This window comes from Vigna unguiculata, chromosome 7, assembly GCF_037176805.1.
Source record: "Vigna unguiculata cultivar grain cowpea cultivar isolate G323 ecotype 2 chromosome 7, ASM3717680v1, whole genome shotgun sequence".
NCBI lineage: Eukaryota > Viridiplantae > Streptophyta > Magnoliopsida > Fabales > Fabaceae > Vigna > Vigna unguiculata.
The window spans coordinates 3,322,995-3,395,083 of NC_140798.1; the positions used below are offsets into that span (position 1 = coordinate 3,322,995).

A 72,089-nucleotide genomic window follows, 5' to 3' on the forward strand; every position below is an offset into this window, starting at 1 on the left:
AACCCGTTTCTCCTCTTGGAAAAGGTAACCTGTCTGCTGTTCAAATTCTCAATTTTCTTAATCTCAATCTTCCCCCTCCCCATGTCTTTTCCTCTTCCCTCTCTCACAAAGCTTCCACCTTTATTATCCTTCCTCACCAAACACTGAACCCACCAGCATTGAGAATAAGAGGGGAAAGATGGGCATGAAAAGAAGGACCCCAAAAGAGGTTCTTTATTTATATACAAGAAGACACACAGCACACACAAAATAAAAAAGCACAACTATTTTGTTGTTGGAGGGGATTGGGATTCTGCAGAGACCACCAAAGATGGAAAGAGTGACCAAAATTAGAGTCTTGAGAGAAAAGTGACAGATGGATTACTATGTGTGGCAATGATCCTAATACGGGATACTATTTGCTTGGGGAGTAGGTAATCGCCACTTCTAGGACGTTTTTTCTCATACAATCTTACTTTTTCTTTGGATGGTACTAGGAATTCCATCATGTTTCTCTTCATCTAAATAGATCATCTTTTTTGTTTTATCAGTAATATTTTTTTTTTCTGAAAAATAGGGGTTTGGTAAAATCTATTCTGAGATGGGGATCCAAAGATTTGATCTTTGAATGTTGTTTTGATTTAAATTTCTAATTTTGATGAACTCATGGTGAGAGAATATGACAGTATTTAGTATTTTTTTTAAGAGATTTTAAAAAAAAGGTGATTTAATTGAGTGAATTATTATTTTTTTTTAAAAAAGTATTGCTCATTTTCAAGTATTGAAACAAAATTAGAAAGGAGTGTTGGAAATGTTTAGAATAGTAGTGATTAAAACAAACTTTCCTTTATTTATTGTTAAGGTATTTATGGTTTCATCTTGAGTTATAGATTTTGTTCAACTATTAAAATATATCTAATTGCCATATTTAAATTTACTTATATTGGTAATTCAAGCAATTATGATTTCTTTTTTAAAGTTAAAAGTAGTGTAACAGATAGAAAACATGATCATATTTGACAATGACAGTGCTTTTATTGTTCTATTAGTGGTAATAAGACATCACAACTTTATTTTTTTGTCGTTGTTAATTAAGGAAATTTTCTGTTTGAAGAGTGTTTTTTCCTGGAAGAAGGATATGTGTGGTTCGTAAACATATTCTTTTAGATTTTAAAATTGATTATTAAAAACAGTATATTTCCAATACTCAGCATCTTCTTATTTAGATTATTATTTAGTATTAGTTCAATAAGTTTTTAAGGTGTTAAAGGTGAATTGAATTTTTATGGCAATTCATATATTTTTGGATATTTTGTATTTTAGATAGTATTTGTAATAATTATATCAACAAAAGGGAAGGGTTACCTACATTTTAGTTTTATAAACCCAACAAATTTTAAGTTTTACAATTAATTTATTTTTAAAAATTATGAAATTATTCTTTATCTTATTTTTATGATTACACCTAATTAATTTTTCTTGTATAGAACCTAGCTAATTACTTGTTTTTAACAGAAAAAAAAAGTGATAATCTTAGTTCAATTAGTTTAATTTCCTGTTATGATATTTTTAAGAATAATATATATATATATATATATATATATATATATATATATATAAACCATAATAAAATATCACAAAATTAAACAAAATGTAGAATTGTACATATTTATATAATGCTAATGTGTCATCCTTTTAAATCAAATTATTTATGTAGTCAATAGAGGTCATTGAGTTATAATTGATTAATATTTGATAGTTAAAATTGAGTTGACAATATTGGGATTATACCACTGTTGTATGCTAAACAATGTCTTAGGATGGATTTTTTGTTACTTATTTACATAACTTTACTGAAAAAAAATCATAATAAATAAAATATAATTTCTTACCTACATTAAGTCAAGTTTTAAAACAATAATTTTGTAAAAAGTATTGTGTTTTAAATTTTGATTTTTTTTTAAGTTGTAGAAGTTATAGTTTTTAATTCATAAATAATATATATTTTTAAACAAGATGAGTTATTTATTCATAAAATTACTTTATATATATACACTCATTTATAAAAAATTAATTTTTTTATAACTTTTAGATGCACAATTTACTTTTAAGTTAGGTTAATTATCTTTCAAAAAAATTGTGCTAAATATGTAATTTTTTGAAATAATAACTCTGTTAATAAATCTTTCAATTGCATAGTAAGTTATTATTTTATTTTAATTTATAATTTTTATAAGTAACATAAGAAAAAAGATTAGAAAACAATATATTCATAGCGAATGTAAAATTTTAGAAAATGATAAACGAGGAAACGAGAAATGGAGTCGTTCATAGTTTTCATTTGGAGTTGGGTTTTGATTCTTACTTGTTTGTACTTAACTTTGTTTTCTAAACTCATTTTCTAATAATTTACATGCATTTGAAAAACATGTTTGAAATATCATGTTTAAATATATTCTTTTTCAGCAAATATATCTGTATGTTTTTTATTTATTGAGAAATATTTGTTAAATTTACATTTTTTTATATTTTTAACGATGTTTTAGTTGTTATATTTAATCATAATTAGTTTGTTACTGAAAATAAAATATTAATTAATACGATTAAAATAAATTAAAATTAAAATAGTTATATGTTTAAGGACCTAACCAATTTAAATAATATGTTTTTCTTTAATATAAATGAAATAATTATTTATTAATTTTATTTTTCAATCAATAATTTACTTGAAACATTGTATTTATGTTAAAAAGTTATTATTGTTTACTTAAATTATAAATTATTTTCTATATATTGATTTTGATATTATAATTTTAATATATTATAAATAGGTATTTTATTTCTAAAGATAAAAGCAATATATTTCCATATTTTTTAAAACTTATAGTTATAATATATTCAAATTATATTTAACATTAAAAATATATTATTAATTTTTTTGTTTACGCAATTTAAAACTAATATAAAAAAATGTTCATAACAAAATTATAACCTTAAAAATCTTAGTTGTTTTAATTAATACTTCTTGTTTTCTTAATTAATTATAGTTAATAATAGGAATTAAAAAATGTCACAAATTTAGTAACAAAACCTTGACGGAAACAAATTTAGTAACAAAACCAGGTCTTAAAGCACGTTCAAAGCTAATTATTTTATATTAGTTTTAAAGTTTGATTATGCTACAAATCTTTCTAATATATCAATTTTATTATTTTTCTTTTTAGATTTTTTTAATCATTTTTATTTTTTAAATTTTAATTTTTAACTAATGAAACTAAAATAATAAAGTTTAAAATTTGAAGAATTAAAATAACAAAAATCAAAATGATGGTCCAAAAAGATAGTAATTATTTTCATTAAATAACCCAAACACTGGATAAGACACCTATATTGATCTCAGAAATTGAAATTTGATTAGTAAGTGTACATATTTTGTATTCTTACCTCATTTTTTATTCATATGGAGAAAAAGTTTAATAAATTTATTCTCATTTTACCTTTGTCAATCAAGAACATTTTAAACGTTTTTTCTAGAGCTTTCATTTCCTTCACTTTAGTCAGCCTTCTCCATTTTCAGTGAACAAATAATACATTTTTGCATTTACCTTTACATATCCACAGTCTAATCATTCTTTTATTTTTAAAGATACGTGTGGTGTCTTTACTCTTGCTTGCACAGTGTTTGCATATTTTGTATTTTGAAGAGGCAATAACTTCATCTTGGTTCGAAGACATGATGATGCAAGAAAAAACATATAAAAATATGAATTATAGTATTTAGAATTAAATATAGTTTGGTTCATCATCATATGACACTTTTACACCAATGTCCAGTTCCTGATAAGGACTAGTATGGTTTGGTTCATCGTAGAAACTCAACTTCAAAAGTGAGCTGTGAATCAATAATAGAATTTTTCACTTGCAAGACAGAACCGCTCAGATTATTGGAACTTCAGATTGAATAAAAGAACAAAACAATATAAAAAAAAGAAGTAAAAGCTCGATCGAATGCTAAATGTTCGGAACAATAATTTGGTTTCCTAAGTTCAAATGTATGATTGCATATATAACAAGGGTCATCATCAGAACAATCCCCTGTTATCAAATAACTTCAGAAACCTGTTAAGTGTTGAAGCTAATAGAGAACTACCACATATGACATATGTTTATTTGATAACAAAATTAAAAGATAAACAACTCTTACCCCAGATTTTGAAATCGGAGTAGTTCGGAAATGGAGGCCTGCACAGTTAGGGAAGACAGACAGCAATGGATGAACGATCTGCATCTGCAAAATGCATATAGAGCTCAGAGTTTCTTCAGCTTCTTCCAGACTTTGACTTTCATGCATCTAGAATTCAGATTTTAGATATGCATAATTGCAGATTATTACAAAACTCATTCAATTTCTTTTCTTTTTCTTGCTTTTCTCTGTGTTTAAAAATAAATTCGCCAGATCATTCCCCAAATCCCTTTTATCATTTTTATCTTCTTTTTCCCTTTCCAACTGTAGCATATGAACAGAAAACTTGCCCAGTCACCATTTTATTTTCAAAATCCAGCCAAAACACACCAAATGGAACTGGTTCTTGTTCTTCAACAATCTACCATGCCTACTCTACTCAAACCAGTTACTTGACCAGTTCAACATCTAAATTAGCTAGCCTCTGGTCGCAGTTTTATAACAATGCACATGTGTATATTCTAGCAAATGAATGAGTTGCTCCAATTTCAACAGCGAACAACTCATATCATATACATAAAGGTCGGTAACTTGTAATTTCATAAATTAAAATTGTTCATCGACCAATCTAAGCAAGACTATAGAAAGGACAAGAACAACTAGAAACTCATCAGACAATCTAAAAGACTAAAACCTAAATTAATTTCTGCATCGACTATAGAGATAGATTGAGCAAGATTCAAGTACATTAAACAGATTAGAAAACTGAAAGTACCACTCATTCCTTGGTTGCCGAGAACAAACCTTCACCAAATCCTTTGAGACACAGTTGATCAATACTAAAATGATGTCCCGAAGAAGACAAAATCTGACCTTATGCAGATCCCAGACCTCATTGTCACTGATAAAATAATCAAAGGAGAGATTAACATAATCTTTTACCAAAAGATTGGATCATATAACTGATATTCCCAACAAGAGCCTCCAAAATAGCATTTTTAGCTGTCGACATGATCAATAAAATTAAAACTTCCATTAGCAATATAATTATTATAACAAAAAGCTTATGTGCAAGTGCTAGCATCTCTTTCACTATTGAACTCAAAAAGAGCACAATAACAACACCGCATAAAAACCCTAACACTAGTCCTAATCGCACAACACAATAAAGCAGTTGAAATCAATAAAGGCTCAATCGAGGTCCTTGACAATCTTAATTCCCATGCTGTTCGCGGTTCCGATGATGGACTTGGAAATGGATTCCAGCGGCATGTTCTGGAGGTACGGGTCTGATTGCTTCGCCTTCGCGATCTCGTACACGTGCCGAATCGACAGCGTGGACGCGGTCACGTGACCGGGGCGGCCGCTGCCGGATTCCACCCCGGCGGCCTTCTTCAGATACCATGACACCGACGGCGACTTCACGGTGAACTCGAACGTGTTGTCCTTATACGCCGTTATCGTCACCGCCATGGGAGTTTCAGGCTTATACTTCTGTGTGCGCGCGTTGAAGTCCTTGCAGAACGCCATCAGGTTCAGCCGGTACTGACCCAGCGCCGGCCCCACCGGAGGCGCCGGCCGAGCCCCGCCGGCTGGGACTCTGAGCCGGATCGTCGCCGCTACTACCTTCGCAGCGCTCATCGTGGTCTGTGGTGGTGGTCGGGATTTTTGGGGAAACGTGGGGGGCAGCGGCTGAAGTGAGGGTTTAAACTTTGTCATGTGGGCCGGGCCCAACTTCTATACATGGGCACGGTCCAGAAAGAAAATGTCCTAATATTTGTTGGATATTTCTTTCTAACACCTCCATACATTCTTCTTGTTTTCATGCTGTCAGAAAAAATCTAAATTATCCATGGATGTGGAAAGATTTTGAATTGTATAATCTAATAATCTATTACGAAATACATAATATTATGAATTTTATAATCATAAATATATAAATGTATTTTTAAATGTAAGAATGTATTATGAGTTAAAGAATGTAGAACATATTATGTTTTTATTTTTGTTTATTTTATATTTTATTGTTATTTTAATTTTGAATTTTTTGATATTTCAGGTTCTATTTAATAAAAAGTAAAAAAGATAAATATTTGGTTTATAATTTACAAATAAGTGAAAATCTCATAGATTTGGGAAGATTACCAACAAAATCATTGAAATACTAAATATTTAAAAATTATAGACAACACCAGTTATCCACAAAGTTGGTTATTCCAATTACAAAATATGAGATTTGAAGAATATATCAAAGATATGGAATCTTCAAAGATTAAAAAATATATATTAATGATTATTTATTACAATTTAATCAAGTACAAAATCAAGTCCAAATTTTAGGTCTAGTCCAATTATGAAAGTCTATAGATTGAGAGTTTGACAAAGGTCAAAAGGACACACTTCTTGGAGAGAAAGAAACTCGATATTTATACACTTTAAGGTAGAAGGGCATTCTCGATCCTCGGGCATTCAATTCCATCATTAATATAGTGTTCAGTATGTTTAAGACTAATTAACTCCCACATAGACATTCAATTCCATCATCCATATAATGTTCAATATGTTTAGGAATAACTAACCCCTTATTCACAAGAGCTGGGTGTAATTGTTAGATTTTTTTTAATAAATTTGAATGTATCAGTCGTTGTGGGTAATTAGTCGTTGTAGGTAATTAGTCATTGTAGGTAATTAGTCGTTGTAGGTAATTAGTCGTTGTAGGTAATTAGTTGTTGCAGGTAATTAGTCGTTGTGAGTAGTTAATGTACTACTCATTAGAGTCTAGATAGTTAATGAGTTAGTCGTTTTGAGTACAACAGTAAAATATGAGTCTATAAATTGCATTGTGAATTCTTTGAATGAACAAAAAAAAAATGTGAATCAAGTTTTTTTCCAAGTGAGGTTTGTTGTCTACAAAGTGGTATCAAGAGCCAATTAGCTCAAATGTTTTAGTGAAAAAGTGAAAAAAAGAAAGCTTTAGTTGAGTGTTTAAAAAATGAGAGAGATGGTCGGTCTTACAAACAATGTGTCTCTGGCCAAGTTGACAAAGGCGGTCAACTATGACAATTGGAGTCTTAAGATGAAGGCTTTTCTTGGTTCCCAAGAAAATTGGGAAGTGGTTTCCATGAACCAGCCAACACCACAAATTGGTCAAATACCTAGTTGAAAGGGTTGAAAGAAACGTGTGTGAAGAACAAAACAGCTTTGTACATTCTATACCAAGTTGTGGACGAGTCTGACTTTGACAAGATTGCAAGTGCCAAATCTTCAAAAGAATCGTGGGATATATTGGGTAATGCGTATAAAGGGGATGAATGGGTGAAGCAAGTGTGACTTCAAACACTTAGGGACGAATTAGAGAGTACAAAGATGAAAGAGACAAAATGAGTAGACAAGTACATAACTTGGGTTGAAACTTTGGCAAATCAACTTAGTAGAAACGAAGAGACGTTGCCCGCTAGCCAAGTTGTGGAGAAGATCTTGAAGTCGTTGACAGAAGACTTTGAGAATGTGGTGTGTGTGATTGAGGAGTCCAAGGACCTATCAATGCTTACGGTTGAAGAAGCTTGTCAGATCCCTTGAGACACATGAACAACGAAAAAAAAAAGAAGACGGAGCCATTTGATCAACTACTCCGAATGAAGGGAGAGACTCAGAACACTCAAGGCAAAGAAAGATACCGATGGGGTATAGGAAGTGGTTCTTGTGGTAAAAGTCAAGGACAAGAAGAAGAGAAAGAGCAGTCCGATAAAGAAAATTGGCACGGAAGAGGACAAGGTCCTTGGAGAGGAGGTCGGTCGAGCAACTCAAATGTTGAGTGTTTTAAGTGTGGCAAGTATGTACATTATGCAAAGGATTGTTACTCAACAAGTGTATGAGTTGTGGTATGATCGAACATTTTTCTAAAAATTGTCCATCTAAAGGAAAAGAAAAGACGATCAACCTCACAAAAGAAGTTAAAAAAGAAGCGACGTTGTTGATGGACACATAGCTCGGGGGTCGAGCACAAACAAGTGGAGAGCTTGACAAGAAAACTAAGTAGCATAAAGAATTTAGAAAAAAGGTTTAGTATAGTTGATCACTCGATAAGACAGTTTAGTAGCATGGATAGGTCGGCAAGACAATCGAGTAGGTTGCATAGGCTGGTGAGATATGCAGATAGCTTAAACGAGGTGGTGGAGCGTGTAGATATCCCATACAACATGGTAGAGCATGAAACTAGATCGATTATCTTGGTGGACGCCTGCATAACTTGATTAAGTCGATGAAGCAAGTGGAGTACTCAAATAGCTCATTAAAGCATGTGAAAAGCTCGAGTATCTTGAAATTTGAAGAAGAGCTTATAATCCAAAGGTTAAAGATTGCAAAAAGTGATTTGCAACAAGGATTTAAGAAGGAGGTTAGAGGTAATGTTCCATCATCCATCATAGACATTCAATTCCATCATCCATATAATGTTCAATATGTTTAGGAATAACTAACCCCTTATTCACAAGAGTTGGGTGTAATTGTTAGATTTTTTTAATAAATTTGAATGTATCAATCGTTGTGGGTAATTAGTCGTTGTAGGTAATTAGTTATTGCAGGTAATTAGTCGTTGTGAGTAGTTAATGTACTACTCATTGGAGTCTAGATAATTAATGAGTTAGTCGTTTTGAGTACAACAATAAAATATGAGTCTATAAATTGCATTGTGAATTCTTTGAATGAACAAAACAAAAATGTGAATCAAGTTTTTTTCCAAGTGAGGTTTATTGTCTACAAAGTGGTATCAAGAGCCAATTAGCTCAAATGTTTTAGTGAAAAAGTGAAAAAAAGAAAGCTTTAGTTGAGTGTTTAAAAAATGAGAGAGATGGTCGGTCTTACAAACAATGTGTCTCTGGCCAAGTTGACAAAGGCGGTCAACTATGACAATTGGAGTCTTAAGATGAAGGCTTTTCTTGGTTCCCAAGAAAATTGGGAAGTGGTTTCCATGAACCAGCCAACACCACAAATTGGTCAAATAACTAGTTGAAAGGGTTGAAAGAAACGTGTGTCAAGAACAAAACAGCTTTGTACATTCTATACCAAGTTGTGGACGAGTCTGACTTTGACAAGATTGCAAGTGTCAAATCTTCAAAAGAATCGTGGGATATATTGGGTAATGCGTATAAAGGGGATGAATGGGTGAAGCAAGTGTGACTTCAAACACTTAGGGACGAATTAGAGAGTACAAAGATGAAAGAGACAAAATGAGTAGACAAGTACATAACTTGGGTTGAAACTGTGGCAAATCAACTTAGTAGAAACGAAGACGTTACCCGCTAGCCAAGTTGTGGAGAAGATCTTGAAGTCGTTGACAGAAGACTTTGAGAATGTGGTGTGTGTGATTGAGGAGTCCAAGGACCTATCAATGCTTACGGTTGAAGAAGCTTGTCAGATCTCTTGAGACACATGAACAACGAAAAAAAAAAGAAGGCGGAGCCATTTGATCAACTACTCCAAATGAAGGGAGAGACTCAGAACACTCAAGGCAAAGAAAGATACCGATGGGGTGTAGGAAGTGGTTCTTGTGGTAAAAGTCAAGGACAAGAAGAAGAGAAAGAGCAGTCCGATAAAGAAAATTGGCACGGAAGAGGACAAGGTCCTTGGAGAGGAGGTCGGTCGAGCAACTCAAATGTTGAGTGTTTTAAGTGTGGCAAGTATGTACATTATGCAAAGGATTGTTACTCAACAGGTGTATGAGTTGTGGTATGATCGAACATTTTTCTAAAAATTGTCCATCTAAAGGAAAAGAAAAGACGATCAACCTCACAAAAGAAGTTAAAAAAGAAGCGACGTTGTTGATGGACACATAGCTCGGGGGTCGAGCACAAACAAGTGGAGAACTTGACAAGAAAACTAAGTAGCATAAAGAATTTAGAAAAAAGGTTTAGTATAGTTGATCACTCGATAAGACAGTTTAGTAGCATGGATAGGTCGGCAAGACAACTGAGTAGGTTGTATAGGCTGGTAAGATATGCAGATAGCTTAAACGAGGTGGTGGAGCGTGTAGATATCCCATACAACATGGTAGAGCATGAAACTAGATCGATTATCTTGGTGGACGCCTGCATAACTTGATTAAGTCGATGAAGCAAGTGGAGTACTCAAATAGCTCATTAAAGCATGTGAAAAGCTCGAGTATCTTGAAATTTGAAGAAGAGCTTATAATCAAAAGGTTAAAGATTGCAAAAAGTGATTTGCAACAAGGATTTAAAAAGGAGGTTAGAGGTAATGTTCCATCATCCATCATAGACATTCAATTCCATCATCCATATAATGTTCAATATGTTTAGGAATAACTAACCCCTTATTCACAAGAGTTAGGTGTAATTGTTAGATTTTTTTAATAAATTTGAATGTATCAATCGTTGTGGGTAATTAGTCGTTGTAGGTAATTAGTCGTTGTAGGTAATTAGTCGTTGTAGGTAATTAGTTGTTGCAGGTAATTAGTCGTTGTGAGTAGTTAATGTACTACTCATTGGAGTCTAGATAGTTAATGAGTTAGTCGTTTTGAGTACAACAGTAAAATATGAGTCTATAAATTGCATTGTGAATTCTTTGAATGAACAAAAAAAAATGTGAATCGAGTTTTTTTCCAAGTGAGGTTTGTTGTCTACAAAGTGGTATCAAGAGCCAATTAGCTCAAATGTTTTAGTGAAAAAGTGAAAAAAAGAAAGCTTTAGTTGAGTGTTTAAAAAATGAGAGAGATGGTCGGTCTTACAAACAATGTGTCTCTGGCCAAGTTGACAAAGACGGTCAACTATGACAATTAGAGTCTTAAGATGAAGGCTTTTCTTGGTTCCCAAGAAAATTGGGAAGTGGTTTCCATGAACCAGCCAACACCACAAATTGGTCAAATACCTAGTTGAAAGGGTTGAAAGAAACGTGTGTGAAGAACAAGACAGCTTTGTATATTCTATACCAAGTTGTGGACGAGTCTGACTTTGACAAGATTGCAAGTGCCAAATCTTCAAAAGAATCGTGGGATATATTGGGTAATGCGTATAAAGGGGATGAATGGGTGAAACAAGTGTGACTTCAAACACTTAGGGACGAATTAGAGAGTACAAAGATGAAAGAGACAAAATGAGTAGACAAGTACATAACTTGGGTTGAAACTGTGGCAAATCAACTTAGTAGAAACGAAGAGACGTTGCCCGCTAGCCAAGTTGTGGAGAAGATCTTGAAGTCGTTGACAGAAGACTTTGAGAATGTGGTGTGTGTGATTGAGGAGTCCAAGGACCTATCAATGCTTACGGTTGAAGAAGCTTGTCAGATCCCTTGAGACACATGAACAACGAAAAAAAAAGAAGGCGGAGCCATTTGATCAACTACTCCAAATGAAGGGAGAGACTCAGAACACTCAAGGCAAAGAAAGATACCGATGGGGTGTAGGAAGTGGTTCTTGTGGTAAAAGTCAAGGACAAGAAGAAGAGAAAGAGCAGTCCGATAAAGAAAATTGGCACGTAAGAGGACAAGGTCCTTGGAGAGGAGGTCGGTCGAGCAACTCAAATGTTGAGTGTTTTAAGTGTGGCAAGTATGTACATTATGCAAAGGATTGTTACTCAACAAGTGTATGAGTTGTGGTATGATCGAACATTTTTCTAAAAATTGTCCATCTAAAGGAAAAGAAAAGACGATCAACCTCACAAAAGAAGTTAAAAAAGAAGCGACGTTGTTGATGGACACATAGCTCGGGGGTCGAGCACAAACAAGTGGAGAACTTGACAAGAAAACTAAGTAGCATAAAGAATTTAGAAAAAAAGGTTTAGTGTAGTTGATCACTCGATAAGACAGTTTAGTAGCATGGATAGGTCTGCAAGACAACCAAGTAGGTTGCATAGGCTGGTGAGATATGCAGATAGCTTAAGCGAGGTGGTGGAGCGTGTAGATATCCCAGACAACGTGGTAGAGCATGAAACTAGATCGATTATCTTGGTGGACGCCTGCATAACTTGGTTAAGTCGATGAAGCAAGTGGAGTACTCAAATAGCTCATTAAAGCATGTGAAAAGCTCGAGTATCTTGAAATTTGAAGAAGAGCTTATAATCCAAAGGTTAAAGATTGCAAAAAGTGATTTGCAACAAGGATTTAAAAAGAAGGTTTGAGGTAATGTAATTTAACAAACAAGCTTAGATAGAAGGAAGTAGGTTTTTCATAAGTGACGCTTAGAACTTCAATGAGATCTTTCGAGTTTCTAAGAACAATTACAGGTAGAGATGGATATGTGAGCTGCATTGGAGGTGCAAGATGAGGAGTGACGACTTGCAATGGATGGACAGGTAGATGCAATTGAGCACAACAATACGTAGGAAGCGGGGAAGAACTTTGGTTTTGTTTTGCACATAATAGTCTTATATATATATATATATATATATATATATATATATATATATATATATATATATATTAACTCACACATGTGTACAAAGACCATAAAATTATACATAGATTTATACATCAAAGATATTCAACTAACCAAATATTAGTGAAACAAACATAAATTTGTTATCACACGTGTATCAACACTTAACATACATATTGAATAATGATCTACATATCATCTTATAGTTATGACTCAAAATTCATAAAAATCTTATCATTTTCAATAACATTTTACGGTTACAATAAACATTCACTTGTAACTAGCATAAACACGGGCACTCTCGCGTTTGTGTGTACGCATTTTTTAAATATGTGTAAATATTAGTATGTGATAATATTATAATGTTATTAAGTTAATAAATAAAATAAAATTATATTTATTAAAAATAAAGAGAAATATATCAGACAGATAAAAGAATAACCATTGATAAATAAAGAAGAAAAAAAGAAGCAGATATAGATGATTTTGTAAAAAGTTTATAAAAGTAACGGTCAATTTTAAAAAATTTAAGAAATTATTATATTTAAAGGGTACATTTGGTATTTTGAATTGCGGACATAAAATAAAAAATCTCTTTATATATTATTATAGATTAAAGAGATAAAGGAGAAGAAAAAAAATAAAAATTTTAATTGAGCATAAGTTGAATTACATTTATTATTTTAACTTGAGAAAAAATTGCATCATTTGAGAAAAAAACATTTAATTTTAGAGAAAATCTAGCAAAGGGTGAAGGTTGAGTTGTAGGTTAGTTTTTACCAGAGTGAAAAAGCCTTCATTTTCGCTTGAGGGAAAATAGAACGGAAAACAAATGTTGGATCTCTATTTTATTTTCATTTGAGCGAAAATTATTCGTTTGAACAAAAATATCAAAAAATAATCTCATGCAACAAATCCAAATACTTTTTCAAAGACACATTCAAAATTACTTGCACAATTTTTTTTAAAACATCATAAACATGCATATCCCTGACATTTAATATTTCGCTTTAAAATTAACAAATTCTTTCATTTAAATTGTACAAATCTCATTTCAAGCTCAAATATCTATAATATGTAACACACATCTTTGATTTTTTTTTTTAAATACTGTGATCGTGTCACTTTCACATCATATAATTTATTTTAAGGTACTATAAAAAACATAAATAACTTTTTTTACCTGTAATTCCTTGCTTTTTGGAGAAAGTTTTAGCTCAAACAAGATAATTATTCAAAATCTAGAGATTTAGAGCAAAACATTTAAATATAACAAAAAAAAAGCATTATGAGCTTAACCAAATTGTGACGATTGTTCTTGATCCATTAAGATTGATAGCATTGGTAAGGAAGAAAAAAAAATTGAATAAAAAACAAAGTTTAAAATTTTGATTGGTCATAAATGATTATTAATTTTTCGACTACTATGAGATATAATCTAGAGTAGGAAAAAGACTTTTAGGAAAAAAATAAATTAAGCTAGAGAGAACTAGTAAATGAAGTATGAAGAAACGAGAAAGGGAATGCTAGAGTACATTTTTTTTTTCTTTTTTAATTCCATCAAAAGTGGATAGATTTATCATATTATAAAATTGAAAATTTTTGGATTTATTTTTTTACAACACATAGATTTAGTTCAATTTATTGTTTGACATTTTGAAATCATTATAAATCAAATCGAACCAAAATTAGTTATTGAAATATTGTAATTATATTATTTATTATTTCACTCATAATAGATGTGTATAAGAAAACTTAATATATCTCACTTGATTTTTGACTATAAATACAACCTATTAAAGAATTGACACTGGTAATACATACATCCAAAAAAAAAAAAATGATTGGAATGAATTAAGATTGAATAGTCGTTTTGATGTTTATGTTTTATATAAATACAACATGACTACTTTGTTAATTGTTTTTTCCTTTGTTGTTAAGTATTCAATTCTTTTGTCTATAAAAAAGAAAAAAAAAACTCTTATTCTTTTATATTATATTTTAATTCTTTTTATAGACAGAAAAAGAAAATTACTAATTTGTGTAAATTAATTTTTTAATTAATACTAAAGAGAATACATATTTAATTAAACAGCAGTAAGAAATAAAATTATTTTTTATGATTTAACGTTATATTGTAATGTCAAAAAGATAAAATTATATAAAAAATAAATAAATAGAGCTTAAATAGTTTGGTTTAGTTCAATATTTGGTTCAAATACACTTTTAATAAAAGAACCGCGCTACCTACTCCCTTCTAATCTTTATTTTTTATTTTTTGTGTTCAATACAGTAATTCTTTTAAAAGAAAACTTTAATGCTCTAATTCATAATTTGTAACAGTCATTAAAAGAAGATTAATGCTTATATATATGAATTTAATACTTCCCTTATTTTAGTAATTTAAAATATTTAATATTTTACCTAATGAATTTAATACTTTGATACTATATATTTAATATATTTAAAGTAAAGCATTTAATACAAGATGAAAAAGACAGATAACAGCAGTTTATTCATTAATAAGCATTTTAAAATATCAATTAAAAATATATAGCGCGTCCAATTAATTAAATATTTTTAATAATGTAAAATGTTTTACAGTAAAAATAATTAGAAATCATAATAAAAGTAAATAATGTTACTAATATATTTTTGAGCAATGTTACTAACACATTATGATATGTGAATCAAGAATAAATTATATTTCAGTTAGAATATATTTTTAATTATTAGTTTAAGAGACAAGTATCCATCATCAACTATTTCCTTTTGTTTATTTTTTCAATACAACAGTTTTAAATTCCGAGTAAAATTTTGCTGTTAACTTTGTCCTATATTCTTTTCATAGTTTCTTTTTTACCACTTTAAGAAAATAATTTATTTTTTTATTCTTTATCAATATAATTTTTTTTAAATAATATTAAAAAGTAATTTATCATAATATTTTTTATAATTGAGACACATAATTATTAAAAAATATATATTATAATTAAATTAAATTAAAAATCAGTTATGAAAAATACATAATACATTATTTATTTTTCTTCTATATTCATAAAAAAATATTATACAAAAAGCTCATTAGATAATAAATAATGTTTTCCTTATTAAGTCAAGAGACAATAAAGAAATTTGATAAATGAAAAATTAGAGCAAAAATAATGAGTTTGTTTTTATTTTTTTTCTTCAAAAACATAAAGAAAACGTATGAGAGTGATAAATGATTAGAATGTGTGAAAAACTAAAAAGATAATGAGAAGGAAAGTAAAAATTATCTTAATAAATATTTGGTTTAATTACTCTTTTGATTAATATTTTCGTTTAAAAATATTAAATTGGTGCTCAAGTTTTTTTAGTTTTAATTTGGTCCGATTATTGAAAAATTAATGCAATTTGGTCTTTTACAATAAATTTCGTTAAATTTTAAATTTTTTGAAATAGATCGATGACTTTTTTATTAAAATTGAAACACTTAATATGAATGATATGCTTTGTTAGACTAATTAACATAATTCTATGAATTTTTGGACAAAAACAAATACAAAAAAAAATTAAACCAAAATATTTTTATTATTTATTATATTTAATTTTATATTTTATTATCTATTAACACTAAATGTTATACTTTATAAAATAAATAAAAAAATACACAATTTAATTTTCATCAATTTTTAAAATATACTATATATAATTTAAAAAATCTAACAAATTTCAAATATATATACAATCTAATTAAAAAAATTTCAAAATTTTGGAAGTCATGACCCTCCTCTCCCTGGAAAAATCCAATCCGCTCCTGATCGAAAACTTTTCAAGTATTAGAATTATTTCTTTTTTTTACATTTTTAGTAAAAACTAAGAAATTTAAAAATATTTTTTTAAATATTATTTAAAGTTCTAAATGACATTTTTATTTTTATAAGGCTTATATAAATTTATATTATTTTAATTATTAAAATTAATAATTTTAATTTTTAATATAAAATAATAAAATTAAAGATAGTCAATTATACCTTATAGTACTAACTATTATCGGTTATCCTTTATTGAAACATGTTAAAATACTTTTTTGTCCAAATTTTCATCAAGTTTTGTCAAATAAGTCCTAATTTTGGTGTTATGTTCAAATATGTTATAATTTTCGTCAATTTTGTTCAATTGGGTCATTCTTTTTCTAACATTATTTAAATCATTAACGACCATGAACAATGACTGCCATGTGTCACTTCGTGGTTTTTTTTTATTTTTTATTTTTTTAAAATGTTTATGTGTCAACCTAGTAGCGTGCCACATGTCAAAGTCAATGTCCTATATTCAATTGGTCCTTATATTTGTTATTTTTGTTCAATTTAGTCCCAATTTTGTTTAAAATTGACCAATTTTGTCCCTATCGAACATGTGACCAAATTTATTTTTTATATCAAAGTTATAATAATGTGAATTTTAATATATTATATAAAAATATTTAATAAAAAGTGTGAATTTTAATATAAAAATTAAATTTGGTTTCAATTTGGAGAGAGACCAAATTGATTCATGTTAACAATAATTGGGACTAAATTGAACAAAAATAACAAATATAGAACCAAATTGAATATTAAAAATTAACTTTGACACGCTATTGAGTTGAGACGTGAACATTTAAAAACAAATTCAAAAAATACATAAATAAAAATTCAAAAAAACACGAAGTGATACGTGATGATCATTGTTCATGGGTCATTAGTGATTTAAACGATGTTAGAAAAAAATACTGAATTAAACAAAATTGACAACAATTGAAATCCATTTAAACACAAAATCAAGTTTAGAATTATTTGACAAAACTTGAAGAAAATTAGAACAAAAAGATAGTTTAACCAAACTTAAAATACGGGGTAAGTCTCTTTTCTCTAAATTTATTACGGTTGAAGAAAAAATATTAATGTTTCTTAATTAATATGACATCACAGTAATTAATGTTAAAAAACTCAAATAAACGTCAAATATATATTTATTGAAACTATAAATGTTTTAAGCTAATACGTATAGATTAATAAATAGAACAGTTTCTTCCTTTTAATGAAATAATAATTATTATGACGTTTTCTATTTTACTATTTTTTATTTCTACTTTGCGATAAATTGGTAAGTCTAAAATCAACGAAAGATGAAATAAAGGTATGTATTCATAAAATTATTATTATTATTATTATTATTATTATTATATATTTTATTGATGTTTGAAAACGACAAACATATACAAATAAAAATATTTTTAAAATTCCACAACTAAAATTAATATAAATCAGTATTCTTTAGTCAAGCAAACCATATCAGAGAGAACGACGCTTGTATTCCTACTTTTTAATTTTAGAAAATAAAAGTAGGACAAAATTTAATTTTAATTGATGCGTATGGACCGTCAGTATAGATAACTGTTAATAATTTGAATATTAGTATTTCCTTAAAACTAGTTCCAATTCTATAATCGTTCACTGAATTATTAATTGCTTCATTTTCTTAAGAAAGTACTCTAGATCAATAAAACACTTATCGAAAAATTATTAATTGTATTAATGCTATTATATTATTATTACTAGTAAAAATATACATACGGTCATATGTACATGTTTTTTATGATAATAAAAATAATAAAAATAATTGAAAATTCAATATCAGTATTATAATTAATAGGGTTATATATGTTTTTTTCTCTTAAATTTCAGTTAATTTTGGAATTAGTCTCTCTTCAAAATTTTTGATTAATTTAGTTATTTATCTTTAAAAATATGTGAATTTAGTTATTTTTAATTAAATTTTGTTACGTTTATATGACGTTTCAAGCATATTTCATTATAATATTTGAATTATTTATACTGTTTGACACATTTTCGTTTCAATATTAACTCAAATATTATCATAAAATGCGTCTGAAATGTCAAATAAGTTTAACAAAAATTAATAAAAAGGACTAAATTTACGTATTTTTAAGAATGAATGACTAAATTAGTATAAAATTTTAAAGATAAACTAATTCCAAAATTCACTCCTAACAAAATATATTTAACCCTAATTAATATAAACCGATACATGTTTTTATTAACTGTTATATTTAAACTTTTCATCAATTAGGGAGATTATTTTGTAAATTGAAAGTTTGTCAAAGAAAATAAAAATTTGAAAAGTAAAAGAATGTGAAAAAAAAAACGCTAAGAGAGTAGCCATGAAAATAAATTTATATTATTAGTGTTTACAAAATTATTATTATTTATTTTGTAAAGTGTAATTCCAAACCTCCTACAAATGAATCTCGTCTATAAATAGAGAAAACGCAGCGAAGTTCCTCTCGCTGCAGTTGTTGGCTCTTTCTCTTTCTCTCTCTCTTTCTCTCTCACAAACACTCTCCGCGTGCAAACAGAGTCTCCTGCATTGTATTGTAACCTTGAGAGAAGGAAGATGTCAGACGCGTTTTGCAGCGACTGCAAGAAGCAGACGGAGGTTGTTTTCGACCACTCCGCCGGCGACACCGTCTGCTCCGAGTGCGGCCTCGTCCTCGAGTCCCACTCAATCGACGAGACCTCCGAGTGGCGTACCTTCGCCAACGAGTCGGGCGACAACGACCCCAACCGTGTCGGCGGTCCCTCCAACCCTCTCCTCACCGACGGTGGTCTGTCTACCGTCATCGCCAAGCCCAACGGCTCCGGCGGCGAGTTCCTCTCCTCCTCCCTCGGCCGCTGGCAGAACCGCGGCTCCAATCCCGATCGCGCCCTCATCCTGGCTTTCAAGACCATCGCCACCATGTCCGACAGGTCACTTCCTAGGGTTCCAATCCAGATCCCCATCTTATACTATACTTTTCACTTTTGACCTCACTCAACAAATCAATTAAATGAATAAATTAATGAATCCAGAACGTGAACTGTCATATAAGTGTTTCGGGGGATTGGTATCATACGAGTCATGATCCTTGCTTCCTTATGAGGATTAATGTGGCTTTATGTTTTATTGTAGTTTTTTAAAACGATTACGTCTCGTTGGCTTTGTATATGTTTTTATCGTGAAATGTGATTTATGTAATGTTTATGATTGAGGGATTGGCTGATGCGGTTGATGATTTTGCAGGTTGGGACTGGTTGCGACCATCAAGGTATGTTGTGTTCTTGTTTCCGACAGTTTTTTTCTCTTTTTCTAATTTTTAGGTCATTAGAAGATTCTTGAAACTGCGTATATGTTTGTGTCTAATAGCCTGTTTGGATACAGAACTTGAAGTCTTTTTGAGAGCTTTTGGGAGTTTCTCTGTTATAGAAAGTTCTTTGTTTTTAGCAGAGAAGTTCTCAAAGGCACTTTTAACTTGTATCCAAATAGACCTTAATGCATATATGCAGTGCTTGTGTGTGAGGTTTGAACCACGAGTGCAGAGCTTGTTGAATTTGTATTAAACTAAATTAAGTCGGTTATTCTATGGAGTTTTATGTCCATTGTAGATGTTAATTGAACTAGGTTTTTTTGATAAGACTCGCCCTGATGTTTAGTGAAGTAAGCTAAAGAGATGACAGGGGAGTCACGAAACCGTGTATTTTTGTATCCACTTCGTGATTGTTGTGATTGGGATTGTGGTTTGGATCTTGATTGGAAAGTTAACTGAAATTTTAGTGTAGCCAAATGAGTGCCATGTGAAATTTGTGTGGAGGTTGGGGCAATCATTGCTGCACATGGAAGGTTCTGTGCTTTAGGTTGTGTGGATGTTAGTGTTGAAGGTAATTGTGGTTTGGGAGTCTTCATTTTATCTATCTGGTTTGATTACATAACAAGTTCCATTAACTTGTGAATATCCTTATACACTGTATATGATCATTGCTGTTGGTTTAATTAGGCCTTAGGCTTTCAAGCTCAAAGACAAATACAATGTTTATTGAAACTTTGTAATTGTGCTAGCTACCTAATTGTATATATTTTTGTTGAGTTACTTGGTTTTCAATTACATTTTAATGGTACAGTTAAAGTGGTGTTATTTTGGCCTTTCGTAATTGTTGTTAGTGTAGTAGAATGCTATTAGGAAGCGTCAAAAGGTTCAGTTCCTATAGCTAGTTTAGGTGCTGCCCCTTTATTAAGCTCGTTGCCTTTGGAATTTTGGAAAGACTTCTTGTCAGATGAGGCATGCTTTAATTACTAGAAACAAGAATCCAAATATGTGCGATTGGGATCAATACCTCCCCCCTCCAAAACCAAATGCATGGATCCTGTAGAGCGAAGGGCTAGTTTTGTACATAACCTAAATTTTATTTACTCTGCATTCTTCTCTTTATTTACGATGTGAGGTATGTGAATTTTTTCTCTTGCATTAGAACCTTCTTGGCTAGGGGAATTTCATGTGCACTTTTGTTAATGATGCTAATCTTATATTAAAACCAAAATTTTATTTACTCTGAATGTTAATCTCGTGTTGTTAATATATATGGCAGTTTGCTTTTTTCTCTTTGTTGTGAACACTTCTTACCTCAATGAGGTGTGTCTTTACAGCATCTTTTGGTTCAGGGCTTTATAATCCTCCTAGGCCAGGGTCACTTTGTGTGCACCTGGTTCATGATGCTTGATCTATGTTACAAAAGTTGTGGGAGCCCAAAATAAGTTTTTTCTATTGTAAAATTAGTGGGTTAGAACATAAGTGCCTTCCTGAATATGTGAGCTGTATTTTCAAAGCGATTAGTATGGCTATCTGCAAATTGACTTGGGGAAATGACTGGATTACGTTTTGGCAGTCCTCATCTCATGTCATTGTCAAGTTTCTCATAACCAAGTTTATAATCCTTGTATTGTCTCAATTTAATTTTGAAACCTTCATTTTAGTTTTTCTTGTCCATCTTCTACTCTAGTTTTCATGTAAAATTAATATATTCACTTTTTTTTATTGGTTTGAAGGATCGGGCTAATGAGATATATAAGAGGGTTGAAGATCAAAAGTCTAGTAGAGGAAGAAATCAGGATGCTTTATTGGCTGCTTGTCTCTACATTGCTTGCCGACAAGAAGACAAACCTCGTACTGTTAAGGGTACTGCTTATGATTCTTTTAACATCTGGATGCTTGCCAATTTATCTTTCTGTATGTAAATAAGCTTCCCTGAACCTATGGATTTCAACTAGAAATTTGCTCTGTTGCCAATGGGGCCACAAAGAAGGAAATTGGCCGAGCAAAAGAGTACATAGTAAAACAGCTGGGTTTGGAGAATGGTCAGTCTGTGGAGATGGGTACAATACATGCAGGGGACTTTATGGTGAGTTTTCTTTATTGACTTCACATGCATAGTTTTTTTTATTTTGCTACATGTATTTGTGGAGCTAATTCATCACAATATTTTCTATTAATGTTGCTGACTAATTTCATCTCAAACATCAGAGGCGATTCTGTTCTAATCTTGGTATGAATAATCAAGCTGTTAAAGCTGCTCAGGAAGCTGTGCAGAAATCAGAAGAATTTGATATAAGGTATATTTACTTTAGCTCATCTCAATATAGAGACTGTAATAGGTTGGTTATTCACAGCTGAAGTCTGTTTAGTCCCATTTGTTACGTTACACTTTAGTACTAAATGTCTAGTTTCAGCCAAAGGACTTTACTTATTTTTGCTCTAAGAGGAAAACACGGTGGCTAAAGTTCACCGCAGTAGAGTGTCAGTGATACTATGAAATAAGATATCAGCTTAAGGTCAGGGTATTATAAGTTGTATAGATCGATTATCTGCTATGGTATCAAACTTCCCTGTTTTCCATGGAGAACATGGTTACGGTCAGATTGTGGATTAGAAGAAACCTGCAGGTCTTACATGATGTGTGCTGCATCTGGGTAAGAAGTGGAAGCTGCGGAATTGGGGGCGTGTTTGTAAGTAGTGGGATCTCTTAGGGGGTGCTATGCAAAAATAACGCGTGTTTTTGCATGATGTGGAAACACCGATGATTGTATTGCATGTAATTTTGATTTTATCAGCCAAAATAACTGTATTGCCCTCTGCTTGTGTAGATCTCACCAACCAGTTTTAGCTTTCATCATATTCAGAGATGTATATTATGATACTAATGATCTTTCTACAATTTTTCAGGAGGAGTCCCATATCAATTGCTGCAGCAGTTATATATATCATAACTCAGCTTTCTGATGATAAGAAGCCTCTTAAAGGTTTGTGATACTCCACTCCTTAGAGGGTAACCTGGGGTTTGGAGGCATGGAGGACAAACTCATGTGAATGGGTTATTTGTTCATCTCTTCAATTTGATAGGTTTTTAATTGAAAATAGATTTGAAACGAGTATCTTCTGAATTCCCATGAATCCGACAATTGCAACATGTATGATATTTCATACACGTGTCTCATTCTGACAGCTTGTCTTAATGCAGATATATCAATTGCCACAGGCGTTGCTGAAGGAACGATTAGGAACTCCTACAAGGATCTTTACCCCCATGTTTCAAAAATAATACCAAATTGGTATGCGAAGGAGGAGGATTTAAGGAGCCTTTGCAGCCCTTGAATTGTAGAGCAAAACATTACCTTCCATATTTTAACAAGTTTAAAGTTATGTCATTAGAGAGCATTTTGTTTCCGATGTAACTGAACTGCTATTTAAAAAATCAAAGTGCCTTTTTTTTATGAGTTGTCATTCATTGCCGTTAATCGCACCATTTTTTTAGACCCTCCTAATCTGAGTTCTCTTTGGGAGCGAGGCCACAATGTATGAATTTCTCGACTCTTGGTAAAACATTAAGTTTTTTTTTTTTTTTTTTAATTTTTGCTGTCATCGCTGCTTTGATATGGATCATCGACTGGTTATAGTTCTGTACATTGCGTTGTGTATTTCAGTGTATGCGTGGTTAACCCTTGATTCTGCTGCATCCATGTCAATTAGACTTGAAACACTTTTTATTGCTTAATTTTGTTCCATGAAATAGTTTCATGCCCTTCCACGTTTTCTTTGCGTACGTCTCTTCATATTTTTGTCTGCATATTTGCAAAAACGTTTTCTCGAATGTATTAAAAGCCTCAAGGTTACGCTTTTAATATTAATCTGTAATGAAAACTTTTATCTTGGAATGTTTTGAATGTAGTCCACATGTACTGTAATTCTAGATTATATATTCCAAAGTTTTCATTTTGAAATATATTTTTCTGGAATGATTACGCAACGTACACTATAGAAACTTTTAATATATTTCGGAAAATATCTTTTGAAAGCATAAAAATTTTAAAGGATCAGTTTTTATCACATTATAATGAAAAAGTGCGCAAAGAAAATATGAAGGTGTGGAAAGTAATTGTATTCATTAAACTATCAAACTAGGCTGGGTTTAGGTATATAGATAAATTATTACTTGTAAGAATTTGTACACGGTAGACATTATATAACCCATTCTCCTACGAGTACAAAAAATTGTTAGATATAAAAATAGTTGGATGAAAATGAGTTAAAGTAAATGAACATAATTTGTTAGATTGGGTTAGAAAGCCTGTTCTTTTTTAAAAGTTTGAAAAAAACCCTGGAATGTTGTATAAATTGTATCTTTTTTTCTCTTCACTTAAAAGTGATTCCGCACTATCGTTCAACAATATGGGTTGATCTTGAAATTGTAGAGGTAGCTTCAAACTTCCTTTTAAGTAATGTTTGTGAGTGAGGCAGTACCGATTTGGAAGCATTGCGTGAAGGATTTGTGTAAGCATTATGAGCCTCCATGGCCATGTATTAATGATGTCTCCTCTCCGTCAATTCAAACTTCAGACATAGACCTATTCAAAGTTTAACAAATGTGAGGTGTGTTGCTCACTATGACATCACCTATGATATATTACTAATCAATATTTAAAGAGAATTTACCAGGAAAACACAAGTTCCAACCTAAAACTTTAAAACAAAAAATTTATGGATTTTCTCTGTAATGAAATGTTCAACTTTTTTAATCTACTCAATGTAATTTAAACCAATCACACTTACATTTCTAATCGGTTTATGCATGAACCCATGAACAAACACTTCAAATAGATTTACATATGGTTATAGCTACCCCTGGTGTTGTTCACCTCCGTACTTTGAAGCTTTTTAAACTCAAAGACATGTATATAAATGTAACTTATTGTATTCCTTAGTCTTTTTTTTTTCTTGGAAAGATTTCCTTATAAAGTCATATAAAAGAACTCTTGTAGATGTGTACTTCAAAGTATTAATGGTGTGTTTTGATAAAGTATTTTAATAAAACAATTTTTTTTTGAAGAATTTAGATTTCTTTATAATAAAATATTTTGTTTGGATAAAGAAATTAAAAAAGTATTTTAAATGTAAGTATTTTTTAAAGTATTTTAATTAACTAAATTACTAAAAATTCAAATATCCTAAAAATACGTGGAATTTGAAATTCTTCTCCACCACAACTTCACACTCTAAACTATCTAAACCTTAAAAATATAAATTATTTAAATATTTTAACTTGACTAATATTTTTTAAATTTAATTAAAAAATTTTATACATTAAAATAAATGTTTAATTATGTTTTAAGTCCTTGATAAATTTAAGAGCTCTCAATGTGAGTCCCTAATAAATTGTTGTGGTCTCTCCTCAAAATTTTAAAACTTTTTAATTGAATCCCTAGAGTTAAATTGCACAATCACTTCCAACCGACAGTGATGACACAAGATCTTTTCTAAATATTTACTATATTTAACGAAACTAGATTTTAAATTTAATTAATTTTACAAAACTATAAAACATGTAACCGAAAAATTATAAAAATAAAATTAAGAATTATAAAATATAAAATTACAAAAATTAACAAATTATAGAACTATAAAATTATATAATTTCATAATTACAAAATTATAAAATATACAAATATAATTTTTATTTTATAATTTTATAGTTTTACAATTTATAATTATAAAACTATAAAATAATTATAAAATAAAAATAAAAATAAATTATATTTGTATATTTTATAATTTCGTAATATAAATTATATATTTTTATATTTTTATAATTTTTTAATTGTTGTAATTTTATATTTTTTAAATTTTAACTTTATAATTTTGTTTTCATAATTTTGCAGTTACATGTTTTATATTTTTGTAATTTTGTAATTTTTGTAATTTTTTAATTTATAATTTTAATTAAATTTTAAAAAAATTTCATTAAATGCAGTTAATATTTGAAAAATATCTCATCAATCGGTCTCTTGTAACAAAATATTATGTAGCGGATAACATTTATGGAGGATAATAGTGTAAGTGTCACATCACAAAGTTAACAACCACACTTAACATAGGGTCTCAATTGAAATATGAATTTTAAGGACCAAATATAGCACAAGAATTTATTAGAGACTAAATTGAAAGTTTCCAAATGTAAAGGAACTTAAAACATAATTAAGCCTAAAATAAATATTGTTAAAATAAAATTTTATTTCATAAGAAATTCAGTTGCTTTCTCCAAACATGAAATTGAAATGTAAGGTATTTTAATTTCTTTATCCAAACAAGTTATTTAGAGAATGAAGGGAATTTAATTGTAAGCAATTTAAATACAATAGATTTCAATTTCTCAACATTGTTGAAATGCTTTATCCAAACACAAGGTAAGAGTTTTTTTAGAAGTTCATAACTTTATGCTAACAACTTGTATTGTGTAAGATATACTTTGGTTAATTTACCAAAATAAGTTAATTTCTTCTTGATATTACCAATTTGAGTTCGCTTTTTAAAAAATTACGGATATGAGTTAAGCGGGAGAATGTTAGAATTAATTGACAAATCAATTCTATTATGTGACTCATTTGAAATATTATGATCCAATTGTTATTTAATAAAATATAAGAACCTATTGATTATTATGGAAAATTGTACTAAAATAAAATAAAGTCAGCCCAACTTGATGGATGTTGGCATATAAAAGGGTATTAGCGTTCAGTATCTTTGGCCATGAGATTCTTTCACAATAAGTCATCAAGAAAAAGAGTGTGAGAGAAGAGAGAAGAGAGAGGAAAGAAAGACAAAGAGATAGATTGGAAAAAAGAAATTGAAGAACAAATATTGAAGAACATATTCTCATTGGATCTCTCATGGATCAGATCAAGGTTAGTATCATGATTTGTGTATGTGAATGTGTGAGACTCATGAATCTTTAGATCCTAGAGTAGTTTTCTATAATGAATTATTATCGCATGAAAATTACAAATTAATTTACATTCTCACCCAATCTACATCCACTACTAAAAAAACTCATATTTCCTGTCAATTTTGTTTTGAATTTTTTTTTGTAGAAAATACTTACAAATTTTGTTGTGAAAAAAAGTTTGCAAGAAATTACTACCATTTTTTTTTGCAAAATATTTTGTATAAAACACTTTTCGCAACAAAATTTGTAGGAAATACATACAAATTTTATAATTTCGTAGAAAATAATTACCCACGAAGTCATGATTTGTGTATGTGAATGTGTGAGACTCATGAATCTTAAGATCCTAGAGTAGTTTTCTATAATGAATTATTATCGCATGAAAATTACAAATTAATTTACATTCTCACCCAATCTACATCCACTACTAAAAAAACTCATATTTCCTGTCAATTTTGTTTTGAATTTTTTTTTTGTAGAAAATATTTACAAATTTTGTTGTGAAAAAAAGTTTGCAAGAAATTACTACCATTTTTTTTTGCAAAATATTTTGTATAAAACACTTTTCGCAACAAAATTTGTAGGAAATACATACAAATTTTATAATTTCGTAGAAAATAATTACCCACGAAGGAATTACCTGCAAATTAAGATTCTCGAAAAAATGACAGAAAAAAGTCTTTTCTTGCAAATGTTTTTAACAAATTTGCAAGAAAAATCCCATGTAATATGAGAATTTCTAGTAGTGATCATACATTACACGAACCTATCTGTTGGGCATAATCCCTTTTGATATTCCCAAAAATTAGATTGAAAAATAATTACAAAGACTTAGAGTTGAATGAGAATGCTATAGAAAAAGAAGTAATTGTGAGGATAAAAAGAAGAGATTGGTCACTCATTTCTTTTTTGAATTTTTAAAATTATAGCAACCATTAAAAAGCCTACTATAATATGAAAATGTTGAAGTAAAAATATTGTTTAGTGATAACTTCTAATAATATTTCACATATAATTAAAAGTTAAGTATATTTGACCCAACCAACCAAATTATTTTAATTTAGTAGTTTGATGAAACCAGACATACCTCATAAGCACACCCGTAAAACATCATTGAAAAATACAAATATCATAAAATAAGCAAAATTTACTTAAAAAATATTGTACAACCTCTTTGTTTTAAGATTAAATCACATATTATACATTGCCTATACATTAATGTTGTATTTATTTAGACGAGACGTTATATTCAAGAAAAAGGAAGAAATGATTTGCGGGTGATGTGCACGTTCGTTTTGACGAAGACATATTTGAGAGCTAGAGAAGGAAAGGATTAGCAGGATGCAAAAATTTTTGAATCTCTCTTCAACTGAGGGGATTTAGGGGTGATAGTGGTGAAAATACAATTATACCCTCGTTACGTATCACACTTTATTCGCGTGCATGATATGTGAATGCATCTTTTGTTTCTTTAGTAGCTTTCAAAGGTGTGAGATTCCTGATGAAGACACACTTAAGAGTGACTTTGAGGTGAGTTATTGCCCTGGGTGTGTGTGTGGTGCATGGTTCATGGTTAATAATCCTCAACAGAATGATATGTGGTGAGGTTACATCGTCACAAAGCCATGACTTTTACTTTTGGTTGGAGATCAAAGAAGGAGGAGCATTCCAAAGAAGGGAATAGATTCTCATGCAAGTTGGAACCAATTCCATGGTCAATGCAAAGGAGTTGAAATTGATCCATTGAGGTTGGAATCGATTCCATAAACATTGACAGATCTTAGTACACTTGGATGGGGCCTACTCCCAAATTTTTAATATATATTTAGAATATATTATATTGATAAAAATTAAATTAGATAAATTTTTATTTCTTTTAAAAGTATAACATTTAATGTTAATAAATAATAAAATATAAAATTAAATATAATAAAAAATAAAAAATAAAAAATTTATTGAGTTTTTTTTTCTATTTTCTTTCATATCTTTTAAGTTTCTTACATATTGTATTCATTTTCTACTCTTGCATGTTTTCTTTTGTTCCTGACAAAAAAAAGAAGAAAGAAAGTTACACTTAAATTCATTATTTCTGCTATAGTTTCTCATTTGTTCTCTTCCATTCTTTAAGATAAAAAAGTAACTTTCTTTTGTCCCTTGATAGTGAAATATTACTTTAATATTTAATATTTTTCCCTCTCATGAGTTTTTTGTACATTTCTTTTTGTATGAATATAGAAGGAAAGTTATGTGGTATATGTTTTATCATAATTATTTTTTAATTATGAATTGATTATCATAGATTTTTTTTAGTAATTACATCTCTCAATTTTCAATTAGATCTTGATAAATTACTTTTTAGTCTTAACTTTCTTTTTAAAAAATAGGTACATTGATGAAGAATAATATAATAGATTCATTTTGTTTAAAGTGATAAAAGGAAATATATGTGTGAAGATGAAAATAATACAAATTTATTTCTTCACATATTTGCAAGCATAATACTGAGTATGCAATTGTTGAATTAGAGGAACACTTTCTTAAAATTCAAAGAATTACATATGGAAAGTTTCATATTAATTCCTTAGAACTTAGTCCAAGAAAAAGTTCTCAAAAATGGAAATATTCAACGAGTGAAATAGATGAAATTAGAAAAGTTTATTTAAAATGAATTTCATATTAAATACAACTTCAACACTATTATTTTTCTAATGAACATACACAAAGATTTCAATACTAAATTATAGGAAAAAAAATATGTTTTTAGTTCCTGAAGTTTTACCTAAAATTGAAAATAGTCCCTGGACGAAACTTATATACTGTTACACTTTTAAGAGTATTGGTTTTGGTCCTTATTTTCCTAACAACGTCAAAGTTTATCTTACATGACAAACGGTGCACCACGTGTTATTATTTTTATAAGGTATAATTACTGATTTGGTATCCCAATATTTTGGTTAAGTTCAATCTGGTCCCCATATTTTTGGTTTGTTCAATTTAGTACCCCAATTATTTAAAAGGATTCAATTGGGTCATCTTCGTTAAGTTGGAGTTAACACCATATCCATACAAGACACATGTCAAGCCGTAAAATTTTTAATTTTTAAAAAATTTTATTTAAAATTTTTTATTTTTTTCAAAAAATTGAAAAACTGCCACATGTCTGTTTACTGTCGTGCCACGTGGCAGCTTACAATCATGACACGTGGTAGTGCTAATAGTTGTTTTCAATTTAGTCCTCTATTTAAATTTTTGGTTCAATGTAGTATCCAAATTCTTTGAAATGATCCAATTTTATCCTTTCCAATTTGAGACCAAATTAGTAACTAATTTTAATTATAACTTATATATACATGTTAAAATAATTGTTTTGAATTTATACATCAAATCACTACACCTAAATATTCAAATTATTTTATTTTTTATAAGTGTAAAAAATTTTAGGTGTAAAAAATGTAAAAAATAAATAATTTAATATTTAGATGAAATGATTTGATGTATATATTAAAAAAAATTATTGTAACATGTATATATAAGTTGTAATTAAGTTTATTTACTAATTCGGTTTCAAATTGGAAAAGACAAAATTAGATCGTTTTAAAGAATTGGGGTATTAAATTAAACCAAAGATTTAAATAGAAGATTAAATTGAAAACAACTATTACCACTACCACGTGTCATGGTTGTAAACTGACACATGACAGTCTATAAATTTTTACAAAAAAAATTAAAAAATTAAAAAAAATTTAAAAAAAATTTAAAAAAATTAAAAAAAAATTAAAAATTAAAAATTTCACGGCTTGACACATGTCCTGTACAGACACAATGTTAACTTTAACTTAACGGATAGAACCAAATTGAATCCTTTTAGATAATTGGAATACTAAATTCAATAAACCAAAAATATGAGAACCAAAGTGAACTTAACTAAGAAATTGGGATATCAAATAAGTAATTATATTTTGGGTTAAGTATGTTTTTAGTCCGTGAACTTTTACCCAAAATTGGAATTCGTCCTTGGTCGAAACTTTGATAAATTTTGGTTCCTAAACTTTAAAAATGAATGAATATAGTCCTTTTAATCCAATTTTGTTAACTTTTTTTTAGGTTTCAAATACATTTCTCAGTAAATATTGAGCTGAGAATGTGTCAAACGGTATAAACAACTTCAATATTTACCGAAAAATGCGTTCGAAACCTAAAAAAAAAAAGTTAACAAAATTGGGTTAAAAGGATTATATTCATTCATTTTTAAAGTTTAGGGACCAAAATTTATCAAAGTTTCGACCAATGACGAATTCTAATTTTGGACCAAAGTTCAGGAACTAAAAACATACTTGACCCTTATATTTTTTATAAAATAAAATATTAACATTCATCTAACCCACACTTTTCAAAATTAATTTATAAAATAAATCCAAAATATGAAATTGCAAATAATAAATATGTGTACAGAAAAAGGAATGCACCCAGAGTAATTTCTTCTTTTTCTTATTATTATTATTATTATTATATTTTTATTTTTATTTTTATTATATTATATAATATTATTATTAATAGATATTTTAATACTAAATTATATATTTTTATTATATTAATAATAAGATTAAATATATAAAATTTTAATATATTATTTTTAACCCTTTCAAAATATTTTACCCAAATTCGTGACTGTCGGCATGAGTGATACCAACGCTAATAGAGTCGATATCTGGGGCGGACACAAGATGCAATTCCTTCCACAGATTTTTGGTCCAAGCAAAGATAACAAAATGCAATTGCTTCCATAATTTTAAGATGCAAAGACAACGCTACTTAAACTTCTGCTTTTGTTTTCTTTTAGTGTTTTTTTATTATTAATATAGATTTTTCTTGTAATAATTTTTATTTATTTATAATAACATGAGAATAATTTTTATACATTGTCGAATTCCAATGGTAAATATCATAAAAAACAGAAGTTTTATTATAAACTCATTTTTAAACTCTCAACAAAGAGTTTACTACATTTCCATCATCTAAATCAATTATTTTAATTTAAGATTCGATTTAGTTTATTCAAATACGTTATTTAATAAAAAGCAATAAAATTTGTATCAAAGTGGATTATTAAAAGAAAAATAATATTTTTAATTATAAAATTAATTTTAATTTTTAGTTCTATGATTCAATCCAAACTCAACTCATTATTGATTTAGTTGGCTTAAAATTTGATGTATATCTAACCCCGTCCAAACTATTTTAATTGAGTAGATAACATATTTGATGAACCCCTTCTACTTATAAACACCCCTAACTCATAAATTTATTGAAAAATAATAAAAAATCATAAAATAAATACGACTTACTTGAAAAATATTGTACAATTTTTTTAATTTTAACATTAAATCTAAACAGTAACATAATGAGTTAAAAAAATTAATAGATGACATTTCTTAATTTTTTTAATAAGTCTCACAATCTTTGTAAATACTATTATTAACTTTTGGGTTAAACATAATCAGATATGTGTGTTTTGAAAGTGGTCAATCATTATGCAGCTATGTCCGAACCTTTTTTTTTTCTTTCTGTCTTCTTTTATCACTTTTGAAATGTTTTTATTTTTATGGGTTCAAATTTAATTATTATTTTTTAAAATTTAACCACTTTTAATTACAAAACTACCTATAAAATAAATAAAATTTATTTACAATAAATTTATAATAGAATTATTTTAATTTTATAATGATAATAATAATAATTTTATTATTTTTAATTATTAATTAAAAAAAGTGAACACATTCACGTGCTTTTACTAGCATGTAGTAATATATTTAATTATTTATTTTATAGTCATATATATGGTTTAAACCTAAACCTATAATATCTACTGAGTTGAGCTAATTAAATAATTTGGGTAACCTATAATTTTATATAAATAATATGTAAGTATAGTATTTTATATTTTATATCTAGTATATTTATTCAATTAATTAGTTATTTTTTATTGCATTTGGATAAGATGTAAATGATATATACTTTGTTTGACCTAACATACTATCACCTAAAATAAGAATTATAAAACTTTGGTAAGAGGAGAATTTTAACAGGTTTTAATAATATTTAAGTTTTTATTTATGTAAAAATTAAAAATTATAACATGAATAAAATAAATTTTATGATATAAAACCCAATGATTATAATAAACATGCTGAGTCTCTGCTGTATGATATTAAAACTAATTTATAGAATAAATATATTTTTGTTTTATCATTACATAACAAAATTATAATTTAAATTGATAATACTTAAATATAGGTTTCAGTTACTAAATTATATTTAAATTACTAATTTAAAATATATACAAATAATTTATAATTTATTTAATTAATAATATTAGATTTAAAATGAATTTACATAGTTAATTGTGTTTTTATTATTATATTAAAAAATTAAAGTGATTCAAATTTGATGTATTAATGTATCAGTCTTTTGCCCTATAACCATTTCACAAAACAATAAACAAATTTAAAAGAATGTTACGTTTATTTCTTCCAAGATCGGGTTCACACTTTCTCTAATTTTAAAATAAGCATTTTTTATAATTTTTTACGACGTTTTATCAAAGCAACAGTTACATTTATTTTAGTTATCAAAAGACGCTTAATAACTTTTACTTTTATTTTATTTAAAAAATAATATATTAAACAATAAGTACTAAAATTCAAACTTCAATGTTTAAAACATGAAATTTAAAAATATTAAAAAAAAGTGTAAGACCCTAGAAAATGGCGTTTTAAAAGTGATAGTGGTTTAAAAAATAGTGAGACTCGATTATTTTAATATTAAAAGATTTTAGTATAAATAGAATTGTTATAAACGAGTTTCATTATTTTAAAACACACCATCTCTCTAGAAACCACTTTTCTAGAGTTCTCTGACTTCTCTCTAGAGGTTTTGTCTCTCTGGTCGTCTGATTGAAGAACCGAGACCGTAGGATTGATCCTCTCGGCGAGCTCTTCAAATTGGACCGATCAGTTTCTCCGTTCGCGTAAGTTGAGTTTTCGCTCTTTATTTTAGTCTTCTTCTCTTTTCTGTTGCATGCAGGCCCTCTTTCGCTTGCATGCGACGTTTTAATCATTAGTATGAGTCTCTGCTGATCAGTGATCATAACGGTATGTCCTGATCATTCTTGTGATGTTTCTATGTGTAGATAGAGCATCCTGTGGAGTTAGAGGTGTTGACGTTTTTAAGGCGTTGACGTTTATAAAGTTGTCTAAACAGGATAACAGGTAAGGGAAGCTAACTGTTTTACTTGAATTTCATCTAGAAATCATTCTGATGACTTTGAATTGCATGATTGATTGTTGTATGAGTGCTTGAATTGTGTAATTGAGTGTATGCTTGGATTGTGCTAGATTTCTTTACTGTTGCATGTGAGAACATATTGGGAATCTGGTATTTTCGCCTAAGCGAGCAGCTCTCGCCTGAGCGAAAACACCAGAAACCCATCCCCTGTTTCTGCGCGAGATCTCGCCTAGGCGAGCCAGTCTCGCTTGAGCGAGAGTCACTCTCGTCTAAGCGAGACAACTTAGCCTGAGCGAGAATTTGCCCAGAGTTTGGGTTGTTCGCTGTTTTGAGCCTCGCTCAGGCGAGAATGACTCGCCTAAGTGAGAGAGCCTTTTTGCCTAGGCGAGACCTTCTAGCTTGGGCGAGAAACCCTGCAGTTGAGTGTTATTTCTTTGTTTCTAATGGATGAAGCTATGTTTGAATGTTAAAATATGAACTTAGTTATGATATGCATGAATTGTTATGACTGGTAATATGTGCGGTGAAATTGCATGAAGTTGGAATATGAGAAGAAGTGGTTGAACTAGGATTTCAAGGGAAATTCTAAGAGGAATGTTTTAGTGTATGTAAGGACATAAGGACTCAGTTTTGGTTGGTATCCTGACGCTCCTAGTAACCATTAAGACTCATGTAGAGTATGATGGATTACGTCGGGGGGAGTAGCAGGAGGTCCTGGTCTATGGACCCGATCCGCCATAGAGGTGATGGGACTTACCCTGGGAGTGGTTGGGTGATAACCCCTTGTGTCCAAACTCTGCAGAGTTTGGGAACCATCGCAGGTGCAAGCCACCAAGAGATCCGATGTCGCTTACATAATCCGGATATTGAGTCTAGAGTCATGTAAATGTGTTGTGGTGGTCTATATGATTCTGGTGATAATGAGAAAGATTGCGTGGTTTCTGTTTATAATTGAACTGCATGATTCCTTAATCAGATTAGCTTACCCTTGCTTTTTGTGTTCCTGTCTTGTGTTGTATGTTTCCTTTTGCGATGATCACCTATTCGGTGGGAGCAGATGTGGTTGCAGTGTCAAAGGCACTTCTGGAGGATGAAGAGCCATCGTGTTAGTGTTGAAGAGGAGGTTTCCAGTGGGAGCTTTAGCAGTGGTCAGTAGTACCGAGTTTATTAGTTTAGTTTAAGTGTATAAGTGATATATTTTTATAGTCATACCTTTTGTAAGACTGTATTAATATATTGGGTACACTGGATTATCTGTTTTGGAACTATGATGAAACTCCCTATTTTTATTAATTTTAAGATGCTGAAATTGGGATGTTACAAAAAGCAATTATATGTTCTCTTAATTATAAATCTTTTAATAAAACGAACACAAAACTATATTTAAAAAAAATGTTATTTTAATAAAATTAACAAATATTTATAATATGTATGATTAAACTTATTACATTTAAACACGACTTTAAGTGTAAAAATAAATAAAATAAGAATGATGTGTTTTATTTTATCAACAAGACTAGGATGGTTATTTTTATCATAAAATTAAAAAGTATATATTATTAAAAGATACAAAAGTATTATGACTTAAATTGTTAATATTTATAAAATAAATTTTAACTATTAATTATAATAAATCAATTTAATATATAAAAGTAATAGTTAAAATATCGGTTAATCAATTAAAATTTACATAATTAAAATATATATTAACATAAAAATATAATAAAAAACAACATTTCAAACATAAATAAAGAAAAACTAGCAGACTAATATATTAAGATTTTGAATCCATCTAATAGAGATATCAAAATGGGTTTCAATTTTTGAGTCAATTCGGCTCCATGAGTTTCAGTCAAGTTGAGTTGAGAAAAATTCAATTTTTTTTTCAAAAGTGAGTTGAATTGAACCCGATTCACTTAATCCACGGATTAAATAGGTTTGAAACAGGTTGAAGATGGGTTGACCCATTTAATTCACTAATATTTTAAAATTATTATGACAAAAATGTATAATTTTTTTATTTATATTTTGTTGAAAAACATGACAAAAACTATGTGATATTAGTCATGCTTGTTTGGATTATATAGATATTTTTTGAAAACAATTCATCATTGGTGATGAGTATGATGAAGACATTAGTTCTTGATTTTAATATAATTTTTATCTCGATAATTGTTTTAAAAATTATTTAAATATTTAAATACTTAACAATAAATAAATAAATTATTATTATTATTTTTATATAGATTGATAAGTGAAGTTGAACTCATTAATTTTTAACCTAGTTTGTTGAACTCATTCGTTTTTAATCTAGCTTGTGAAGCTAACAACGGATTAGCTCGATATGAAATGTCTATCATCTAATTACAGAAGAAGTAAAACTATATGATTTGAATGCATAGTTGAAAACAAAACATCTTATTCATTGCGTTGAAAAAATCAGCAAAACGGGACCGTTTTAATAACTCAGTGTATTGGAGTAGAGACACGTACTGAATCTTCTGCTGCCGACATAAATTTGTCTGTTCCTATCCTTTGGATACTCTTTACATCTTCACTCAAAACGTGGTTGTTGATACAAGTATATTTCGTGGTTGTTGATACAAGTATATTTTGTTACTTTTGTCCGTCTTCAAATTCATCTTTATAATGTCTACCTTTAAATGATAAACTTATATTTTAAATATTGTTGTGTCACTGCTTACAACATTAATATTAGGTCCAGTGAAAATTAGGATTAATTTTTTTTTTATAAAAATTGTGTAAATTTAGGTTTTTTAATAAAATTTTGTTAATTTAATTTGACGTTTTATATGTGTGTCTGAATTAATATTAAAGTAAAAATGAATTAAATAATATAAACAATTCAAATGTTATCGTCAAAAGTGTTTGAAACGTTAAATAAATTTAAAAAAATATAGTTAAAAGGGTTAAATACATATATTTTTAAAGTTGAAAGATTAAATTGATCTAAAATTAAAATTTTGAAGAAGAAGTGATTTTAATTTTTACTTAAAAAGAGCTGACGCACAACAACATATTTAATCCTGCTTAAAAGAATGGTTTTTAATACTGGGTTCTATAAATGTGTGGACATGCAGCCTTAGTAACAGTTTCTCTAAGTTCTCGATCATGGCTTCGAATGGAGAAAATCTTGCTCAGAAAAACCAAGTGGTGGTGGTTCTGATACCTTTCCCTGCACAAGGCCATCTGAATCAGCTTCTGCATCTCTCAAACCTTATCTCATCACACAACATACCAGTTCACTATGTTTCCACTGTCACTCACATTCGCCAAGCCACACTTCGGCGTCACCAATCCATTTTACATTCATTTCCATGCCTTTGAAGTTCCAGCCTTTGTTTCCCCTGCTCCCGATCCAGAAAACGATTTCCCATTTCATCTATTTCCTTCCTTTGAGGCCTCTATGCATCTTCGAGACCCTGTGAGGAAACTGCTTCAATCCCTCTCTACCCAAGCCAAAAGGGTTATAGTTATCCATGACTCTGCCATGGCTTCAGTGGCGCAAGATGCCACAAACATGCCTAATGTTGAGAATTACACTTTTCACAGCACATGCGCCTTTAGCATCTACATTCACCATTGGGACAGAATGGGAAGACCTCCGGTTGAAGTCATGCACGCCCTTAAAATTCTTTCGGCTTTTTTTGTAAAAAGGGGTCACTTTGACCAAGAATTTGTAAAAAAGAATCGTTTGAATTTTTTTTTGCAAAATAAGGTCAAGCCGTCGTGGTGGAGGACGACATTAAAGGTGAAGCCGTCCTCCACCGTGCCGGTTTCTTTTTTTTATTTCCAAAAAGCGAAACCGTGCTCTCAGAAGCCGATTTCTATATATTTTAAAAGTGAAGTCGTCATTGGGCCTGACGACTTCACTTATATATTTAATTATATATTATTTAGTTTTTTTTAAATATTTGTTTAAGTAAAAATATGAAAAATAGTTTTAAAAAAATTCTAAAATACTTAATCGTTAAACCTTAATACAAAATTAAGAAGATAAAATGATACAAATTAAAAAAATATTAAAAAATCCTTCCATAATTATATTTGAATATTTAATTTGTTAATGTTTATTTTATTTGTGGTTTAGTTAGTCTACTAACTATCAAGTATCATTTAATAAAATACTAAATTTGTAAAATCAAATGAAGAAATAGAGAACGTTTTGACCAAATCAGAAGAAACTAGCGAAAAAATCGCCATTGAAGATGTCACTTTATTTCTCTACTGTAAACAAATATTTAAAAAAAACTAAATAATATATAATTAAAATATATATATATATATATATATATATATATATATATATATATATATATATAAAGCTGAATGTGTAAAAAAAAAAAAAACCAAAAAGTGAAGTCGTCATGCCCAAGGACGACTTCACTTTCAAAATATATAGAAACCGGCTTCTGAGAGCACGGTTTTGTTTTTTTGAAAGAAAAAAAAAGAAACCGGCATGGTGAAAGACGACTTCACCTTTAATGTCGTCCTCCACCACGACTACTTGATCCTATTTTGCAAAAATAAATTCAAGTGATCCATTTTTACGAATTCTTTGTCAAAGTGACCTTTTTAAAAAAACCCAATTCCTTCTCTGGAAGGATGCTTCCCAACCCAATTCTTCGATTTCCTTATTGCACAAAGAAATCTCCTCAAATTCAGTGACGGAACCATCTACAACACAAGCAGAGAGATTGATGGTGATTACATTGAGTTGATGGAGGGTATCACTGGTAAGAAGATTTGGGCACTGGGACCGTTCAACCCTTTAGCCGTTGAGAAGAAAGATTCAAAAGGAAGGCACTTATGCATGGAGTGGCTTGATAAACAAGAGCCAAATTCAGTGATATATGTGTCTTTTGGGACAACAACAACTTTCAAAGTGGAACAGATCCAAGAGGTTGCAACTGGGTTGGAACAAAGCAAGCAGAAGTTCATCTGGGTGCTGAGAGATGCTGATAAAGGAGACATCTTTGATGAAAAAGAAGCAAAAAGACATGATCTTCCAAATGGGTTCGAGGAGAGAGTGAAAGGAATGGGGGTGGTTGTGAGGGATTGGGCACCCCAATTGGAAATTCTGAGCCACCCTTCAACAGGGGGGTTTATGAGTCACTGTGGATGGAACTCGTGCTTGGAGAGCATAACCATGGGAGTGCCAATAGCAACATGGCCCATGCACTCTGACCAACCAAGAAACGCAGCTTTGATAACAGAAGTTCTGAAGATTGGTTTGGTTGTGAAGGATTGGTCACAGAGGAATTCGGTGGTGAGTGCTTCAGATGTTGAGAATGGTGTGAGAAGGTTGATGCAAACAAGGGAAGGTGATGAGATGAGAGAGAGAGCAGCGATGCTTAAAAATGCGATCCGTAAGTCCACGGAAGAAGGTGGAGTTTCTCGCATGGAAATGGATTCTTTCATTGCTCACATCACTAAATAATCTCATCAGTTTCTATTTGTGTGATTTGTTCCAGTTTTATAGAAACAATACTGTTTTTGTTCGTGGGTTTGAAAGTTGCTTCGTAGTTATGGATGAAAAGGGTCATTTTCTGCTGACCACGCCTCCAATCCACTACAATGACCACGTATTTAACACTAACAAAATAATATCTTAATTTTAAATATAAAATAATTAAAATAATCATTCAAAATTAAAGAGTAAAAATGTTATTCTTTTAATTGACTTTGGAATGTTATAATAATAATAATAAAAAGTGTATATACAATTTTTTGAAATTATTCCAATATAAATTATATATATATATATATATATATATAAGCCAATTTAATTAAAAAATTAGTTTGATACGATAAGCTTGATTAATTATGTACATGAGCCTCTAATTATATGTTATAATCGTTTAAGATCGTCTTTGTTTCAAAATAAATTATTTTAGAGATTTTTATCATGTTAAACACTATCAAGTTAAATAATACTACCTTCCTTTATTTGATAAAAGAGTACAATCAGACAAAAGAGTTCAACATTTTCAAAGAACACTTAATTATACACTATTCTTTCTGTACCAAAGAACAACACAAGAACGATAATGGCATATTATTATGATCATTGATCAACAAAAATATTTATATTATATTGATGATTAAAACGTCACATGTAACCAAAGCAGGGTCACGTGCAAAGATCCACAAGAAAACAAACAAAAGTTCAACTTACTCGTTTGAAGGTACTGATATGATAGAAAAGAGTTCGTCAAGAGGATCATCCTAGTGATCTTCGATCTTCAAATAGATGAACAGAATATGAGAACTTCTAGACAGAAATCAAAGAGCTAAAAGATGGTTTATAAATAGATAACGTATTTTAAAATAATAAAACTCATTTTTAACCAAACTATTTATACTAAAACATTCTAATCTTAAAATAATTGAGTCTGAACATTTTTAAACCACTATCAATTCTATAACGTACACTAATCATCATCTAAATTTGCTTAAGATGCTTTTATTTATTTGTTTCATATACTATTTTTGTTATCAATGCTATATGATTTAAAGTATACGATTTTTTATATCCAATGGTCAAACGTTAAACTAATAATTTTATATCTCTTATAAAATATAACTAATAATAGAGAGAAGAAGTAAAAGAAGAATATAGAATAGGAAAATGGGGAGTCTATTTATAGATACATGATGTAATCCATAAATGAAAAAAATCAACCAACTAATTAATATTTACATGAAAAAATAATGAATCATATGAGTATCAATCATATCAATCATATGAGTATCAATCCAATCATATCAATCATATGAGCAACATCAATCATATCAATCATATGAGTATCAATCATGTGAGTAGATTTATCAAATCAATGAACAATCATTAATTCATAACAATGTCAATATTATTTTATCATTTATCATTATTTGTTACACATATATGTTAACTAATCAATTTATAGTGATGGCATTGATGTTATTTATTACATGTTTTAATTGGTTGCATGCAAATTTGGAAATATTAAATCTTTGAGTTGTTATATTTTATGTAAGATATTATGAGTTCATATAAATAAATATTACATTATTTCTATGTCAGTTTGCATCATTTATATCTATATGTATAAAAAGAGAATTTTCTTATTGATGTTTATATTTGTTTTCTAATAGTATCCCTTAAATAAAAGTTTTTTATAAAATTAAAATAATTGTTATGAATTAATGATTGTTCATTGATTTAATACATTTACTCATATGATTGATACTTATATGATTACTTCTTATGTAAATATTTGTATTAACTAAGTTGAATTGTTTACTTTATGGAGTACATGTATCTATAAATAGGACTCTTCCTATCAATAATAATACACAGATGAATTGCTCCCTATCTTCTATTATCTATTATTCTCTCTTTGTTATTCGCTTTATTTCATAACACGTTATCAGCACGATGCTCCAACCAATTGAGGACTAGTGGAAGCTTTTTCTCTCTAATGACAATGCTTTGCGTGGCTCAATCCAGACTTTTTCTAATCCTTTCTCCATTTATAATTTTACCTTATATTCTTTTTCTTGTGATAAGAATTGTTTGACTTTATCAAATTTCATCTTCGTCTTATTATTTTTATTTTTATTATAATGGTGATTATTATTATTATTTTGATGATGATGATTATTAATATTATTATTTTATGTGCTAGTTCTAAACACGTGAAACTTTGCAAAATTTGAATTTGTGATCCTTTATATTGCAAGGAAGAATTTATTATATTGGATTTTAAATGTTGAAATACATTTAGATGCAATGGATATTGGAATACCATTAAATAAAGAAATAAAGCATCTAAGCAACTAATTTGGTCATGCGACAAAAATATTGTGAAAAGAGATTTCACAAATATTATGAATTTATTTCATGCCCATGTATGGCTGACTGGACAAATCAATAAAGCTTTTGATAAAAAATCATGAGATCCGCCTAATCTGTTTCATTCCCAGAAGTGAATGCAGCACTAAATATTATGAATTTATTTAAGGCTTTTCTATGGCTTAACAAAACAATGAACTTTTGATAGAAAATCATGAAACTTGTCCAAATTGGTTCTGCTCCATTTCCAGAAGTGAATGCAACAACATTTGATTTATATTTTCATGATCGTAATCGTGATATTGATTAGGGACATGGTTATAAAGAAAATTTTAAAGACACATTTTTTCACTAAAAGTGGCACAATAATGTGAAAAAGGGAAAAGGAAAATGTGAAAATATTGACACAAAGATGAAAGTATATATTATCATTACGGTGGTAAAGGCCATTTGAGTTGTACTTATTGTACACCAAAACATCTTACAAATAATGAGAAGAACATTGAAACACACTTTGCTTATGAAGATAGTGATTCTGATTATGGCCATATGGATGTTACTCATCTTGATACTATTATTTTCTTTGCTAAAGCAAATGCAAGCATTGATCACTTTATTGATTATGAGAGTGTTAAAAAAAATCTCATATTGATATTTACGTTTATATGAAAAATGAATGTTTGCACTAGTACTAAAGGATATGTGTCTTATTGATAATGCAACAACTTATACAATTCTCAAGAGTAATAAAAGTATGGTAGGCTTGTTAGTTCCAAAGACACGTTTGAAGCGTGATAGGCCTATTGATTTCAAAGATAAAAACTTTTGAATGAGAAAGGGAGCTAAAATGCAAAATGACCTAATCGAAAAGGTTGAAATCCCAAAAGATTCATTTGACATAATTAATGGTTCGGTTCCAAAAGAACCTTAGGTACCTGAAATTGTTGAAAATGATGAGATCTCAATAAATTATGTCATGAATCATATAATATAGAACCAAAATGAAGTTAACATTGACGAAACTTTTACTTATAACATAGCGATGAATGCTATGAATGACAACGATGATCAATAAGCAATGATCATTGAAGATTGTCGACAAAGAAAAGGTTGGCCAAAATGAAAATATGCAAAGAAGCATAATTATATTTGCTTGCTAAACAAAATGTTTTTGGACGTATAGTTCGCACACCTGAAGTTGTTAAACCTGTTGGACACATGGATTTTTGTGCAAAAATCAAATTAAGAATGATGAAATTGTTAAATACAAAGCACAATTGGTTGCTCAAAGTTGTTCACAAAACCTTGTATTGATTTGTGAAAAAAAAACATATTCACTAGTATTAGATGCAACAACATTGCAATATTTGATTATCCTAGTTGCACAACAAGGTTTGCATTTACATCTAATGGATGATGTTACAACCTATTCGTACGGTTCTTTTGAGAATCATATTTATATGAAAATCCCTGAAGGATTTTATTTGCCCAACAAGACAAATTCTAAAGAGAGTTATTCAATAAAATTGAACATGCTCTTTTATTGATTAAAGCAATCAGGACGTGTGTGGCATCATCGTCTTATTGAGTACTTATTAAAAGAAGGATATAGAAATGATTCTATTTGTTCTTGTATTTATATGAAAAGATCCAAAAATAAATTTGCCATAATTATTGTTTATGTAGATGACATAAACATCATTGGAACTCCCAATGAGCTCACAAAAGCAATTGATTACTCAAAGAAATAATTTGAGATGAATGATCTTTGAATGGCAAAGTCTTATTTGAAATTAGAAATTAAATATTTAAATGAAGTTGTTTTTTATACATCAAGAGACTTATATAATTAAGGTGCGTAAAATGTTCTAAATGGACAAGTCACATCCATTATGCACTTTAATAGTTGTGAGGTCGTTGGATGTTGATAAATGTTTTTCTTAGACCTCAAGAAAATGATGAAGATCTTCTTGGTCCAGAATATCTTAGTGTCATAGAAACATAATGTATCTTACTAATTGTACTCGATCTAATATTGCATTTGCTGTAAATTTGTTAAGCAAGATATAGTTCTTCAACTACAAAAAAAAAATGGTTTGGAGTAAAACATATACTTCGTTACTTTAAGGGTACTACGAATATGAGCTTATTCCATCCAAATGATTCAGATTCAGACCAATGGATTATGTATATGCATGTTATTTTACATATTCTCACAATGTCACAATGGTTGATCACAAACAAGATGTTTGTTCACATGTGGTAGCACAATGGTTTCATGAAGGTATATCAAACAAACCATAGTAGCAACATCGTCTAATCATACAAAATTGTGAGGAAAGTTGTGAATATGTTTGGTTAAGGTCTATAATTCAACAAGTAAAAGAAACTTGTGACTATCCCCAACAAAGATGAAATCAACAACCATATATGACAATAGTGTATTGTTCAATTGAAAGGATGATATAGATATCCAAAAATTCATTCATGTGAAAATATGGCAGGTCTATTTATGAAGTTTTTGCCAAGAAGAACTTTTGAGCAAATGATTCACAAGTTCGGACTTCGTCACCTTAATGATGTAAGTTTACATGAGGGGAAGAAATAGAATATGTGATGAACAATATTGTATTAAAGAATACAAAATGTTGTACTTTTTTTCCTTCACTAGGTTTTTTTTTTATCCCAAAGGATTTTTCCTAGTAAGGTTTTAACGAGGCACATTCTTTTTTTAGAAATGAACACTCACAGGGAGTGTTATAAATTAATGATTATCCATTGATTTGATACATTTACACATTACTTTTTATGTAAATATTTGTATTAACTAAATTGAATTGTTTCCTTTATGGAGTACATGCTGTATCTATAAATAAGACTCTTTCTATCAATAATAATACACAGATGAGTTGCTTCATATTCTCTATTCACTATTGTTTCTTCTCTTTTATCTATTATTCTCTTTATGTTATTCGCTTTATTTCATAACAATAATTATTTTATCTATTTTATTTTATTTCTTTAAATTTAATTGTTTTGTTTTATTTGACATCTTTTTAATTTTAATCATTTTATTATTTTTTATTATCATAAGAAAAATAACACACATACGTATATATACTTTTACTAATTTATTTAATGAATGAGAATTTTTTTACTATATGTCATTCAGAGAGTAATAATTTTTTTTTATTTAAATCCATTAGACGAATTTAAATTATACTTCACCAATCAAATTGCTTTATTTTAAACTGATATTTTAGTACTTGAGATATATAATTTGTATATAACTACAAATTAGAAATTATATATATATATATATATATATATATATTATTGAAATTTTAAAATATTTTAGTTATGTAAACTCTTTGTTCGGTACTATAGAAATATTTTTTAAGATTGTATATGTATCTATATAATTCTTTTGGAATTTTACATTATAGAGAATAAAGATGAAAAAAATTATACACATCAAAAGCATTCTCTTGCCTTTTTACCCAAACATTCCTTTTTAATGAAGAACTCATCTATTAGTTCTTAAACTACTTTCTAAAAATACACAAATAGTAAACTCAACTTTCTCTGTTGTTTTTGTTAAAACAAGAATGCAATAATTATCGCAAACTAAGGTCAGACATATAACGAAAACTAATACCATCTACGAAAAGGAACAAAACAGAAAACAAAATAATTTTAAATTAAAAATAAATAAATAGTTTGGGTCACACATAAGTTATCATTTAATCAATTATAATATATATAATTTTATAATAACATGATCTCACAAATGAATAATTTGTATACAATTCCAACGGTAAACATCATAAGAGAAGTTTTATTATAAACTGAATTTTAAACGCTCAACAAAGAGTTTACTACATTTTTCATCATCTAAATCAATTCGTTTAATTTAAGATTAGATTTAGTTTATTCAAATACGTTATTTAATCAAAGCAATAAAATTTATATCAAAGGGGATTATTAAAAGAAATATAATATTTTTAAATTATAAATTTTTTTAATTTTTAGTATTATGATCCAACTCAACTCATTATTGATTTAGTTGGCTTAAAATTTGATGTATATCTAACCCCGTCCAAACTATTTTAATTGAGTATGATAACAGATTTGATGGAAACCCATTCTACTTATCAACACCCCTAATTCATAATTTTATTGAAAAATAATAAAAAATCAAAATAAATGCGAATTACTTGAAAAATATTGTACAACTTTTTTAATTTTAACGTTAAATCTAAACAGTAACAGAATAAGTTAAAAAAATTAATATATAACATTTCTTAGGCTTTTTAATAAGTCTCACAATCTTTAATGTTTTGCACATATATTCTTTATAAATGCTATTATTAGCTTTTGGATTAAACATAATCTTTGCTCACTATTCACTATATGAAAAATCTTTGTGTTTTGAAAGTGGTCAATCATTGTGCAGCCATGTCCGAAACTATTCTTTTTGTATTTTCTTTATTTCATCAAACTAACTTGCCAACAATACTTCGCATGAGTCATGCTTATTTCTTTGTTATCACCTAGAATAAGAATCTACAAACGTATTTAGTCTAATATTAAATCTATTATTTTATATCAATGTTACTTTAAACATTATTTTATCATAATATATATATATATATATATATATATTATATTATATGTATATATATATATACATATATATATATATATATATATATATATATATATATATGTATATACATATATATATATATATATATATATATATATATATATGGGTTAAAATATTTTCGTCCTTCAACTCTTAGTGAAAATTTGAATTTGTCCTTTTTAGAAACATTGAATCAATTTAGTCTCTTAATTCTCTAAATGCGCGGATTTAGTCTTTCTCTTAATTGTTATTAATTTATGGATAATACATTTCGGATTTCTGATGAATATTCGTGATAGGTTGGATTGTTCAATGAACGGTCTGCGATGAACTTAACGATTCAATCACTCGTTGAGAAGTCCTTGATTTCTGCTGGTAAGGATATAAAATTGATATCCCATTAGTCAATTTTATGAGATGATGCTAAATTATACTCAAATGCGTTTTAGAATAACCTACCAAAAAGATAGTTGTATCCCTCACACGCATTTTAAGGATGAGAGGTGATATTCATGTATAAATTTTTCACCTACTTTCCCCATGACCGAATGACAAGGTACGCTTCTACATTCTACTCTTTGGGTATTGGAATTGCTTAATAAATTTAGGGTTCATTGCTTTTTTATGATTGATCTTTTTTATTCATAATTTAACACAACAAACTTGTTTATATTAATAATCATTAGGCACTGTCGGCCACACAATGTTGTCTTGCACCTATCCAATGTCGTTTGTCTGGCATATTTATATGTGTCTAGTATCACAACTTGAATGACCAATGTCATGTTCACTTGTTGTCATTGAGCCGACTAGTCGTTCGTTGACATATAATTTCATATGATCAACAGTTGTAAATCGGTATATCATTCACTCGGCGTTGCTGGCGACTGATCACTTGTCGACACATATTTTCATAATTTTCGGAGTAATTGTCACGTCCAATGGAAACTAATCATTCGTTGTATCAATCTTCACTTGAACAATTTTACAAGTTTGTACCTATTTGGGACTAGTTGAGCTACAGGGAAGTTGTGTACCAATCAACTTCATGCAAATTACTTTGAATGTGTATCAATATTTAATTGGTTGACTAACTGATACGGTACTATAATCAAGAAATAAATAAATTAATTCATAGCTATGTATTTATATTCAGCATAAAATGTATACGTTTAAATATTTCATTTCTTAGTATATTTAATTAATTATTGAACTATTCATTTTACGGCTATATTTAACATTTATTCTAATATATATAAAGTTGGATACCAATTGTATCCACGTTTGTTGAGAGTGACTCAAGATCTTCTTACTTTGGTTGCGGATTGTCTCGCGTTGGACTCCAAATTTGCTTAGTCATCTAATAATTTAGTTTGACAAAATCAATTTGTGTCTTGTTATAAAGTAAGTTGTTTGTCTTTTACGAGTTTGTTTCAATCTTACTTTGTAGACTCTTTAGTGGCTTTGTTCAATATACAGTGGTCCTAGGAATTTTGTTTACAAAAGATTTGAAAATATGGTCTACGAGAAGAAAACATAGAAAAAGAAAAATTAAGTGAATGGGAATAACTTAAAGTATTTGGATTTTTTTTTTTCACGAGAGATAATATAGATTTCAGATACTTTTAAACTTTCATATTAGAGTTAATATTTATACAAGTTTTTCATAATGTATTAATGTCGAATTTGTTTTATTTTTTCTATTTTAAATGTATTTGGAGAAGAGATTAAAGGATTTGAAAAGACAATTACTTAGAATTCAAGTATATTTGCAAATAAAATACTTCCAAAACATATTTATAATTAAAACGAGAAAAAAAAACTCACATTTAAAAATAAAATTTTTAAAAATTCAAATGTTTGCAATAAAAAAGTAATCACTTCGGAAACATAAGCAGCAGAAAAGCAAATAAAAGTACATAAAATGTTTAACGTGGTTTGACATCTTAACATACAAATAAAAATGTATTATTATTTAATATGTTTAAAAAAATGGCAAACTTTCGTATAATAACGTTATCATTTACTGACTATACAAATCTATTTTCTAGAAGATTATCACCAACATCCTCTCCTAACAGTTTCGGTTTCTCGGGTTCAAAATAGTACAATTTTTTTTAAGTTTGTCTTTTCACATAATCACAAATAAAATTTTTTATATTATATGAGATTTTTTTTGTAAATTTGTTAAAAAAATTTGCAAAAAAAGATTTTTTTGTTATTTTCTCTAAGAGTCTTAATTGACACGTAATTTCTTTGTGGATAATTATTTCTTACAAAATTATAAAATTCATAAGTATTTTCTACCAAATTTGTTGTAAAAAATAGGTTTAATTAATCGTATAGTACCCAGTTTGGGGCTAGTGTGTCAAATAGGTACCCGGTTTTAAAAAAGTGTCAATTGCGTCCCAACTTTTGAAAATTGCTTCAATTAGGTCCCTTTGACTAACGCCGTTAGTCAACGTGTCACGTGTCAATCTGTGGTTTTTTTGATTTTTTTTTAAATTTTTAATTTTTAATTTTTTTTAAATTTAAAAAAAAAATTTAAAATGCCACGTGTCAAGTCCCTGTGTGTGCCACATGGCATTGTCAGTGCCACGTGGCATTGTAATGCCACGTGTCAGTGCCACTATCATATGCCATTGTGATGATTTCGATTTAGTCCCCATTGATGTTTTTTCGTTTCAATTTAGTACCTACTTATGTGTATTTGATTCAATTTTGACCTAATAATTTTTAATAATTAAAATATTTTTTAATAAAATTAAAAGTAATTAAGTATAAAAGTTTTTAAAAAATTAAGTATTTGATATTTATATTAAAATTTAGTGGTAAAAGTCATTTTATTAAGTCATTTTTAATAAAAAAAAATAGTATAACATTCATACCAATAGAAATTTTGATTTAAAATTAGTAAGAGACAATATTGTTCTATTTTGAAAAAAAAAATTAACAAAACATGAGTACTTAATAAAAAATAATTAATAAAGTAATATGTTAAAAAGTCATTTTTAATAAAAAAATATTAGTATAACATTTATACAAATAATAAATTTGGTCTGAAATTGAGAGAAACATTATAAATATTAGTACTTAATTTTTTAAAAATATTTATACTTAATTATTTTTAATCTTATAAAAAATGGATTACAAAAATACTTTAATTATTAAAAAAAAAAATTGGGACAAAATTGAATCAGATACACATATTTAGGTATTAAATTGAAACAAAAAGACATATGTGGGAACTAAATCGAAATCAACACAATGACATCTAATAATGACACTGACACGTGACATTACAATGCCACGTGACACTGACAATGCCACGTGTCACACACAGGGACTTGACACGTGGCATTTTATTTTATTTTTTTAAAAATTTAAAATTTAAAAAAAAAAATTAAATTTAAAAAAAAAATCAAAAAAATCACAGATTGACACGTGGCACGTTGACTAACGGCGTTAGTCAACTCTGTCTGAAAGGAACCTAATTGAAGCAATTTTCAAAAGTTGGGATGCAATTGACATTTTTTTAAAACCGGGTACCTATTTGACACACTAGCCCCAAACTGGGTACTATACGATTAATTAAACCTAAAAAATATTTTATACCAAATATTTTACAAAATAATTGACAATAATTTCCTGCAATCTTTTTTCATAATAACAAATTGTACAAGTATTTCTTAAAAAAAAATTTAAAATAAAATTGGCATGAAATATTAATTTTTTAGTAGTGAATTTAGTTTGGCTTCCATATGTTTTTTTTTGTCTTTTTACAATAAATTTTTATATAATAATAAATAATAGATATCACTTATAATAAACATGTCATGTCAAAGTATATAATAATACTTAACATAAATTTTATAAAAGTAAAATAAATTAAAAGTTTAAACTTAGGTTTAAATAGAATAAACCTAATACGAATTAATAATAAAATAAAATGTAAGACTTTGGATTTGTTGATATCTGAACACAAAAAGCTAAGAATAAGGGAATATATCTACTGTAACCCTATTTCATATTTCATAGTGAAGCTGCATTCTCTTGTTGATGTCGACATGTTATAGTTGAACAATGCAAATTGTGTTGTTCTTGGTTATTTTGGTGTCTTGTCTCCTTGTATTTAGTTCCTGTTTTCTTCATTTGTTTTTGTTCAATTCAAGGTTGTTTTGGTTCAACCTTATTTTTCCTCTTCCCTCGTGATTCCGTCATTGTCAACTCTCAAAATTTGTGATTATCTTTGTTATATATTTCATTATACCTTTTATTTTGGTTCTTCACATTTATTTAGTTCACTGTGTTCTAAAGAAAATTTACGCTAATACAATTTAGACTAAGATAACATTCTTTTGATTTTAGCATTTTGTTTAAATTACTTGTATTTATTTAGTGAGCCAAGTCACCGGTTAAGGTGCCAATTTTGGATAGTTTTTAGCTGTTAAAATATTTAAAAACTTATACTTTTTTAATTTTAGAAAATGAGATTTTAGTTTAAGATGGTTTTTGTTTCAAAATAAATTATTTTAAAGATTTTTATCATGTTAAAATTAGTTCAAAGATAAACTTTTATGGTGGTGGGGCGTTGAAAATAATGACACGATTGAATGTGGTAATTGCAGCAATGATTATCTTTATATATAGTCATGATAGTGTTTCAATATATTTTCTTACATTGAGATCAAATATTTCAAACTAAGAAGAATATGATAACACGTGATAGAGGATCCAATAATTTTGACTTGGATTTATTCGGTCTACACTCACCGATATACTTATTAAGAATTTAACATTAAGTAAATATAACAATATTTAATATCTTATAAAAGTAGAATATCCATATATTTTGCTTTAAAATTTTAGATTTTGCTTTAAAATTTAATGTTAAAAATAATGTCAATATTTTATATAAATTAGACGAAGATATTGAAGTAGAAACACATGTTGTTTGGGACAATGTCTTATCTTGCGAAAAGCTAGTGAATCTTGTTATTAATAGCTTATGGTCATACCAAACTTCTAAAAATTAGGTCAGAGATTGGGTTTAAGTCTGTCTCTGGACCAAGTAAGATTTTACTAGCAAATATTATTATAATTTTTTTTGATATTTTAGTTATTATCTTTTTATTTTATTATTATTTTTATAATTGATATAATCTCTTATTTTTCATATAATAAACAAACTCGTAATTAATTTGTTTAAAAGTAAAATGTTAATTTTCATTATTACTAAGGAAAGAAAATATTTTGACCTTAGTAATATTTTAACTTTGAGTATAGAGTTCATCGTATTTTTGTTCTCGAGGCTTATAACTTTTTACCAGAATAACAACCGTATCAGATTAAAAAAGAAGAAGACTAAATTAATTAAAAAAATATAGAACCAAAATAAACGAAAAACGTAAATATAGAAACAAATTATTTAATTAAATTATAATTTTTCATCGAAAGGTTCATAAATATTTATTTTTACTTTTAATAAACTTTTCAAAAGATACAATAAAAATAATGAAGATACTAATATAATAATAATTGAAAAATATATATTCGTTCTAAACCAGAACCAAATTTATAAAAAGCTTTCTTAAAGTTTAAATTAAACCAAGAAATTGACTTCAAAACTAGCATATTTTCTTTTCAAAATTACATTTAAAAAAATTAAAATTTTCCAACCAATTGATTTTTAGATTAACGTTTAATGTGATTGAGTCTAATTTTTAACTGATTGGAGAAGTTTTATTAACTTTGCTTAATTTTTAACTATTTTTTTAAAGTTAAATTTGTAACTTTCTCCGAATAAAAAAATCACCGAATGATTATGATGGTATAAAGTTTTGATGCTCTTCCTTCTGCTTTGACAGACACCATTTTTCAGATTTTCTGCTGCCGAACTCAATTTTGTTTGTGTCCTGCCCTTGGATACCCCACTCTTCACATCTTCACTCAATTTTCCTTTTCTGTCAGGTTTTGTTTGTTTGAATTGAGTCATAGATGAACTTGACAGAGAGGATGAAATAAAAAGATAAAAGTTTAAATTGTTTAAATTAAGAGAAAAAGACAATAAAAATTGATATAATAAATTAATTGATGCGATGATTTAATTATGAAATTAATTGATGCGCAGGGTTTTGATGCGATGATTTAATTGATATAATAAATTTTATAAAATAATATTATTAATTAATATTTAATTAAATAATAAATTATAGTTTTATTATTATTATTATTGAAAATTATAATTTATTATTATTTGTTATTTTATATTTATAATTATCTTATTATTATCATTATTTTCTAAATTTATTATTAACCTTTTATTTTTTTAATATGTTATTATTATTTTTAAATTTTACCATTATTATTATTATAATAATAACTTCCAATTTTCTTTTACTATTTATCCATTCTAATAATATTTTCAAAAAATTACACAGGAAAAAAAATCCAAAATTAAAATAGGTTTAATTAATCGTAAGGTACCCAATTTGGTGCTAGTGTGTCAAATTGGTACCCGGTTTTAAAAAAGTATCAATTGCGTACCCAAATACGTTTATGTGCATCAATTGGGTCCAATAATTTGACGCCATTACAGTGGTTAACGTTGACTGATTTAAGTTGGTCTGAGAAGCAATTTTATAACACGTGGCTATCATAGAATTAGTGACGTGGATATTGTTGGTGTGAGAAGCAATTTTACGTTAATTAATTGTACAAGGCAAAAATTAAAAACAAAATTTGGTAAAGTTAATGCTGGAGTTCGAAGAACAAAGATAGAGGGGATAAGACGAGGGTCAGGCAAATCGACTCGTGCAGGCTTTCACTACCATTCAGTAGATTATCGGAAGCATCGTTGACAGCGACGTGGGTTGAGCGGTGGAAGAAAGGTATGTGTTCCTGCCATTCAGTAGACGAACCACTCACGCAGGCTTTCACTGCCATTTAGGGTTTTTTGTTTTATCTGAGATTGTGATAATTTTTGGGGTTCTGTTCAATGTATTTGTTGTTTTGTGTGCTTTGATTGTTTTGTTTTTGTTATTTGTAATGCGGTGTCGGTGTTGGTCCCCCACTTTCAGATTTCTTTATTCATTTGGTCCCCCACTACATGTGACGGTGACGGTGACGGTGTTGAGTATACTGTGTGGTCCCCCCTTTGTTCATTTTGTTGTTGTCTTTGTGTGTTGGTGGTATGGTTTGTAATTTGTGTTTGATTTTTTAGGCATTTTCATATGTGACAGAGATATATAGATAGGAATATAGTACTTCAGATGGACGAAAATTTCGAAGTTGTTTTTCACCACGGGGAAGGTTTGTTAATGATGGGTCACTGAAATACATTGGAGAGAGTAGTATTTTGTCATGTGACCCAGACAGATGGAGTTACTTTGAGATAATGTCAATTTTGAGGGAAATGGGTTACGTGAATGTCAAAGAATTGTGGTATTCAGTAGGTGGAGGTGTTGTATTGGATGGAAGGCTGGAATTACTGACCGATGATAGAGATGCATGTCACATGGTCAACATCACCACACTAAATGGTTAAGTGCACCTTTATGTGGTGCACTTCGTCTGTGAGCCTATAGTAGTACATATGATAGAGGGTGGGATTGAGGCAGAAGTTGCTGTGAATGGTACAGTTGAGGGTGAGGTTGATGTGGAGACTCAGACTGATGAAGAACATGTTGTGGTGGGTGGGGTTGAGGTGGAAGTTGGAGTGGATGTTGCAGGTCAAGGTGAGGGTGATGATCATATGGAGGCTGCAGTTGATGAAGAACATGTTAGGGTGGAAGTTGGTGTAGGTTGTGCAAATAAGGGCGAGGGTGATGTGGAGGTAGAGGTTCAGGCTAATGAAGAAGTTATAGTGATGAGTGGGGTTGAGGTGGAAGTTGAAATGGATGGTGCAGGTGAGGGTGAAATGGAGGGTGAGCCTGATGAAGAACCTGTTGAAGTGGGTGGTGCAGGTGAGAATGAGGGTGAAGTGGAGGTTGAAGCAACTGAACAACCCGATATGGATGTGGAGGTTGAGGATGATGAAGAAGATGCTGTGGAGGGTGAGGAAACAGACTATGAGGGTGATGATGACTATGAGGTGAGGAGTTGGACTGATTCTAAAGAGGAAGTAATAGGTAAGGATGAGTTGTATGATGTTAGAATTGAAACCGAGGAATTAGAGGATGATCTGTTTGATGTTACTATTGAAGGAGCAAGTGGTTCGTCTAGAACAAACCCAAAGGGTAAAAATGTGTTTGACAGGGGGTTGTCTGATAATGAATGAGAGTCTGAGACATTAGATAGTTGTGGAAATAGTGATGCAAGTGATGACGATAGAGATAGGTATGGTAACTTTGGGATATTCTCCATGCCCAAAAGTATGGAAGACTATAATTAGGAAGTTGGGACGTACTTTACTGAGAAGGAAGAATTCACTAAGGCTATTAGAACTTATGGTGTCCAAAGTGGCAGAAAGTTAAAAATTTTTAGAAATGACAAAAGGAGAATTTGTGTGAAGTGTTTGAGTGTGAAGGGTAATGTAAGTGGTATGCATATTGTGCTTATAAAGCAGCATAAAGTACATGGCAGTTAAGGAGAATTATCAACACTCACACATGTAGTAGGGAATTCAATGTGCGTTTAATGACTTCAAAGTGGTTAAATGAGAGGCTGGAAAAAACACTAAGAGAGAACCCAAATATCAAGTTGACTGATTTGAAAAACAAAATTGGGAGAAAATGGAACATTGGTGTTTCAAGATCAATGGCCTTTAGGGCTAGGACTATGGCATACAACAACATTGATGGGTCATTCCAAGAACAATATAAACGTGTTTATGACTATGCACATGGACATGGTTTCTTGATTTGATGATAGAAGACCTAGGAGGAGCTGAAATTTGTTCCAAAATCACTTTCATGTCAGACCAACAAAAAATAAGTAACTATATCCCTCTGCTATTTTATGTTTAATTGTGATTCCTAAATATTTGACAAATCACTTGTTATGCTCTCAAAATTGTAGGGACTGCTTCCAGCATTGCAAGAATTGTTGCCTGGTGTGGACCAAAGATTATGTGTACGTCATATATACTCCAACTTCCGCAAAAAATTCCCAGGAAAAAAAAAATCTGAAGAGACTACTCTAGAAAGCAGCATATGCTACACACCCGCAAGCATGGGAGGCTGTGATGAGGGACATTAAAGAGTTGAATGTTGATGCTTTTAAGCATCTGATACAAATTCCCCCAAGGCATGTTTTAATTATTGTTTTTAAAAAATTGTTTTTGTCTTGTAAACTGATTTGGATTTAAACTGATTTCAATTTAAAATGGTTTTTTGCCCTGCAATCAGATTCTGGTCCAGTCCATATTTACATCAAGGCCAGCATCTGACATTGTTGTCAACAACATGTCCGAGGGTTTCAATAGCACTATAGTGGATTCCAGGAGTAAACCCATCATAACCATGATGGAAGAAATTCGAATGTATCTGATGCGGAGATGGGCTTCCAATAGAAAGAAGGTAAATGCATTTCATGGTTCTATTTGCCCAAAAATTAAAGACAGACTAGAGAAGGAAGTAGAGAAGACCAAATATTGGTTACCAAGGTAAATGTATTTGATGGAACTAATTGCAATATTGTTTGATTAAATCTGATTCTCTTATGGCTGTTATTTAATTATATTTTGTATTCATTGCAGCTGGTCTGGACAACAACTATTTGAGGTCAGCCATACTTCTATGATTGGGGAGAAATTTGTGGTGGATTTAGACAAACAGGAGTGTAGCTGCAGGAAGTGGACCATAACAACAATTCCCTGCTGTCATGCAATCACTGCCATCCGATTTCTGAATTTGAATGCAGAGGATTATCTCCCACACTAGTTTTTGAAGTCAACATACGAGGAGATTTATTTGTCAATGATATATCCTGTGAATGGACTTCATCTGTGGGAAATGACATCTTATACTGATGTGTTACCTTCTGCTAAAAGAGTGATGCCTGGAAGAACAAAAAAGAAACGAAGGTTGGAGTCGTGGGAATTGAGGAAGGATGACACATAAGTCAGGCAAGGTGGAACACGTAAAAGATGTGCCATTTGCAGAGCACTTGGACACAAAAGAAATACTTGTCCCCAAGCATCTCCACCAAAGCAGCAACCAACTCCAATAGTTACACAAGAAGGAACAACAACTACTGAACAAACACAAGCAAATCAACCAACTCAGGCAACTGATATCAATGGTGCTCAGCAAAGTCAGATTACTGCAATTGAACCAGTTGTGCCAGCAGCAACAAATCAGCAGCAAAGTCACCCTACTCAGCCAACCCAAAATTCTTCATGCCAACAGACTCAAGTGCCTCAACCAAGTCAGATTATTTTAAGCAATCAAATTCAACCAACAACAACAACCACTTTTAGAGAAAAATTGTCATTTAGGAGGGGACCAATCACGAAGTCATGAAGAAATTATGGAACACTTGTTTTATTTTGGGAAATCAATATGTAATTGCTGTTATTTGACAAACTCAGTGCTGTTATTTTAGAATGTAGTAGTGTTATTTTGGAAGCACCTTACTAAGTGCTGTTATTTACAAACTCAGTACATGTATTTTGAAGAACAATATTATGTAGTGAAATGGCATTCTGAACCACTTTAATATTATCTGTTTTCTCATATGCCCAGTTTATCTTCATTATAAAATATTGTTAAATGCGAATAAATAAAAAACAGAGTCAGTTTACTCAAACTTCTCATTCATTCATCAACAATTCGTTACAACATTATATTGATACTTACTAAAACAGTCACTCTAACAACAGTTCAGCAACTCTTTTGTACTAACTTACAAACTCAAATTACATTAACGAAAAGCAAAAACATTATTATTACACTTAAAATTTTAACCCATCTATCAGAAATCACAACTGCTTTTTCCAGAGTATAAATCTTTCTCCTTTGTCTCCCAATGGTAGCATCTTTTTTATCTCCATTATCTTCATTCAACCATTTGAAGTAATTGCACCCTTTAAATATCTCATTCCCACCACTCCGCTGTTTGCAAGAACAAAGAATCGAACATTAATAAAAAACAGAAATTGCTAATTAAAGATTCAATCAAAATTAAATTAAAATCATACATCTACTCCGACCTTATAATTAGGACACCCCCAAAATTGTTTTCCAGCATTCCTAATTGTTTTAGCCACTCTCAACACAGTGCTCTCCCCACAAAACCAAAGAGGGGATTCACCCAACACCCTATACGAACCACCAGTGGAGGAGACACTTTGCTTCTGCGAACCCCACGAAGAACATGAACACCCTTCATTGCGAGACATTGCAGATTCACCAAAAATGACCTCTTCCAATCAAGAACGAAGTGCAAAATGATTGAAGAAAGAAGGCAAAAGAGATGAAGCAGAGGAAGAAATATACCACACTGATAGCAAAAACCCAATTCCTCAATTAGGGCACAACACACTCTGATTTTTAAATATACCACACCACGTCACTGTACAATTATTTTTTCAGCCACCACTGCTTTTTAAATTGACACGTATATGTTCATAATTGCCACATCATCTCATTTTTAACGTCGTTTGTCACAATTTAACGGGATGGACCTAATTGATGCACATAAACGTATTTGGGTACGCAATTGACACTTTTTTTACAATCGGATACCAATTTCACACACTAGCACCAAACTGGGTACCTTACGACTAATTAAACCATTAAAATACTACTTTCAGATACAATTTCTATCTCACCTAAAAATATTTTACCAACTTAAAATGAAATTTTAATATTTTTTCTAAAAGCAACTCAAGAAATAAAAATAGGTTTAATGAATAATTTAGTGTCTATATTTAAATCTATTGTTTATTTTAATCAATATTTTCTAAATAGAGTCAAATTATTTCATTTTTACTAATTAAGCGTTAACTATTTGAAAGATAAAAATCTAAACTAATTTTTGTTTTGAGATCTTATCTGAATGTGGACACTTTTAAAATTTTAACTTTCATAATTTTAAGATTCAATATCTTTCAAAATATATAAATGTCAGTCTAATGAAAATATTAAATTATATTTACTTAAAAACTATTGAAATTCAAATAAATAAAAGAATCAAATATAAAATTAAATTAATAATTAATCTTTATCAATAACTTGTCACAATTTAATTTATATGTTATAAGCCTAAAATATAATTTATATATTTAGATATATTTATTTTACCTAAAATATTATTGCTGGAAAACTAAGTGATTACATATCTAACTTATCATTGATGATAGAAGTATTGTGTTCCTTGTGTCTGTCCTTTAATACTGGGTTCTATAAATGTGTGGACATACAACCTTAGTAACACAAGGCACAGATACTTTGAAATACGTTGTTAAAGTTGAGTAACAGTTTCTCTAAGCTCTCGATCATGGCTTCCAATGGAGAAAATCTTGCTCAGAAAACCCAAGTGGTGGTGGTGCTGATTGCTTTCCCTGCACAAGGCCATCTGAATCAGCTTCTGCATCTCTCAAACCTTATCTCATCACACAACATACCAGTTCATTATGTTTCCACCGTCACTCACATTCGCCAAGCCACACTTCGTCACCACAAATCCATTTCTAACATCCATTTCCATGCCTTTGAAGTTCCACCCTTTGTTTCTCCTCCTCCCAACTCAAACACTTCAGAAACTGATTTCCCATCTCATCTAATTCCTTCCTTTGAAGCCTCTATGCATCTTCGAGACCCTGTGAGAAAACTTCTTCAATCCCTCTCTGCCCAAGGCAAAAGGGTCGTAGTCATCTATGACTCCCTCATGGGTTCAGTGGCACAAGATGCCACAAACATGCCAAATTCTGAGAATTACACTTTCCACAGCACATGTGCCTTTACCAACTTCCTTTATTTTTGGGAGGAAAAGGGGAAGCCTTCGGTTAATGGAGTCCGTCTCCCGGAATTTCCTTCTCTCGAAGGATGCTTTCCGACCGAGTTCATTGATTTCATTTCTGAAAAAATTGAATTCCTCAAATTCAGCGATGGAAACATCTACAACACAAGCAGGGCCATTGAAGATCCTTATATTAAGTTGGTGGAGAATATCGAGGGCGGCAAGAAGGTCTGGGCACTGGGGCCGTTGAACCCTTTGGCCGTTGAGAAGAAAGAATCAAAAGTATGGCACCCATGCTTGGAGTGGCTTGATAAACAAGAGCCAGATTCAGTGATATATGTGTCCTTTGGGACCACAACAGCTTTGAGAGAGGAACAGATCCAAGAGGTTGCAACTGGGTTGGAACAAAGCAAGCAGAAGTTCATCTGGGTGCTGAGAGATGCTGATAAAGGGAACATCTTTGATGAAAAAGAAGCAAAAAGACACGATCTTCCAAATGGGTTTGAGGAGAGAGTGAAAGGAATGGGGGTGGTTGTGAGGGATTGGGCACCCCAATTGGAAATTCTGAGCCACCCTTCGACAGGGGGGTTTATGAGTCATTGTGGATGGAACTCGTGCTTGGAGAGCTTATCCATGGGGGTGCCAATGGCAACATGGCCCATGCACTCTGACCAGCCGAGAAACGCAGTTTTGGTTACAGAGGTTCTGAAGGTTGGTTTGGTTGTGAAGGAATGGTCACAGAGGAAGTCCTTGGTGAGTGCTTCAGTTGTTGAGAGTGGTGTGAGAAGGTTGATGGGCACAAGGGAAGGTGATGAGATGAGAGAGAGAGCATTGAGGCTTAAAAATGCCATCCAGAGATCAAAGGATGAAGGTGGAGATTCTCGCATGGAGATGGAATCTTTCATTGCCCATATCACTAAATAGTCTCTAGTTGTTGTAGTTCCCAGTTTTCTGTTTGTTGAGACATTGTCTGGAAACTTATATGGGATGAATTTGATTGTAAGATACAACTTTACAACACTTGTACTTTGATGTCAAAATGAAAATGAAAATGATGAATTTATGTATATAGTCCAGGACTTCAGACAAAATAATATGAAAATATAATATAATATAATATAAAACAAAATAATATGATGGTTTCCTCCATCATTGCGTTTTCCATTTGACGTTGTTCCTCAACCATGTTTTGTTGTCGCGTCTCGTGAGTGGTCCAGTCTATTCCGTGCTTTTCTCGGTGTTGGGCTTTGAAGAGTGACCACCGTTAGTCTTTGCTGCTGGTGGGCATTGGAGGGTCGCCGCCACAGCTCCTTTTCGTCGTGGCTGCTCAGAAGCTCTCTGCTCCGACGACAACATGAAGTTCCCCTTTACTGCCGCAGAGTCCCCTACGGCTGTCTCCTACGACTCCTTCCACGACATTGGTCCTTGTTCTCTCCAACGAGAAGCCCTACCGTGAGCCATCGTGCTGCCACAACATCGTCCTAACCACACCACAAGTTAGTACTTTTTTTTGTCCGGTTGTTATATAGTTTTACATCTTGTAAATTTAATATTAAAATTAAGATTAGATTTTAAAATACAAATTATTTTTTTAATAAAATTTCATATTAATATTAGAAATAAAATTTGTAATTTATTATGAAAATTAATGCTTAACTTTTTTATATCATGGAAATTGTATATTGTCCACGAATTCAATAAATTCGTGATAGCAAATATTTGTCACTAAGTCGAATTTATTCAAGTTTATTGATAGACTATAAAAAAAACAAAAATCCATCAATTAAGTGGTTGTTAATAAACTTCACCAATGGATGATGGAAGATGATAAATTCGTGAATAAATATCTATATATAATTATCTATAGATTCTAATGGATGTTGATATCCATTGTTAAAATATTCGATTGAGTGTTTTTTTTTTTTCATCCAGGTTGTGTTTTTTGTGTGGATGGATAGGAGAGATTTGAGTGGATGAATATGTTTGTTATTTTGAATGAATTAGAAGATAAAGTAAGTGGATTTAGATATAAGTTTTATGGAAGTTAGTGAAAAATTTGATTAATATGATTAATAAAATAAATTATGAAAATAGATAATATTTAAAAGTTACCAAAATACCCTTGATGAAAAAAGAGAATGATTTTATAATTTAACGTTATAAAAATAATTAATATGAATTAAAAAATTAAAAATTATAAGAAATTTAAAAAAATATATATATATTAAAATAAAAAAAAAAATCAACACATACAACACCAGTTACGGTTACTCTTCCAGTGCGCATCCCCTCACTCAACACCCAACTATCTTCCGGCACTCACACACCAACATTGGTTCATTCACTCACATTGGTGCAAAAAGCCATTAAATAACACCACTACACCACTGCTTGACTTTACTCACACACCACTGTTGTTCTTCCGAAATAAGACCACCACTCACCTTCGAATAGGGTTAATTTGATAATGTTACCTATAATACACTCAAATCAGGGTTATATATGCGAGAATGAAATATGAATTGCATCTCGCATATTCGCTCTTGCAAATCACTGTAAATTCGTTGAAAAGAACACACGATTGCCACAAATTTGTCCGTATAAATACACACAAATAGTGTCATCTAGTCAAGAACACTGTGTTGAGTATCGAGGTGTATATTAAGATCGGTCAAAAACTGAATTTTTTTGAAGTTTTAAAGCTCCTTTTCGCTTCTTTTTTTTTTCGCTTTGTTACTTTGAGTAACAATATAATCTAAATCGAGTTCTAAAAAAAGAAACATAATATTTAAGAGTAGTAATGTACATAGTTGGTGTTAGTTTTGGTGACTTTATTGTTGGTTATTTTGTTGCAAACATAATGTTTCCCGTTTGCTCCTCCTTTTGTTTATTGAATTATATCTGTTTGACAGGAAGTGTTGGAGAAATTAACAATGCTACTTTCAAATTTGTTGTGGGATGATATGGTAAGTGGCTCTGACACAGCAGAGAATACCTATTCCTTACGTTTAGTGGACCTACAACAACTTTCTTAATTTTATGCAGGATGTTCTAGTTGCAGAGATCTACCAAGAGGTTTCTATTTGTATTGCTTTATGTATTATAAGTATGAAAACTGAAGTGAAGCTGCAGCTATTTCCTGCTACACAAAAGATTTACGTAGCAGATAAATAGTTCTTGAACTGTTTCACACTTTTGTATTGTACTGATACAATAAAAATTAAAATAGGAATAATAATAAAAGTACTAAAAAGACTCTGCACTACTTTGTGGCATAATCACTTGACTTTGATTTTTCCCACATCTTCCACATACTTCTGTTGTGTTCATGCATTTCTTTTCTCCATTGTTTAATCTTATTTCAAATGCCTTCAGATATGAATCAAACGCAAAATGTGTAAGATTTGAATTAAACAAGGTCAAAAGAAAAAGAGCTAGACAAATAGTAGTCCACTTTTAAATTAATTAGTTAATTGATGGAATTTGTTTGCATGATTTTTTTAGACCTGTGAAAACGGATAACTCGATCCGATCCGGCTCGATTCATCACCGGTTGATCATTTAGTAAACCAATCTAACTCGGCTCACTTATTAGTAAACTAACAAAATTTGAACTCGACCTGCTCCACCAAGGGTTGGTGGGTTAAACAGGTTGACTCACGAGTTTACTTAATTAAAACAAATAAAATTTTATAATTTTCTTTTCAGTCAAAACTAAATTATAATTCTAATTAAAATCTAAATAAACTTTAATACAATCCAAATACAAACCAAAATCACAAAAATACAAATTATTTATATGTTGACTAAAAAAATAACCTAACATGATCCAAATGCAAAGCTCAACTTAATAAAAAATACTTGTGTAATTCTTTATTTGCAGGTTGGCTCATCAACTCGACTCACCACGGATTCAACCCAGTTGAGCCGGATAAAAATCAATTCATATTAAAATTTATAAAAAATTTTAACTCAACCCAGTTCGAACCCGTAGTGAGCCAAATAGACCTATTTTGACAGCTCTAAGATTATTTTTAATAAATGTTATTGTTTGATAGCTGATTGTTAAAATTCCTATGGTACTAGTGCTCTTGGCACATATTTATATTGAAATCATTTACTGATACAGACAAAAGTAAAATAAAAATGGTGTTTGACTCCATTATCAAGAGTGACGCAAAGGTTTTATTTGACAAATGGGAAACTGTAGACAAGGAGGACATGTCTACTCTTCCATTTACCCGAGTCAAAATAAGCAACTTGTTCTTTCTTTGGACCGAGTATCTCTAAATTACTTTGTTTATAGAAAAAGTTAACTAATCATTATTTTTAAATAAAAGTTATATGTTTTTGGTTTTTCTTGTTTCGTAACAGGTTTATCTTTTTCATGTTTTATTTATTTATTTTCTTTGTTTTATAATTTTTGGAGGTTATGCTAGTTTGTAGTCATCCATAACTACTCATAACTTTTCTCTTGATGATCCATCATAGTAAATTCTGGTTCTAGTTCCCTCCCAATGCCCTACCACATTTTTCTAACTAGAAATTGGTTAATTCCAACTATCTCCACCGAAAGCAACAAAATGAACTTGTCATTAAGGTCCACAAATCTAACTTGTCTGGTTCTTTTTTTAAGGGTGTCTTTTTTTTTTTTTTGTTATTGGTGTCATTCACTCTTATCAGATCTCAGAGCATATTGATGAATATTTCTATACCCAAACTAAAGCCAGTGTCTTCAACTTTGTACTGATCTTCGCAATCTGTCCCTTGACAACTACATCATGCATGACTACTTAAATAGCATCAAGTCCATTGTCGATGAATTGGCTGACATTGATTGCAATTCGTCTTGCTGAATACGTTGATGCTATATTTCAGTGTCTTTCTTTTGATTATGTTACTATCATTTCTGTGATTGAAAATAAATTTGAAACACCTTCTTTTACTTAAGTGAGGCTTTTTTTAACTAGATTTTAGAAAGAAATTAACATGTCCCGTCATGATAGAATTTGCTAAATTTACTGTTTAGTACCGTTCTAATTTGCTCGACACTAGTATTTAGAAGCTAAATGATCTTTTCTTTAAGTATTATATTTCACCTTTATAATTATTTTGATAATTTTCTAATATTTTAATTAATGATTTTAGTTTACTTGTTCCGATATTCAATAAATCTCATTTAGGAGTCGAGGTTCAATAAATTTAAATATTTTTTTTTTCTTTATTCTTTTATGTGTTTTTTAAAAACAAAACCATGATAGAGTTCTACGTTTTAAAATGGACAATATATCAAAAAACACAGTGATTGTTTCTAACAATACTGTCAGACGGATTTGGATCAGATCAAAACATTGATGTTGTTTGTCGGGATGACAACTCCCTTTATCCTCGATTGAAGGATTTGTTCTGTTATATCCACTAAATATCACATCACTTAGAATTGAGTTAAATATATCTAGTTGATCATATCAATGTTGCATAATTTAAATACTCCTTGAATCGAGTCAGAATCGAGTCAGAACAATTATGATAATACGTAAATAAAAATTTAAATGTTTTGAAAAAGGTATTTAGTGTAATAACATTAAAAATGAATTTTACTATTTTGCAAGAATAATTAACTACAAAAAATGATTTTTTACTAATTCTCCAATAATTTGCAAAAAAATGACAAAAAAAAGATAAATTTATGATTTTTTCATAACAAAAGAGTTACATATTTACTAAATTATACGTTTGTTGATTGAATATATAATAAATAAATAAATAGAATTACTGTTTATTTAAATATTTTAAAATTATTTTTTATTTAACCTCAACAATTTAGTATTAAGTCATTTAATATTAATTTTTTTCTTGAATAAATTTTCAAATTTGAATCTATGTAAAAGATATTACTGACGGCAAAGAAAAATTACTCGAAGAAAATACCTTTAAATTTCTAGATATTTATCTAAAATATATAATTAAAATTAAAAGTTTTTTATATTTAACAGCGATATATATATATATATATATAATGAATTATAACTTTATTAATTTCAATTTTATTAATTTTAATATTAATTTATATTTAACTAGTTCTCTTTCTAAAAATTACACAATAAAAAATTATTAAATACTAATTAAACTTAAAAATAAAAAATAATTTATCATTATATTAACTATATTATATATCATTTTAAAAATTAAAAATTATTATTTAAAATAATCTATATTATTAATAAAAATATTGATTAATTCATAAATTAAAGTCTAATTTAATCTCTAACAAGAACACAAAAATTTTAACTATTTATTATTATTAATTTTAAATTAGTCCCTCAAATTCGTTATTTTTTTTATATTTTGTTACCGATATATGTTTTGTTGTAAATGTTGAAAGGAAAAAAATATAGTAATTTTAGAGATTATATTCAGTGAAACGGTTTCTCATCATTCTTCACTGTTATAATCTATTACTCATATTTTTTACTATCCACCAACCCATTCCTAATATGATTTTAAAATTGTAGAATTCAACAAAACAATTCAAACACGAAACTACATTTTATAATTTTTAAATACTATTAAAAAGACTAAAAGCTATCTTTTGTTCAAACCTATCTAAATAACTGTTTTATGTTAAAATCTAAATGGTCAGAAGTGACAAACCAAAACAAATTTAGAAGACAAAATAAATAGATTGAATTATTAAAAAAAGAAAAGAAAAACTAAACCGAGTTTAAAAAATGAGATAAATGACAAAAATTACTGCCAGCTCAGGTTCATAAATACATAAAAAAGTTAGTTCCAGTCAACAGAGTTCCTCTAAATACTTCACATGTGATGTAACCCAACCACCCAATCTTTTCTTGCTGAATCCGTTGCCAAAGTTGAATAACAGTTTCTCTAAGTTCCTGATCATGGCGTCCAATGGAGAAAATCTTGCTCAGAAAAACCAAGTGGTGGTGGTTCTGATACCTTTCCCTGCACAAGGCCATCTGAATCAGCTTATGCACCTCTCAAACCTTATCTCATCACACAACATACCAGTTCATTATGTTTCCACCGTCACTCACATCCGCCAAGCCACACTTCGACATCACCAATCCTTTTCTAACATTCATTTCCATGCCTTTGATGTTCCACCCTTCGATTCCCCTTCTCCCGACCCAGAAAGCGGTTTCCCATCTCATCTAATTCCCTCCCTTGAGGCCTCTATGCATCTTCGAGACCCTGTGAGGAACCTCCTTCAATCCCTCTCCGCTGAAGCCAAAAGGATTATAGTCATCCGTGACTCTGCCATGGCTTCAGTGGCACAAGATGCCACAAACATGCCTAATGTTGAGAATTACTCTTTTCAATGCACATGCGCCTTTAGCGTCTACGTTTACCATTGGGACAGAATGGGAAGGCCTCCGGTTGAAGCCATGCACGCCCTTAAAATTCCTTCTCTGGAAGGATGCTTCCCAACCCAATTCTTGGATTTCCTTATTGCACAAAGAGATCTCCTCAAATTCAGTGACGGAACCATCTACAACACAAGCAGAGAGATTGATGGTGATTACATTGAGTTGATGGAGGGTATCACTGGTAAGAAGATTTGGGCACTGGGACCGTTCAACCCTTTAGCCGTTGAGAAGAAAGATTCAAAAGGAAGGCACTTATGCATGGAGTGGCTTGATAAACAAGAGCCAAATTCAGTGATATATGTGTCTTTTGGGACAACAACAACTTTCAAAGTGGAACAGATCCAAGAGGTTGCAACTGGGTTGGAACAAAGCAAGCAGAAGTTCATCTGGGTGTTGAGAGATGCTGATAAAGGGGACATCTTTGATGAAAAAGAAGCAAAAAGACATGATCTTCCAAATGGGTTCGAGGAGAGAGTGAAAGGAATGGGGGTGGTTGTGAGGGATTGGGCACCCCAATTGGAAATTCTGAGCCACCCTTCAACAGGGGGGTTTATGAGTCACTGTGGATGGAACTCGTGCTTGGAGAGCATAACCATGGGAGTGCCAATAGCAACATGGCCCATGCACTCTGACCAACCAAGAAACGCAGCTTTGATAACAGAGGTTCTGAAGGTTGGTTTGGTTGTGAAGGATTGGTCACAGAGGAATTCGGTGGTGAGTGCTTCAGATGTTGAGAATGGTGTGAGAAGGTTGATGCAAACAAAGGAAGGTGATGAAATGAGAGAGAGAGCAGCGAGGCTTAAAAATGGCATCCGTAACTCCACTGAAGAAGGTGGAGTTTCTCGCATGGAAATGGAATCTTTCATTGCTCACATCACCAAATAATCTTATCAGTTTCTATTTGTGTGATTCGTACTTCAATGTATCAGAATTTTACAAACAGTCGATGAAGATAACCCAAACTAAGTTTGGCATGAATATTTCTCTTTCTCAAGACATTACCTAGCAATGTTTTAGGATGAATATGCATACTTGTTGTAGAGTAATTCCAGTTTTATAGAAACAATACTGTTTTTGTTCATGAGTTTGCAAGTTCTGTTTCTTAATTATTGATTGAAAGGGTCATTTCTTAGTTATTGATTGAAAAGAAGGATGCAATAAGTATTAATTTAAAATGAAGAAATATCTAAAATACCTATTGAATTTCTCGAGGGAAGATCTAGAAAGTTTTTATCATTGATGGGTGGAAAAAATTATATAGTGGAGTTTTAATTAAAGAAATTAGACAAGTTCCTAGATCTTTCTTTTACTTCTCACCTTATTGTACTTGATTTTAACTCGAGAGTTTTTGTCTAAAAATGATAGAGTTCAGAGATAAAAAGCAATGAATATATTATCTTCTAATTTTTCTTTCTTGCACAAAAAAAATAGTGCCTTTGTATGAAAGCATTGTTTGGCTTTGAAGGTGTTTAGGAGATTGTTCAAAAAGGTTGTGAAGAGCCTCGAGATGAACATAAACTATGGATGAGATGGAGACTTTGTTAAAAACATGAAAAATGGATCAATAAGTCCTTATTCTCATTCATTAATGTTTGGATAACTACATGTTTGAGAAGATTGTTTCTACTACTTGAAAGGAAGCTTGAGAGATTGTCAAAAACTCATCAAGAAGATAAGGTTTGAATCATTAAAAAGTGACTTTTAAGCTTTGAAGATGACGAAATCTGAATCAATTTCAGATTATTGCTTAATAGTAAAGGCGATTGTTAATCAATTGATCAAGAATGGTGATGAAATAGAAGATATTCGAGTGATAGAGAATATCCTTTGTTCCTTGACTCCAAAGTTCAATTATGTGGTATGTGCGATTGAAGAATCAAAAAGATATTGACTTCATGATTCTTGAAGAATTGGAAGGTTCTTGAATGGCTCATGAAGAAAGAATGAAAAGGAGACAAGAATATCAATTTGAGCAAGCCCTAACCTTGTGTTTAGATGAAGCATTTCAACAATGCTTAGAAATTGAAATGCTTTACATTTGAATTGCTTGTAATTAAATTCCATTCATTTTTTAAATAATTTGTTTGGATAAGGAAATTAAAATACCTTACATTTCAATTTCTTGCTTGGAAGAAAAAATTGAATTTATTGTGAGATAAAATTTAATTTTAACAATAATTATTTTAGACTTGATTATGTTTTGAGTTCATGATAAATTTGGAAACTCGACGATCAAGAAGGGCCCGACGACACGGACGAGTCCGACGACCTAGACGGGCTGACGACCTGGACGGGTTTGACGACTTGGATGGGCCTTCCAAACCGTCGGGCTCGTTTGGGTCGTCGGGCTCGTCCGGATAGTTTGACCTGTCCGAGTCGTCAGGCCCGTCTATGTCGTTGGGACCGTCCATGTCGTTGGGTTCGTCTGGATCGTCGTGGTTGACGGTTTGGAAGGGTACATCCGGGTCGTCGGGCCCGAAGGTTTGGAAGGGCCTGTCCGGGTCGTCAAGCTTATTTGGGTCGTCGGACCCATTTGGATCGTCGGGCCCGTTCTGGTCGTCGGACTTGTTTGGATTGTCGGGCCCGTTAGATCATTGGTCTTGTCCGGATAGTTTGTCCTGTTCGAGTCATCGGGCCATTCTGGTAATAAGGCTCGTTCAGGTCATCGGGTCCGTCCGGGTCGACGGACAGGCCGTCTGGATCACGAGCCCATTCAGGTCGTCAAACCCATCTGGGTCTTCCGGCCCGTTTGACCCGTCTGGATTGTCGAGCTCATTCGGGTCGTCAGACCCTTCTGAATCGTCAGCCCCGTTTGTGTCATCGGGCCTACCAAAGAGTTTAGAATGTGAGGTTGAGTGAGAAGAATTTCAAATTCCACCTATTTTGAGGGTATTTGAATTTCTACTAATTTAACTAATTGAAATCCCTCAAAAAAAATGCTTGCATTTGAAATGCTTTTTAATTTGTGTATCCAAACAAAGCTTTTCATTACAAAGCAATCTAATTTCTTCAAGAAAAATGAATTACTTCATTAAAATACTCTATCCAAACACACTCTAAGTGTCTTTGAAGAATAATGGAGGATTTAGAAGTCAATGAGGACATGGACGAGGAAGAGGATGGTCGTGGAAAATGGTGAAAAAAAAATGCTCATGCACATGGAGAAAGAAGAAATGCAAACAATGATTCAAATAATGAAGAAAAAAGTTATTCATCATCAAGAGTTTGTGGAAGAGTAAGAGGAAGAAGTTATGGTTATTTTCAAGATGAAATAATGTATGTGAGCAGTCAAGTCTATCTAATTTGTACATGCCAATATATATGGACTAATCTACCCACTTTCGTTCAATTAAAATTTTTTTACTATCCATTGATGATTTCAGTAGAAAAACAATGGTATACTTTCTTGGACAAAAGTAAGATTTTTTTTTCTTTCAAGAATTTTTAGGCTCTAGTTGAAAAAGAGAGTGACTCTGAAATCAAAGCTTTGAAAATTGATCGAGAAGGAGAATTCATTTTAAGGGATTTCAATATTTTTGTACAACTCATGAAATTTGTCATTCATTGATTGTTCACAACAAAATGAAGTAGTCGAGAGAAAAAATAGAATCATTCTCAACAAAGCTAGAAACATGTTAAAATATAAAAATATGCAGAAAGATTTTTAGGCTGAAGTTGTTTCCCGTGTGGTCTATTTTTCTAATCATTCCCCAACATTTAATCTCAAAAGACAAACTCATCAAGAAGCATGGAGTGGAAGGAAGTCTAGTGTTAATTATTTATGCATCTTTGAGAGCATAGCATATCCCATGTACCGATACAAGAAAGATCTAAGCTTGATTACCGAAGTGTCAAGCATGTCTTCATTAATGTTACAAATAATACACTTCGAGCAATGGTAAAGTAGTGGTAAGTCGTGATGTTGAGTTTGATGAAGAAGCTACGTGGAATTGGGAGGGTCAAGAGGAAAAGGCTTACAAATTTCTTCCATATCTTGGAGAAGGACTTGATCGAGAAACTACAATTCAAGATGTCACTCCTTCTCGTTCACCCCTCCATCACCTACATCTCATGCATAAGAAGAAAATATGGGTGAAAGACCAAGAAGGACACGAGATATATGTGAAATCTATGAAAGGTATGATGAAGTCATTGTAATCTTGAAGAATTATATTTTCTTCAAATGGATTGTAAGGAATTGGATTTTGAGGAAGATGTGAAAGATAAAAGGTGGGCATGGAAGAAGAGATCAATTCAATCAAGAAAAATGATAATTGAGAATTGACAACTCTTCCAAAAAGAAATGAAGAAATTAGAGTAAAATGGATGTACAAGGCAAAGAAGAAGAATATCGATAGAGAGGTGGAAAGACACAAAGCACAACTTTATTGTAAAAGGCTACAAGCAAAAGCATGGAGTAGACTATGATAAAGTTTATGCACTTATCAATCACATACTTAATAAGTCCATAAAACACTAGCAAAAAATTCTATATTTTATTATCGAAGCAAACATATAAGCATGAAATATAATTTTATAAGTGAATCAATTACTACAAAGGAAATAGAGATTAAGTATGTCAAGAATCAATTTTATATATTTCCATAAAATCACTAAAGTTTGAGGAGATTCAAATATTAAGAACAAATATTTATGTAAAAAAAGAAAAATTTAAATTAAGCGGGAAAAATGTTATTAAAATTTAAAATAAAGAAATATTTTTAAATTTTTTCATGTTTAAATTTGAATCTTTTAATTAATTTTTTCTATGATTCTTGTTTAAACGATGAAGAGATACAAATTGTAAAACTAAAAAAATATAAAAAATATTGTATCAGTATAGATTAAATAGACATTAACTTAAATAAATGTTAAAAATAAATTACACCAGTATCTATTATTGAAAATAAATAAAATTAAAATTAACTTATAAATGTTAACTCTAATTTGCATAAATATAAATATTAGAATTAAACAATGAACACTAACGCAAGCTTTGATAAATATTATTATAAACTAAAATTCAAATAAATATTAAAATAAATTACATTAACATGAACTAAATCAAAATTAACTAGAAATATTAAAATTAAATTAGATTGACATGAGTCTAAAAGATTCTAACTTCATCATAATTATTTTGATTAAAAACATTATTTCGATTTAAAATTAGAATTAGGTAATTGGTGGAATTTGTTTGCGTGGTTGTTGTAATCGATGTTATTGTTTGATAGCTGATTGTTAATATTCCTGTGATGTCAGTGGTGGAACATATTTAAATTGAAATAATTTCAGTGAGAAAGACAAAAATAAAATAAAAAA

The 72,089-nt window shown here is 30.0% G+C and overlaps 5 protein-coding genes, 1 long non-coding RNA gene and 1 pseudogene across 6 annotated transcripts in view; 5 read left to right on the plus strand and 2 right to left on the minus strand.

Moving 5' to 3' along the window:
- Nucleotides 1-439, minus strand: part of AGL18 (AGAMOUS-like 18) — a 3,997-nt gene extending 3,558 nt beyond the window's left edge. Inside the window, exon 1 of the mRNA XM_028079526.2 lies at nucleotides 1-439. This exon is cut by the window's left edge and continues 99 nt beyond it. Coding sequence (XP_027935327.1) covers nucleotides 1-83 — 83 coding nt within the window. The 5' untranslated portion in view covers nucleotides 84-439.
- Nucleotides 440-5,173: 4,734 nt separating this feature from the next.
- MRPL11 (mitochondrial ribosomal protein L11) lies at nucleotides 5,174-5,851 on the minus strand. The gene has a single exon (XM_028078645.2). It carries the CDS (start codon nucleotides 5,801-5,803, stop codon nucleotides 5,354-5,356), a length of 450 nt encoding a protein of 149 aa, XP_027934446.1. The 5' UTR covers nucleotides 5,804-5,851; the 3' UTR covers nucleotides 5,174-5,353.
- A 13,012-nt stretch (nucleotides 5,852-18,863) lies between these two features.
- On the plus strand, nucleotides 18,864-23,184 carry LOC114191719 (transcription initiation factor IIB). Its single transcript, XM_028081078.2, has 7 exons — nucleotides 18,864-19,342; nucleotides 19,656-19,680; nucleotides 21,453-21,582; nucleotides 21,675-21,805; nucleotides 21,928-22,016; nucleotides 22,627-22,703; nucleotides 22,922-23,184. Exons 1-7 carry the CDS (start codon nucleotides 18,990-18,992, stop codon nucleotides 23,053-23,055), a joined length of 939 nt encoding a protein of 312 aa, XP_027936879.1. The 5' UTR covers nucleotides 18,864-18,989; the 3' UTR covers nucleotides 23,056-23,184.
- Nucleotides 23,185-33,573: 10,389 nt separating this feature from the next.
- Nucleotides 33,574-35,123, plus strand: LOC146884531 (uncharacterized). Its single transcript, XR_014996499.1, has 3 exons — nucleotides 33,574-33,707; nucleotides 33,870-33,948; nucleotides 35,022-35,123. It is a non-coding gene; the product is annotated as an uncharacterized LOC146884531 (long non-coding RNA).
- Nucleotides 35,124-37,017: 1,894 nt separating this feature from the next.
- LOC114192403 (zeatin O-glucosyltransferase-like) lies at nucleotides 37,018-39,472 on the plus strand (annotated as a pseudogene).
- Nucleotides 39,473-58,759: 19,287 nt separating this feature from the next.
- Nucleotides 58,760-60,440, plus strand: LOC114190083 (zeatin O-glucosyltransferase-like). Its single transcript, XM_028078847.2, has one exon. It carries the CDS (start codon nucleotides 58,912-58,914, stop codon nucleotides 60,295-60,297), a length of 1,386 nt encoding a protein of 461 aa, XP_027934648.1. The 5' UTR covers nucleotides 58,760-58,911; the 3' UTR covers nucleotides 60,298-60,440.
- Nucleotides 60,441-66,186: 5,746 nt separating this feature from the next.
- On the plus strand, nucleotides 66,187-67,848 carry LOC114189896 (zeatin O-glucosyltransferase-like). The gene has a single exon (XM_028078620.2). The coding sequence runs from the start codon at nucleotides 66,279-66,281 to the stop codon at nucleotides 67,650-67,652; it is 1,374 nt and encodes a 457-aa protein (XP_027934421.1). The 5' UTR covers nucleotides 66,187-66,278; the 3' UTR covers nucleotides 67,653-67,848.
- The last annotated feature ends 4,241 nt before the right edge of the window (nucleotides 67,849-72,089 follow it).

What these genes read in the sequence shown, in the direction of transcription:
- MRPL11 (XM_028078645.2), bottom strand. Translation starts at nt 5,803, where the DNA reads ATGAGCGCTGCGAAGGTAGTAGCGGCGACGATCCGGCTCAGAGTCCCA.
- LOC114191719 (XM_028081078.2), top strand. Translation starts at nt 18,990, where the DNA reads ATGTCAGACGCGTTTTGCAGCGACTGCAAGAAGCAGACGGAGGTTGTT. An exon ending in GACTGGTTGCGACCATCAAG is followed by an intron (nt 19,681 to 21,452) that starts GTATGTTGTGTT and finishes ATTGGTTTGAAG; the next exon opens with GATCGGGCTAATGAGATATA. An exon ending in CAAACCTCGTACTGTTAAGG is followed by an intron (nt 21,583 to 21,674) that starts GTACTGCTTATG and finishes GATTTCAACTAG; the next exon opens with AAATTTGCTCTGTTGCCAAT.
- LOC114190083 (XM_028078847.2), top strand. Translation starts at nt 58,912, where the DNA reads ATGGCTTCCAATGGAGAAAATCTTGCTCAGAAAACCCAAGTGGTGGTG.
- LOC114189896 (XM_028078620.2), top strand. Translation starts at nt 66,279, where the DNA reads ATGGCGTCCAATGGAGAAAATCTTGCTCAGAAAAACCAAGTGGTGGTG.